This window comes from Lytechinus variegatus, chromosome 5 (assembly GCF_018143015.1).
Source record: "Lytechinus variegatus isolate NC3 chromosome 5, Lvar_3.0, whole genome shotgun sequence".
Classification (NCBI taxonomy): Eukaryota; Metazoa; Echinodermata; class Echinoidea; order Temnopleuroida; family Toxopneustidae; genus Lytechinus; species Lytechinus variegatus.
The window spans coordinates 10,738,732-10,809,315 of NC_054744.1; the positions used below are offsets into that span (position 1 = coordinate 10,738,732).

The 70,584-nt window shown below is 35.8% G+C and overlaps 3 protein-coding genes and 3 long non-coding RNA genes across 7 annotated transcripts; 2 read left to right on the forward strand and 4 right to left on the reverse strand.

The window, feature by feature from the left end:
• The first annotated feature begins 9,852 nt into the window (after positions 1–9,852).
• On the forward strand, positions 9,853–10,965 carry LOC121415011. The gene is made up of 3 exons (XR_005969941.1): positions 9,853–9,994; positions 10,332–10,422; positions 10,928–10,965. It is a non-coding gene; the product is annotated as an uncharacterized LOC121415011 (long non-coding RNA).
• A 44-nt stretch (positions 10,966–11,009) lies between these two features.
• Positions 11,010–12,223, forward strand: LOC121414760. The gene is made up of 3 exons (XR_005969905.1): positions 11,010–11,050; positions 11,194–11,314; positions 11,858–12,223. It is a non-coding gene; the product is annotated as an uncharacterized LOC121414760 (long non-coding RNA).
• Positions 12,224–34,880: 22,657 nt separating this feature from the next.
• Positions 34,881–39,078, reverse strand: LOC121414761 (cysteine-rich receptor-like protein kinase 5). Its single transcript, XM_041607823.1, has 5 exons — positions 38,354–39,078; positions 37,873–38,049; positions 37,507–37,568; positions 36,884–36,991; positions 34,881–36,624 (listed from the first exon to the last, which is right to left on the reverse strand). Exons 1-5 carry the CDS (start codon positions 38,432–38,434, stop codon positions 35,673–35,675), a joined length of 1,380 nt encoding a protein of 459 aa, XP_041463757.1. The 5' UTR covers positions 38,435–39,078; the 3' UTR covers positions 34,881–35,672.
• On the reverse strand, positions 38,550–41,438 carry LOC121414876. Its single transcript, XM_041607928.1, has 5 exons — positions 41,307–41,438; positions 40,211–40,354; positions 39,813–39,896; positions 38,958–39,083; positions 38,550–38,570 (listed from the first exon to the last, which is right to left on the reverse strand). The coding sequence occupies exons 1-5, from the start codon at positions 41,436–41,438 to the stop codon at positions 38,550–38,552; spliced, it is 507 nt and encodes a 168-aa protein (XP_041463862.1).
• Positions 41,439–41,867: 429 nt separating this feature from the next.
• On the reverse strand, positions 41,868–44,658 carry LOC121414762. Of its 2 annotated transcripts, XR_005969907.1 has the most exons (4): positions 44,296–44,658; positions 43,345–44,000; positions 42,914–43,039; positions 41,868–41,987 (listed from the first exon to the last, which is right to left on the reverse strand). It is a non-coding gene; the product is annotated as an uncharacterized LOC121414762 (long non-coding RNA). The 2 variants fall into 2 exon arrangements; XR_005969906.1 differs by having other exon boundaries at positions 43,345–44,658.
• Positions 44,659–59,562: 14,904 nt separating this feature from the next.
• On the reverse strand, positions 59,563–63,715 carry LOC121415313 (uncharacterized protein C1orf189-like). The gene is made up of 4 exons (XM_041608492.1): positions 63,538–63,715; positions 61,591–61,631; positions 60,847–60,976; positions 59,563–59,836 (listed from the first exon to the last, which is right to left on the reverse strand). The coding sequence occupies exons 1-4, from the start codon at positions 63,625–63,627 to the stop codon at positions 59,735–59,737; spliced, it is 363 nt and encodes a 120-aa protein (XP_041464426.1). The 5' UTR covers positions 63,628–63,715; the 3' UTR covers positions 59,563–59,734.
• Positions 63,716–70,584: the final 6,869 nt, after the last annotated feature.

Below are 70,584 nucleotides of genomic sequence, written 5' to 3' on the forward strand. Positions count from 1 at the left end.
TCGCGCTCGCAGTAATTATTTTAATAAAACATGTTTGAACTGTCATATTACGGTCAAAAAGGTGGTGAAATGTTGGAATATGAAAAATGTGCAGCTCCTGCTTCACGCTTGCATCATTTGATTGATGAGACATACCTGATCTTTTTTGTGAGAGTAAAGTTAAGATGTACTTAAAACTTCGGACTTCCGTCAGGACGACCTCCCCCTCAAAAACCAACAAAAACTAGCTTTCAGCGATCGATCGGGCAAAATGTGGATACAACCAATTCAGAATTTAGTCAGGACTACCCCCTCAAAAAAATTGACACAAATTAAACTATAATGACCGATCGGGAGAAATGTGAATGAAAATGACCCCCTCCCCCTTCCGTATTCACCAAAGCTGTCCTGTATGATACGCTAAGTTTTAGGCTCGCTGTCTAGGGGTACAAAATAGGAGACAAAAGATAAATAAGAGTCAATCTTCGATCACTAACATGCCCCCCCCCCCCATGAAAAATCCCTGCTCCGCCAATGGTCAATATAATACATTTTTTTACATTTCATTTCAAGATGAAACAATACAATCGAAATATATTATATTATGTAATTGGTCACATGTTCCGTGTTTTCTGTCACTTAATTCTTGGTTACACTTTGTAATTCCGAAGGTTCGTAATTCCGAAGGTTCGTAATTCCGAAACACGTAAATTGCCTATACCTCGATGTTCGTTAATCCGAAAACGTAAAAGGGTTCGTTAATCCGAACATTTGTGGCGTTATTCCGAAGGTTCGATAATCCGAAAACGAAATAAGGTTCGATGTTCCGAAGGATCGATAGTCCGAAAACGAAATAAGGTTCGTTGTTCCGAAGGTTCGTTAATCCGAAAACGAAATAAGGTTCCTTGTTCCGAAGGTTCGTTAGTCCGAAAACAAAATAAGGTTCCTTAATCATTACAATTTCGGACTAACGAACCTTCGGAAGTACGAACGTCATTTCGTTTTAGGATTAACGGACCTTCGGAATTACGAACCTCACTTTGTTTTCGGACTTCCGAACCTTCGGAAATACGAACCTTCGGAATAACGAACCTTCGGAATAACGAAGCTTCGGAAGTAAGAATGTATGCGTAATTTTTATCCGTGACACTCAGACCCTCTGTGGACGAAGCTGGTGAAATCGGTCATTCAAATCAGTTGAGATTTCTATCTTTCTTTTGCACCATGGCATGAAGTTTACCAATTGATAGTGTGTTTACGTTACGATTGGTTGCATTAATTGTTGTGCATGATTCGACGGAAACATCAGCCCCAATTCAATGGCTAAGCTTCATGTGACGAGGCCCTAGGTACCTATTAATGATGTATCCATTTAACTGAATTATAACATTCGTTTTCGGATTAACGAACCTTCGGAATTACGAACCTCACTTTGTTTTCGGACTAACGAACCTTCGGAATTACGAACCTCATTTCCTTTTCGGACTTACGAACCTTCGGTAATATGAACCTTCGGAATAACGAACCTTCGGAATATCCGAACCTTCGGAATATCCGAACCTTCGGAATAACGAAGCTTCGGAAGTAAGAATGTATGCGTAATTTTTATCCGTGACACTTAGACCCTCTGTGGACGAAGCTGGTGAAATCGGTCATTCAAATCAGTTGAGATTTCTATCTTTCTTTTGCACCATGGCATGAAGTTTACCAATTGATAGTGTGTTTACGTTACGATTGGTTGCATTAATTGTTGTGCATGATTCGACGGAAACATCAGCCCCAATTCAATGGCTAAGCTTCATGTGACGAGGCCCTAGGTACCTATTAATGATGTATCCATTTAACTGAATTATAACATTCGTTTTCGGATTAACGAACCTTCGGAATTACGAACCTCACTTTGTTTTCGGACTAACGAACCTTCGGAATTACGAACCTCATTTCCTTTTCGGACTTACGAACCTTCGGTAATATGAACCTTCGGAATAACGAACCTTCGGAATATCCGAACCTTCGGAATATCCGAACCTTCGGAATAACGAAGCTTCGGAAGTAAGAATGTATGCGTAATTTTTATCCGTGACACTTAGACCCTCTGTGGACGAAGCTGGTGAAATCGGTCATTCAAATCAGTTGAGATTTCTATCTTTCTTTTGCACCATGGCATGAAGTTTACCAATTGATAGTGTGTTTACGTTACGATTGGTTGCATTAATTGTTGTGCATGATTCGACGGAAACATCAGCCCCAGATCAATGGCTATGTGACGAGGCCCTTGGTTCCTATTAATGATGTATCCATTTAACTGAATTATAACAAAGGTTTTGGAATCCAACTTATTACATGTACATGTACCTGCTTAGCAAGTGTCTGTGGCAATTAAGCTTTCAAATCATAAAGAGCATTCCTGCTTAACCCTAAATAGACTGGGCTATTTCAATACCTAAGAAGACTGGGGGGGGGGCCTAATTCAGCCCCCCTTATGATTTCGGCCGTCGATCGCGCGATCGCGACGAAAATTGACACGCGCGTTACCCACCCATGGCATAATCTACAAAACTTCTAGATCTAATTCTGTGAAAAATCTCATTGCTAATTAATTATGCTAATTTATGCGTAATATCAAAATTTTGCTTTAATCAACTAAATAATGCCCCCTAAAATGCTATTTTTGGTACACAGACACTTTCTATAAATCTGATCAAATGTACAAAAAAAATCAAAATCACATTGATTTTCTTGTGTATTTTATTGTTTTATAAATTTCTTATGTATTTCTTTGTTTTTCGACTTTCTGTTTTTATTGTTCTTTTTCATGGAATTTGTCGGGGACATTATTTGAAGCATAAATAAGATGGAATTAATTGATCTCAATCAGTAAAAGGAAAAATAATGATACATTTATGAATTTTGGCAAAAAAAGCTCTATTTGCATTGGATTTGTACACAAATTCACGTTTTTTTTGCAATTTTGAGTCTGCATGCAGTTGTGAAATGTTGCGTAATTTCAGAACCGCGTACCCGGGGGTCGCAAATTTGGTCTCAAAAGTTGCGCGAGACTTGAATATAAAAACTCAGTGAGTGACGTGGTCAAAAAATTTCGCGCGGCGGATTTATCACGAAAAATGTCGAGGGGGGCTGAATCAGCCCCCCCCCGTCTTTTTAGGGTTACAGGTCAAGTTCATCCCTCAAAAATGTTGATTTTGAATAAATAGAGAAAAATCAAACTAGCATAACACTGAAAGTTACATCAAAATCGGATGTAAAATAAGAAAATTACGACATTTTAAAAGTTCGCTTATTTTTCATGGAACAGTGAATTGTACAACTCAGTGATATGGAAATGAGTCAGATGATGATGTTCTCGCTCACTATTTTTTTTTAATTCTACAATATTTCATTTTAACACATTTGACAATAAGGACCAACTTGACTGAGCCATAATAGTATTTAACAATGCTAATTCTTCATGTTCAAGGAGGAATTAATTACTGTTTCACTTGACAATGAAGAGAAATATAGAATATTTCATGTTTATTATATTAAAATACAAAAAAAATAGTGGATGGATGACGTCATCAGTTTCCTCATTTGCATACCGACTAGTATTTGCATATAACTGATTTGTGAAATTTAGCTAAAGCTTTTTTATTTTACATCCGATTTTGCTGAAATTTTCAGTGTTATGCTTGTTGAATTTTTATCATTTATGCGAAGCAACTTTTGGTTGGGGTGGACTTGTCTTTTGAATAGCCATGAATACAGTTCAAATGTGTCAGTAAAAAGGGGGCATTTCATAACAAGAATAGTTTGCGACATTCACCGACCGAATGTCTCTCAGCCAATCTGATACAAGATTTCAGTAGCTTATAACAAATCGCCAGTTAACGTCACTGACTCATTTGTTTCATGAGATGATCCCCGCGTCTATTATCATGTGATTAGAGGGTTTTATTAGGGGAGGAATTTGTCGATCACAATGGTACATTGCGGAATGTATACGGATTCACAGCACAGATAGGTATGTAAAACAGGTGATGAGTTCCCTGGCGGGGGTAGACATATTGCCTAATACAGGTACCCCCTATGGGATATCTTTGGTGACTGTTTTTACTTCGATGCATTTCCTTTGTTTTGTACTGTACAGCATCAATTCAGAGATACGCCGTCAGTGAGTCGTATCATCAGTGCTAGATGAGGCCAGGTCGTGGACACGGAGGGCTACTTGGTACTGAGAACAGTGGAGGTACTTCTTCTCATCGTACTGCAGAAGATATTTCAGTTCAACCAGTGCGGAGTAGTTTGATTCAGGTAGGTAATAGGTTGATACATTTTCTTCGTTGCTTATTGTATCTCCCGAACAGAGTTCGAAGGATACCATGGTTTTGGATCTTTAAAGGTCAAGTCCACCTCAGAAAAATGTTGATTTAAATCAATAGAGAAAAATCAGACAAGCACAATGCTGAAAATTTCATTAAGATCGGATGTAAAATAAGAAAGTTAGACATTTCAAAGTTTCGCTTATTTTTAAGAAAATAGTTATATGAACGAGCCAGTTCATCCAAATGAGTCGATGATGTCACTCACTATTTCTTTTGTTTTTTTATTGTTTGAATTATACAATATTTCAATTTTTATGAATTTGTAGATTAGGACCTCCTTGCCTGAAGCACAAAATGTTAGAATAATGGAATTCCACGTGTTCAGGGAGGAATGAAATTTCATTTCACATGACAATGACGAGAAAATCAAAATATTTCATATAATAAAATACAAAAGAATTAGTGAGTGAGTGATGTCATCAGTTCCCTCATTTGCATACCGACCGAGATGTGCATGTAACTATTTTGTGGAATGAAGCGAAACTTTAAAATGTCAGAACTTATTTTACATCCGACTTTGATGAAATTTTCAGTGTTATCATGGTTATGCTTGTCATTCAAATCAAGTTTTTGTTGGGGTGGACTTGTCCTTTAAACATTTTCTGAAGCATTTTATTTTTTTATTATTTATTTGCAATACTATAAAAAAAATACATTTTATGAATCTTATGAAAGTTCGCGAGAGAGAAAGAGTGTGTTGGTGTGGTTTCTAGTTAGAATCAAGACGCCGCGATTCTACCTTATTAGTCATGTACATTTTAGAAGCAATATACCCGATGTTTTGCACTCGAAAGTAACATGCTCCTAAATTTATAATGTACTACTTACATTCTGAATCAAATTTGATCTTTTATGACCCAACATACCTTATCTGTCATTTTTCTTGTTTTCCATTCCTAGTATATGATCCACTTACTTGCATTTAATTTTTCATTTTCTTCAATGTGATACCTAACACGAGTTGTTTATTTCCATAGATTAAAGGGGAAAGTTCACCCTGAAGAAAACGTTGTTGTAAAAATAACAGAAAAAATAATAAAAAAATATTGGTGAAGGTTTGAGGAAAATCCGTTAAAGAGTAAGAAAATGATTAGAGTTCAAAATTTTGGATTTGTGACGTCATAAACGAGCAGCTGCCCCATGTGTTATGTAATATAAAATATATGAATTTCAAATTTTGTATGGTTCCTGATGACTTAATTTTGTTTTCTTTTCATGATCTGGTGTGAAATGATTTGTCTATTGATATACAAAAGTTACAGTGAAATCCATTTTCAATTTTCTGATAAAATGACATTTCATTGATTTCACGTCACAAATCAAATAATTGAATTCTAATAACTTTTTGATTATTTGATGAATTTTTCTCAAACCTTCGGCAATATTTTTTATTATTTTTTCTGCTATTTTTAAAATAAACTTTTTGTCAGGGTGAACTTCCCCTTTAAGTCCTAATTAAGAGCTATGTGAAAGAAAAGGATGTATATATGATTTAAAACAAAACGATTGTGGCACCGTGGTGCCCCCCTTTTTTAAGATGATACCCTTTCACCTAGCCAGGCGGCTTCTTGAGAGTAAAAATCATTTACTGACGTAAGCTTACTCTCAATGAAGCCAGGCCTTCCTTTCTATTCATTTGCGTGTACCACCAAAAAACCTGAAACTTTCGCCCCCGAGATTTCTACTTTCTTTCTAAAAGATCTAGCCCTAAATCATGTTCATGGAATACAACTTCATTTCCGACACTATTCTACACGCTATGGATTTTATTTTTAAAGAAGAATTCATTTTAAAAAAATGGGAAAATATGACAAGACGGAAGAGATTTGCCTGATGTGTACGCCGCCATGTTTTCTTTTGTTCTTCACCCACGATACGGACGCGTGTGTCGCGTAACGTCGGCGAAGAACAATAGGGGTGATACTGAAATAATTATTTCATGGTTATGATGGTGGTGGTGTTGGTGATGATGATGATGATGATTGGTGGTGGTGGTGTTGGTGGTAATGTGGTGGTGGTGATAATGGTAAATGTTTTTTTTTATTTATATGTTTTATTGGGTCAACACTGACCAAAAATAAACAAAAATAACAAATTAAACATAATTTAAATATTTACAAGTGATCATAAAATCATTAGGAAAAAATCATATATAATAGTAAAAAGAATAAACAAGAAAAAATAAATAATAAAGGAAAATGAGCGGAAAGATTTATGCAATGGCACAGACGTGATATTTTATACAACTTTGACGGCAAGTATTTGTATGCATATATACAGGGTAAACATGATACATATAATGATACATATAAAGATGACAAAAATTCAAATTCAAACTTCCATTTCTTAAAATGAGCCGTGAGTTTGTCTTTTTTGGCCACACAATATTCAATTTTCCTTTGCTTTTTAACAAAAGATCTAAAGGCTCCAAAGTTTGGATCAACTTTGCTGAATTTACAAATGAAAATGAAGTACTTCAACAATAAAAATAAGTAGGAAATGAACTTGTCATCCGGATCACCAAACATTTTACTGAAATTAGATAAAGTAAATTGGAATCAAACTTCTGTATTAAAATAGTCAATAAATCTTGCCACAGGGGTGAAACCTTTTCACCAATACAAAATATATGAACCGATGTTTCAGGGAATTTGTTGCAAAATTCACACAAAGGGGAATCTTTCCTTTTAATCTTGAAAAGAAAATCATTAAAAGCAATGCATTTGTGAAAAACTTTGAAATAAAAGGAACGAATTTTAGTGCCTATCGAACATTTGAAGTTATTGCAATGTATTTTCTCCCATGAAATATTGTCAGGAATGGGTAAGATACTGCTCCAATATTCATAACGTGCGTCAGGGCTAGATTTGCCACTCAAGATATTTTAGGCGTAGATAATGGTAAATGTGATTATGATGCTGGTTGCAATGCATGATGTGATGATGCTAGTGATGATAGTGGGATTGTTCTGGTGACGATGGTGATGGTGAGGATGAGGATGATGGTGATGGTAATAATGGCAGATGTGCTCATGGAGTGATCATTTGAAAATGACGCTGGTTGTGATTGTGGCGATGTTAATAAAGGGAAATTCTACTTTATTCATTTAGATATGTTTGCAGCTCGGAGTACCCCTTACAAGAATCTAATTTGATTCAATTTAATTAATGTTTATTTGTTTTCTCATTTTATACTAAAATCACTGCTATGGTACGAACAAATTATTATAAGCATTATTTTTATTTTCAATATATTTTTTTCATATTACTAATGAAGACACACCTTCACAAGCCAATGCCATTTTGTCGGAATATGTAAACATGGGGAGTGAACTGTGTGTTGTATCTCAATGAATGTGTGTTATAAATATATAGTCTTAAAATATACGTTTTCAAATATTAACTAATACTACAGAGAATAAATTGTCCTGTATAAGTATTTGTATATATAAACTAAAATGTTTTGAGAGGAAAAGTAATTGTTTTGCTACTTAGTAGCATGATTATTGCGAAATACGTGTATTGAGTGGGTCTATATTACTAGACTACACTAGCATCTTGGGTCAGGAAACTGGTCAGGTATGCCGAGTTAAGGACTCGAGATGGCGCTATTGGGTTGTATCTGCTGTAAAGAAAACTATTAAGGACTGATATATCCCTGCTCGTGGTTAGCCATTGCCGTTTGGATTTTATAATGTGTTAGATTCGCCGAGAGAAGATTTTAGTTCTGAATCATGAAGTCCCCATTCGTAACGTTAACTAAGTTGTCCTCATTTTTCGAGGCTTTAAAAATGTTCCCACATCCGTTTTGTTCAGAACAACTTAGGGCTTTTGAGTGATTCCACTTTGATAATTTTATGGATCTATTTTTGTTTTCAATTATGTTAATGGAGACATAAGTTCCTGTATATTAATTTTGAAAGCTTTCGAATATATTCATAGAGTTTATGATATAGTTTAAAAGAATATTTTCCTCTGATTTCGATTCAAGTGATTCATTTCCTTTCAATATTTTCATATTTACAGTAATCAATTTACACACAACATATGACAATTAAATCAATTTGTACGATTGATAACAATCTATGTAATTGCGTAATGATTCTTAAACCAAAGTCTATATGATTTTTTTTAGGTGCTGAGTTAGGTGATGCAATGTAATGCAATGATGGAATGAGTTCTTTTTATTGAATCCTACTGCAATTCCCCGTCGACATTCTATGATCTGTTTTCCTGAGATCAGAACAATAATTTGAGATTCACTGAGGCGAGAGCACAAAACATTGAAGATTAAGGTAAGAGCATATATGGCACCATAAATGAAAATCATAGTTACACCAACGTCCCAAGGACAGCATGAATACCTAAAAAGTTTGGAGAAGTTAGTTAATGATGTCAAGTCTAATTTTCAGGGGGCGCAGAATCGAGGGGGCGGGGCTTCATGCCCCTCCCCACATTTTTCAGTATCCTTACAAACACGTGAAAATGACAATGGCGAATGTATGCATGCTCATCACCTCACACTCCCTCCCTTCAAAATCATTCTACGGCCCTTACATGTACATGACTTAAGCACATACTTCATGTACTTTTCAAGAGAATGTACTTCCCAGCTCTAGCATGTTTTATTACACCGAAACCCATTCAATATGTTCACTTTCAAATGTTGCTGTCCTGAAAAGAGGATGTTACAATGTCACGGTTTAATTTCACAGTTGAGGAATGGTGCTCTCACTATCGCAGAATATTAGAAAACAAGATAGAAATGGATAGAGGAGAAAATGGTTGCTGGATTTTTACTGGTAGAAAGTCCAAATCGGGTCATGGCATGGTAGATGTAGTGATTCCAGGTTTAGGCAAAACGGTTAGATCAGCTCACCGACTCTCCTATATGACCATCATACATTGATCATGGAAGATACCAACCCATCTTGAAGCTTCACATCTTTGTGGGACGCCATCTTGTATCAGACCGTCACATCTGGTCCTAGAGACTCACAAGGATAATAAATCCAGACAAATTTGTCATGGTCTGGGCCATTGTTTAAATTCACAACATAGACCCAAGTGTATTATTTTGCCTCGCTCTGACCGGTCTAGTACAGTTACATATTCATAAACGTCTTATTAAGCCTAAGAGTTAAGTTTTTTTCGGGTAAGGCCCGCAAAAACAAATTAATTTTATGAAGGGTGCTAGGTTGGTGGCCCTCAGTTTCCCCAGGATAATGGCTTACTAATAAATCAACATTTTGAACAAATATTAACGATTCAAAAAACATACTACATCGATGTTTTGTTTACGCCAAGCATTAATATTTTTTCATGTTTTGCAACCGTTAGAATGATATCAAAATCCATATTGTATATTTTGGTGACTGATGATTTGATCAAATTATCTGATTGTCGGTGACAGTTCTATTTTTATAACGAATTTAAAGTTATTAAATACCCTCTCAACGCCTGTAAAATATTTTGATTATTTCACTAGCGCTCAGTTGACACAAGCCTGCGAGTCTTGGTTTTCGGAAAAAAGGAGGAATGGCTCGAATCTCATGTCTTGATCAACCATGGACCTACAACTCAACATCGCCCAGTCCCGATTTCACGTCGGCACTAACTCATTGCCACACCGAGGTAACTTGACGCCCTTTTCATTCATTGTTGATAACTAAGGAGATTTGCCCATTTTTTTTATTTTTTAATGCCATGGATTTTTTTTCATATGCATGTAATTCTTTTAAATCATGTTTTCCCCTTACTAAAACTTGTAAATGAAACGAAATTTTAATATATGCCAGACTTGATGACAGTTTTATAGCTTTATACCTGACTTTATACAAATAAAGTTATTTTTAAAAATGATTGAATTCTAGATAAAAAGGAATATAAATCTGATTTGGGACAATCCTATCTTTATGATTTCAAATACATTCTTCTACAAAGCTCTTTTTTCTAATTCTATTTTGTTTAGGGGGTTATTGTAGCTGCTGCAATGTGATTTAAAAGGAAATCTGCTCAATGATTGTCTCTGATGCAAGTCTTTGGCGATCAACTCTTCTGAGGTAAATGAAACAATTTGTAATGCTCCACTTTTTTATAAAATCAGTTACTACTCAGAGGCGGGAACGGTACTACAAGGGGTAGAGAAGCAATCCCAAGAGCTCCTATGAGTTTTCAAGTAATGACAAAGATTAAGAGAATGGAGAAAGATGATTGTAAAAACAAATATATGCATATAAGTTACCCCTGTTACCCGATTTAGATAAAAGAGACACATAAAGGTGTATGAATTTGAATAAACACTGATATTTTCAGGACAATGTAAAGATTGCAATCATCCACACATCGACACAATCATTTTTTAATATATTAAATTCTTTCGACACTGACTTCAATTGGTCTTTCCTTCAAAAATAATTTTGTGATTTTTTATTTGGTAATTAGTGGGGGGTTTGCACTAGATTAAGGAAAGGATGCATGTTCATTCAGATTTTCCTCATGAATATGCATCATCAAAATCACGTGATGATAATAGTCTGTTGTTGGTTTTCTTGGGGTTTTTTTTAGAAGACGGGGAGAAAGTTCACCAGAGCATCTAAACAGCGTCATGGGTGTGAAAATAGTGTGGATATCATAAACGGAGAAAAGGACAAACTTTCTTAAATGCAAGACATCCAGAAGGAAAATAAGGTTAGTTCAAACCTGCAGTCTGCTTGATAAAAGAACTGTGAGCTTGGATTATTGTTTCTAATTATTATCTCTAACTTACCTGCTCATAAGATCCGTACAATGCTCATCTTTTTTTTTATTTATCGACCGTTTTGTCTTGATAGTGATCCTTAGACGTCGCAAGTATTCGAGGGAGCCATTGAAATGAAGTTAGCCTATATGCTACTAAATCAATCTTCTCCCGCGTTCCCAGATTCGTGTTGACACTGGCCCACAACCGATGAGGTAAGTTTCAAACTGATGAATTTCTTATACATTACTTCCCTTAATTTGATCACAAACAATAGACAAATATCTAAAGACTTTTCTCGTTATTGTGTTATACCTTTAGATGAAATTCATTCACAAATGGATGAGCAAAACCAATTAGAAAAAAAATCACAAAAATCATTTGATGGACGTGTGTGAATTTCACAAAATAAAATCACATGTCTAAAAAGTTCAATCTCTGCTCTTTGATATAATGTCTAAATAAACAAAAATAACCAAGAAATAAATAAGCATTTAATTTGTCCATGATATGGAAATTCGATTTATATTTTATTCTGACAAAAGAGGGGGTGAACGTGAAATCTTATCACGTAAGTTATATCAATATGCATTGTAATTGGGCGATTCTACCCAGAAATATTTCCTTCTCGACCATTTTTAACTTGTACAGTTTGAAATTGAATACATGTACCGTATGCATGATTGTCAGTGTATATAATTATCTAATGTTGAAAACAATGAATATTGAACATGTTGAACGTTTGTTAATTTACATAGCATGCATCGATCTGAGAAGATAGATGATTGGAGATCATCATAATCATCAGGACACTGTAACCATGGTAACCGGCCAGCTGAAAAAGGTGAAAGAATTTTCCTCATCCAATGACTCTTCACCCTGAGTGACCCGACCCAGTAGACATCATACACCACTCTTCAATCGCAGCTTTGATCATCGAGCAGTCACTGCAATGTGCAGCCTGTGAAGCAAGCCAAGGTTATGTCCTTTCTGTATGGTTATATGAAATTTATAAGAAATTACGAATTTTATAAATTATTTCATTACATTATTTACACTTATATTAGTTGTAAGATCTAAGGGAATGATATCAGTTACATAAGCATTGCTTTGGGAATTCTGGATAGAAATTAATGTTATACACCCCCCCCCCCCCCCCTAATAGTAACGATAGCCAATTTTATATAGCGCTTTTCCCAGAACGGCTCAAAGCGCTTTAGTACCCCGGTCATTGGATTCATTTCAATCCCGCATGAAAAGTCCACAATTTCCACTCCCTGGGGAGCATTCCTGGTCACACACGTCCCTCTGTTTACAAAGCGAGAGTCTGAACCACTACACCACGCCTCTTCCCCCTTGCGTATTCCATATTACCTTGGCAAGAGTTATTCCCGTAGCTGGGTGGAACTCTTCATATCATGTCACTGCAGTTCTGTTATTGGATTTTAAAAAATGAGAGTATAGAAGGCAAAAGGAAGAGAATTTAAAAATTATCCATATGAATCATTCCAGAACGATCATCGCATAGATCGTGAGCTTGATGTTTAAGGGCAGGCATCTTCCAACGTTATCATTTTGTAGACTTTTATATGTATGAAAGTGTATTTCATCGTTCTTCATGGTATATGTATAAGAGAGAGCTGAATACCTCGGCAAATTACAAAATAATGAGATTATGATTCTGTGTAGTGATAAATCGCCATTTCGTTTGGAATAGGAATTGCTCAGTAAATATAAATCATTTCTGATCGACTAAGAGGGCCAAATCACAGATTTTCAAACAATGAAATATAAGCATACATGAAAATTACATGAAAGCTCTATACAATGATCGTTAGCAGGGGTAAAATGATAGCAAAATTATTAGTTTTTGAAACGTTCAATTGACTATACTTTTCCGTTTTAAATACCATGTAAAGCAAAATATAAATGACAAAAACAAGAACCTACTGGAAAGCACGGTTTGTTTATGATCGATGAAGAGATACGGCTCTCTTCAGGAATGAAAATGGGTTTACGACGCCATGTTGAATATTAAAGAAGGAAATAAAGAAATACTTCTACGGATGCACTGTAAGAAAATTTATCCTTAAAATAAAAGAAGTTCCTGTACCAGAGTCTCGATCATGTAAAATTACAGGATATTGGTATTTGGTGTATGGAATTTTACAAATTTTCCCCTTTTTAACAGACCTCATGTTCTGTTGAATTGCAGAAAAATTCCTGTTTTGTTAATTTACAGAATGATTCTGTTATTGCTTTCTGCAAAATCTTTTTATTTTTCTGTAAAATAAGGGGTTTTTTACAGTGTGGGACACCCCTCCTACACTGCGCTATGTTTTTCCTGACATATCTAATGTATTTTCTTGTCATTAGCTAAGATCTTGGAGATCTTAGTTTGTAATGGCAAGATTCTTTTAGGTGCCCCAAGCCCCGACAATTAAACAAATCACTTAACTGGGGGCAGGTAGGCAATAAGCCGTTGTGTCGACTAGCTTGCCTCTCGCCCTCTTTTTGATGCGTTTTTGCATACGATACACCTTGGGTCTGTAGAAGTTCTCTTGCAGCTCATTACGTCAATAGGTACGCCTATACAATTACACCCTTGGAACCATGCACCATTCCTGTATTCCTGCAATCTCAGTGATAATTCAAGGGAGCCGGTCCGGGCTCATCTTTACATCAAATTTATCAAGAGGTTTTTCTATTTTTTTAGACGGTTTTCGGCTTTGCCCATTGATTTATTTATGTCCTAGTCACTAGAACAGGTTTCAGGGTTCAGCGGCTGATGTTAGAAATTTTGATTTGTCTTTTGGCATAACTATGTATTAATTATGTACTTACTATGGTTAGTTTGGTGACTATCAGCTATAGTCGAACTGTTTAATCTCGGTCTCTTTGTTGAGTGTTCGACGACGGTAAAGCGGCCGTCGTCGATGTCATCCTCCATTGAGGAGGCAGTAGCCATGTTAGTAAGGTAAGTCTACTCCCAAAGTACACTACGCAGCGAAACCTCTTCCAGCAAAAAGTCCTCACTGAAGAAAGAGTAAATCCAAACATTGAAATTGCTTTAATTACGTCTGTAGACACTGGAATAGAGTTGGCCGATGTAAGAGATTTTGATTTGTCCATAGATGCAAATGAATTCACTATAGTTTCGCGGTAGAGTTTTACGGTATTCCTGTGGAGGGACTGAGATAAGAAAAGTGGATAGCACCAGTGAAGCGGGGGCTGGTTTATAGGATGCAATGTGAATAATCCAATCTCCACTTACCGACTTTAGGCGTGTTGAGGTCCGACAGACAATCCAATATAACAAATTGCTCCAAATATTGCACGGTCCCAATGACACAAAATCACCACAAGATTATATCACAAAAATAACTTGGCTAGCACAAGCGTATTTGGATTTCTCTTAGTGTAAATGACGGAGAAATAAGGGTAGTACACAAATTTGAAATGATGTGCGGTGGAAGATGAAATGCTTGAATTTTCTCCATAATTGGAGGTGAATTTGAAAGGCGAGAAAGTGGGGCTTGAAAGTAGAGTATTCTTTTCGAAATGAGTGTAGTCCTTACAAAACAGGAGAGGAGGCTGAGTAGTAGGAAGGCTTGAGTAGGTGAGAGAAGGCAGGCTTGAGTCAGTGAATAGAGTAGTAGCTGGAGCAGGAGAGTAGACTCGACGTTTAGGGCAGGTTGAATGTCCGTCTTCAGGAGTTATTTATTAGTCCATGCAGTCGCCTTACAAATTTAATAGAAGACAACTGACCATTTTCAGTTTCAAATAAAGCAGACAGTGACATGGAATATTAGGATCTTTTTGTATTGGTATTTTCTAAAATTTTATTTATTTTACCCAGGGTAGCCTGTTCAATTATTGAAACACTGTTCTCAATCCAAGCCCTACACAAATACATATATACGTAGAACAAACATAATACATTATAATTTATACAAAACCTGTGAAATAGACTTGATTACATTATTACAAGGAAGAACACAAAGTTCGTCATCTTCATACATTTTGCAAACATCGCTTAAGCCATTTGGATGTCGCTTGATTTTTAATACGAATTAAGATGATCGAACCCAACCTGTACGCCATCAAAAGCCTTTTCTAAGTCGAAGAATGCTGCTATAACGAAATCTTGATTCATAAATAATTTATGAACATCTGTCAGTCTAGTTAAATTATAGAAAACACTTCTATTTGGAGTGAAGCCAGATTGAATGGGGACATCAGATTATATTTCTCGTTTAGCTAAAATATTTTAGTTATCATTCTGTCCACAATTTCGCACAGGACCGAGGTTAGTAGGTCCATGGTGAAACCGGTCAATTGGAATTAGCATCTGATTTGTCTTTATTTGCTTTTAATATTGGTACAACAATTGAGGATTTCCATGTTAGCGGCACTTCAGATGTTTTCCAAATTAAATTGAAAATACCAAGCAATATGACGATTGCAATATGGGGGAAAATCTCCATTGATTATTTCCAAATTATTCACGGGTTCTCTCTTTCCAAAGTCAGTATTATTAGATGACGTTTCTTCGTTTAATTCTTTTGGATTGTGAAAGTTATCTGCATTGATACTTGCCCATCAATCTTTGGTGGAAGATTGGAGAATCTGCTATGTGGTTTTTGTAAAGCTCTAACTGTATTCATACCTCTGTGAGTGGTGTATTGTATCGCAGTATCGTTCCCAAGAGTTCCTTTTAGCTTGTCTCAAAATTCTTTGTGCTACTGCCTTTTTCAATTTATAATCTAATAAATCGGAAAATTGCCAAGTTTTGCGAAATTTGCGATTGGCCCTATACCTGTATAGGTTTTCGAATAGTATCTTTGCATTCTTTGGTCCAGCTTGGGTTTGTTGGGCGAGACTTTTTTCGAGGATTAATTTTTGGACTAGATAATTTAATTGCATTTTCTTATTTTCCATCGAATTGTCATATGAATCTTTGGTAGAACCCATAATTGAGTTTGGTTAATATTTTCCAATTATTTTTGGTAGATTTCCCAGTTTGTTTTATGAACAGCCTATTAGCGGTTTGGGGGTTGCGGTTTATTGATAGTGACATTCCTCTCGTTCATATTAATCTTAATTTGGATAACAAAATTATCACTATACTCAAAGTAGTACTCATCACCTCCCACTGGCTCTTAGCAGCAAGTGTACATGAAACCATTGTTATATCGAAGCAAGACAATTTTCTTTATTTTTTTTTGTTTTAATAAATAATCAATTGCAAGTAATCACAATATTTACATGATTAGACATGATCGTAAACAAACAAAAACAAAAAAACAACATTGATGAAGGAAAAGAAAAAAAAAGTGACAAGTAACATAATCCAGAACAAATTAAAAGACAATTTGCCATTCCCGGGGTCAATTCGTGTATAATTCCCATCACTTAGTAATACCAAATTATGATCGGAGATTTAAAAAAAAAATCAACAATTTTACCCATATGATCCAGATTTGCAATCCCCATAAAGGGTTGTTACTGTTAACATCCCCGCATACTATTACATTTTGGTTACTAGCACATAAAATAGAGTCAAGATGATCGGACCTCATAGATTTTGGATTATAAAAGTTAAGTGTGTAAGAAGAGGATTCAATCGGTATTTTTACTTTTTTGGTCTTTTTCTGGAGGAGCAAACATAGTAAGAGGTGAGTTATGTAGAATTGTTGGAATTTAGATTGTGGAGGAGTAGAAGTTTGGACAACCCGCCTTGAAGATTAGCTTTTTGGGCGTTTGGATTAGTTGGCATTGTTTGGAGTTTGGATTTTGGATTTGTTTAGTGTGATAATTAGGAGTTATAATTGTTAGGAATAATATTAGTAGTAATAGGTTATATTGTATTAATTAATGGAGGACGAGGGTGGTGTGGTTTGATAAGTTCCTTATTTTTTTGAAGGGCTTCTTTCGTTACTTTATATGTATTACTGAGTAAATTATCAATATATACGTAGTTCTACATATACGATTCTTACATTAAATAATATATGAAACGAAAATATATAATTCGGTATTCAAGGTATGAAAAAGGAAAGCAGTAATTTCAAAATGATGACATATACATATGCATACATACATAACCACACATATATATATACATACATATATTAAAATTGTGCATTACATTATATGTACAATGTAACTCGTTCCTTTTTCTTTTCCAATGAGGTTAAACAACTTAACAGTATGGTTAAACAAATAAGTGTATATACTAAACACGCTAAAAGGTAGATTATGATATGTTTATATAAAAAAGCAATTCGTGCACACATGTGTCTGCATGCAAATTTGTACTTATACAGTGCGTATCAAAAAAAGTTTACACTTTGAGAAAATCCTGTAAAATTATACATTTGTAATATCCTGAAGATTTTTCCACATTTTAACATTGGTACAGATCCATTTAAGCAAATGACGATATAACTATCGAAAAATATTTCCACTTGAGTGAGCACCACTTTTGAAAAGTTAGTGAAAAATTATTTGCGCAGAACTTTGAAATAGCTATGCAAATAAAATTAAACCCTTATCATGAAGAACACGTATAATTTAGCAAGTAAAATTGATTTGAAGCTATCTTTGACCTCTTTTAACTCGTTTCCTTGCCCAATACAATTCGAAGAGTGCATTGTCCCCGCCCCCACTCCCCTACACACCAAGGCCATCAAGACGATATTTGATTTACACTGAGCTGTGATTTACATAAAATGAATTAGGCTTGATTTTCATTTTGTTAATCATTGTCAAGCTTGGGAAAAGTGTGGAGAAACAAGTATTAAATGAAAAATGAAAATTTAGTGAAAAAGTGCTGGAGATGTCTGATATAAACCTTTGTTCAGATTCAGTTATGTCCTCAGATCCAGCTGGCACAAAAAGGGTAAAAGTTGTGCTTAATAAGTGTTGAAATTTCAATTTGGGTGGCAAATTTGTTTAAAAATACTTGAATGTATCTGTTTTATCTTAACTGACTAAAAGTGCAAGGGAAATGTATAAAAAATGTATCGCAGGGTAAGTTTGATTTCGCCCTTTCCTCTTGACACTGCGTGAAAACGAGCATTTCTGCGCAAACAGATTTCTGCGAGCTTTACAAAAATGGACAGTGCTCACTCAAGTGTAAGATTCTGTCAAAACTTTTACTTCCATTGGATAGATGAGACCCAAACCAAAGATTATATGTGAAAAAATTACCCACATGTTGTATGTTTTTTAATTCCCAGAGCTTTTTCAAAGTGTAAACTTTTTTTTGATACGCACTGTATATGTGATTTTTTTACTTATATAGGTGATTTCTATACATATATATTTTTTTATTTTTTTATGTCTGATTTGGCATGTGTTATAAACTATGCTTATATAACTCAAAGGAATAAGGTACAATAATCCACCTGTTCAATCTGTATATTGTATGTTTAATAATGTTGTTTTTCCATCCCCCGTTGAAGGTAAACACTGGGGTATGTTTTAATATGTTTACTTTCTTACCCTAAGGTCAATTTTATCCTCTAATTATGCAAATAATATCCATAAGAAACCGGAAGATCCCTATAAAAAAGAATTTGTGAGTTTTGGGCATAAGTTCGGTTAGGTGGATCGTCGCTAGCCACTAGCCCGGCCTACGGCACCGTCGTACCACGCCCCTCCGGTACATTGTCAGGGCCTTTCGGAGGAGGGGAACACTTCTCCTAGGTCACTCAGGTGGAGACCAATGGTGCCTTAGCCCCCTAGCCTACTGTCATGAGGCACCTTCAATTATGGTGGTTAAAGAAAGGATGTCCTAAAAAACTAAAAGATATTATTTACTAGAGGTAGACTTGAAAAGGAGGTGAGTGTTTGTCGAATATGAGATTTATTATCGAGTTCATTATATTATTAAGAATGACAATGGTGTATAATATTATATATTTATACATCAAATTATATCTTTCTAATTAGATTGATGTATATTTGTTTGGTATAATGACATGTTCATTGACTTGTTTCTTATATGTGTAATTTTTCCAGGCTTAAATTTGACCTCTAATTATGCAAATAATATCTTATTTGGACATAAATTCAGTTAGATGGATCATCACTAGCCCAGCCTACTACACCGTCTTACCACGCCCCTCCGGTACGTTGTCAGGGCCTTTCGGAGGAGGGGAACACTTCTCCTAGGTCACTCTGGTGCAGACCAATGGTGCCTTAGCCCCCTAACCTACTATCATGTTGCACCTTCAATTATGGTGGTAAGATTGTATGGCGGTACTTATTGCGTGCGTGCGGACCTAGAGGAAATTAACAGCGGGCCGGCGGAATCGCCGGGCTGGTGAGTTTTGGTCGGTGGCGGCGTGTGGAGAACTTGCGTCGGCGGAGGAGCGGGAACGGGTGTCTCTGGTGTGGCGTGTTTGAACTACGTTGGCATAGCTTATGCCGTTTGTAATTTTTTGCTTTTGGGGAATTTACTCTTGAGTGCTTCAGAATAAGATATTTTTTCTGTGTACTTTACATTTTGCACACGTTTTGCTTCTTTGTAAGCTTCACACCCCTGGTAGGCTGCGCTATGGTGCTTTCCGCACCTTAGGCAGATGGGGTCGTCTTTTTTGAGAGTTTTCGAGGGTATGATTTCCCCCACACCTGACGCATCTCGTTTTGTATCTGCAGGTTTGTTAAGGTGACCAAAACCTTGGCACTTTTGGCACCTTTGTACCGTTGGCACGTATTTGGTGACTTTTTTAGTCATGTATCCAATGTGGATACTTTTTGGCGGCGCTTCGCCTTGCTTGAAAGACAAAATAATGGCGGTGGTGTCAGTGAGTTCGCCGTTTACCGGGTTTTTTTTTCATTCTTTTTACGGCGGTCACTCCTTGAGAGTTAAGCTCATCAAGGAGCTCCTCGTCCGTGACGGATTGAGTAATTCCTGTGATTACTCCTTTTTCTGGCGGGTTTTGCATCCAAATAAATGCTTTTAAGTGCATGTTGTCAAGAGAATCTAGATTTAAGGCCCTTTTCTTTTGCCTTTCATCTTTGCATTTTATGAGGATGCAACGTCCCCATTTTTTTATTTCTTTAGGTTCCCCAATTTTAGATTTTATTTCATTCGCCACATGAATTGGGTTTAGTTTTGCGATTGATTTTTGCTGCTCGATTGGAGCAAGACAAATTGTTTGTAGCGATGGCACGTTTTGTGGAGCCTCGCTCTTTTCTGGCGAGCTGTTTCTCGCTCGTTTCTTTTTGTTGGTGACGATTTCAAAGTCGTCGGACTCATCCACACCCGCCATTATTTTGAGTTTAGAGTGTTAGTTGTGGGAGAGGTTAGAGGGGGGAGACTTCCAATAACCTGGAGCAAGACAAATTGTTTGTAGCGATGGCACGTTTGGTAGAGCCTCGCTCTTTTCTGGTGAGCTGTTTCTCGCGCTTTTTATTAGTTGGAGAAGAGTTTAGGGGGAAACTTCAAATAACCTTGTCTGCAAGCTGGGTCCTGTAACCGATATCTCTCCGACGATTGGCAAGCAGAATTTAATACGAGGTGTAATGTGAGAAGAAAAGGCCGAAAATCACCTGAAGAATGTGAAGAGTATGAAGAGTAAATGGTCGTCGAGAGTGCGAGTGCCCCTTCCCATATCGCCCTATTTCCGCACCTTAAGCAGAGGGGGTCGATCCTTCTTTTGGCAATTATCGAGGGCATGAGTACCCCCACAATGAACGCATCTGGTTTTTGACGCGTGTTTGTTATATGTGACCAAAACCTTGGCAGTTTTGCCACCTTTGTACCGGCGGTACGTATTGGATTTTGAGACCTGGTGGGTGTTTCATAAAGCTGTTCGTAAGTTAAGAGCGACTTTAAGAACGACTGGTGAACCTTTCTTACGCCCTAAGCTATCACAATGAACACTGAATGGTGCAAATTTACCACAAGAAAGGGTCACCAGTCGTTCTTAAAGTCGCTCTTAACTTACGAACAGCTTTATGAAACACCCACCAGGTCATGAATCGAATGTGGACACTTTCTGGCAGCGCTTCGCCTAGCTTGAAAGACAAAATGATGGCGGTGGTCATGGTGGTGTCGATGAGTTCGCCATTTACGCGTTTCTTGATTCTTTTTACGGCGGTCACTCCTTGAGAGTTAAGTTCATCAAGGAGCTCCCATTAGTCTATTATTAATAATTCTTTCCATTAATTTAAAGAGACATGAGGTCATAGATATTGGTCTAAAACTGTTTACATGATTAGTATCTTTATTAAGTTTGGGAATAGGGGTAATGATAGTGTGTTTCCATTGATCAGGAAGATGGGAAGATGACCAGATGGAATTTAAAAATATATAACAGAAATAGTAAACTTTGTTAGTTTTTCAAAAGTGTAGGAAGTTTATCCTGGCCGGTTGAAGGAGTAGAATTTAAAGCATCGATTAACTTCCTGTAGGTCAAGTCTTCATTAAGCAAGCTTGTATTGAAATTAGTGGCAGTGGATTTTTGCGATAACTTATTTGTTAAATCACTGTAGATGTTAATTTTCATAAAAATCGGCGAAAATGTTTGATTTTTCAAAGTCGTCTTGAGACTTTTTTACCTTTAAAAAGCAAGGGAGCATTAAAAGGATCGGACCGAGGTTGTCTCATACTGTAGATTTTATTTTCTTCCAGATTTGAGAGAGGGAGGAAAATCGATTGAGTGTGGAGCAATAATTCACCCAATGCTCCTTTTTGGCTGTTCCGATAATAGGTTGGGCTTCAGCCTTCTTTTTCTTATCAATTAAAGCCTCCTTGAGTAAAGATTTCCTAAATTTCCTATTGGCTTTATTTCTTGCCTTAATGGCCGCCGAACATTTTTTATTCCACCAGGGACATGGTGGACGTTTCCCTTTTGAAATAAGATTTAGGGATAGATTGGTCCGCAGCCAAAAAAAATCTTTGAAATAAAATTATTGTACATTTCTTGCGTGTTTTGATTGAAAATATCATTATAGGTAACAGAGGATAAATAAGATTGATAAAGCTCCCAGTTAGCTTTATATAATTGATTGAGGGTGGGTTTGAAATTGGTGCTGAACTGGTCGTAAGTGGTATGTCGGTCATTATTCAGTTATGATCGCTGCCGAAGTTTTCCTCGGCAACGGACCAATAACATTTAGAAGCCAGGAAGGGTGATGATGAAAAAGATAAATCAATGGAGGTGAGCGTACCATTAGCAGTGTTTAGATGTTTAGAAGGGTAGGAGAATACCAGGTTGTTGGAAGTAGTAAAAGAATCGATTAGGATGTGTATATCTTGCCCGGATATCTTGGCAAAGAAGCACCCTCCCCCTGATTTGGTCTGAATTTACTTGCTGAATATGGGCTATCCTCCATATTTCTTGATTTTTCATTTATTTCATTTATGATTATATAAAAATAAAAACAAACAAATGTGACAAGCCTTCCTTGGTGTATTCAGTACATCTTGAACTGATATCCAGATATTCACGGCTTGGCCTTTGCCTTGCAGCCATCTACATCAAAAACATAAAAGAAAAAAATCTACAAATTATTTTTAAAGAAAAATCTCTATAATTCATAACCATTGGGTACCGTTCATTACTTTTTTTAAATATACGTTCTGGACTGATCGTACAGGGATTTGTTCTAAGGACTGTTTGCAGTTACGTAGATCTGTATTATATGGAATAGCCTCTTTGTACATGTATGCGGAACAACCTTTATATTCGGAAGAATGGCTTTTCCCACATCTTGTACACTTTGGGGAATCCTTTTTGTGGACAGTTCTCAAAAGTGTGCTGATCCCCACAGCGCACACATCTCGTATTGTTATGGCATTGCCCTTGTACATGCATGTGTACATGGTCAAACTGAAATTGAAGCACCGAATTACCGGGTGATGGAAAATTTCAATTTTGTATGTTTCATATATGAAGTTAACACTTTGGGGTAGTGAGTCTCGGTTAAATGTTATCAACACACATGGGGTTTTGACGAGTTCCCCATTTACTCTTTTCTGAAATCCTTTGACATTAATAACGTCTTGGTCTATACATGCTATAAGTAGCTCATTGTCGTCGGGTTGGTTTTTGTCTACCGAAGAATAACCCCCTTGCTTGATTTTTGGAAATCAGTTACTCTGAACTTCAATTCCTGCCAATTTGTTATTTTGACTCCTTTTTCTTGTTCACCATCTTTGCACTTGATTTCAAGGGTTCCATTTATCTTTTTTTCATACCAATTATATCTCCTAACTGCTTTTTCATATCATATATTCTTACAGGGTTGATATTGCATATATTGTTATTTGTACCCTTCAAGGTGACATTGAACTTATTGTTTGGGGTCTTACGAGGTCGGGGTTCTCTACCATTTTTTCTTCACCTACACTGCTTCGAATCCTTTGCCTTTTTCTTTTGAGGTTTGCCCCCCTTTTTTTCCTTTTTACTGGTATCCATCCACCCTCGTCCTCTGCATCATTAACAGAAAAGTGACGAGATATATTAGATGCTGATTCTAGAGGTGTAGTGAAATTTAATTCAGCCGCTGACTGTAAGTGTGGAATTCGATTCAATTTTTGGTGGACATTTTATCGATGATGCTACGTTGCTTGTCAACGTTGAGGCAACGTTGGAAAAAAATTCCCAACGTTGATTCAACGTTTGTCCAATGCTGTATTGTTACCTGGGAATGCTTGTATTGATCATTCTTGCATGAGGGACAATCATCACTGCGGCATAATTTACACGCATTTTTCATTTGTGTTCGTACTTGTTGTACCCTATCAAACATTTTTCACAGAAGTACCCTCTATCGTAAAATGCTGGAAGGGATGTCACGAGATCATTGTGATCATCGTGCCAATATATGGAGTGTTCTATATTCTCGGGACCTGCATAGACTTTGGTGTTCATATTCTGTTTTGAGATGACAAGGACGCTATAATTCTTCCGTACTTTTATTTTTTTTCGATGGCCACATTTCGTGTACGGGACAAATGCTTCATTGTGCAATTCTTATGCATAACCTTTTTGTCTACCTTAACTCTTGTCTAATCGAATATTCCAGTTAGGGTCATTTTCTATTCTTGCAAAGCCATTTACGATAGCCATCGCACAACACTAGCTATCACCCCCCCCCCCCCCTTGTTATTCTAATAACACTCCTCAATTTAAGCAGTTGTCCATATTTAGCTTCACACGTCTCCGTAGATTCCTTCCCCCCCCCCTGTGGCATTTCTAAGTACATTACATTAAATGAAATATCCTCGTCTTATGAAACCTCTTCTTGTGATTGCAAGACTGATACAAGTTTTAATGAAAAAGCATCATTATTTAGCTGTTCGCGCCTAACAAAGGGCATACTTACTGGCTTATCTAACTGTGGTGCGTTAAATACCTCTCACAAAATCGCTAGTACCATTAGCACCATTAACCATCTCATTTACAATCTCGTCGAACATTCCACTCACACCAGGCATCATGTCAATATTATTATTGGACCGTGTTGTAGTACAGGTCTAAAACTAACTGTATAATCAGTACAATTAGCATTGTACTTCTTGTTTCGCTTCTGGTTTAAAACATTTCTCACACTGTAGGCGGGTAGGGCATCATTTTTTCTTGGTAGGACATCGGTGGAAGACCGTTTGCGAGATGACGAACCCTTAGCCTTGCTTGCCCATCCTGTCAGTTGTCGGGAGTCTACTGGTGGATGGGTCACCTGTGGTGTAGTCCACTGCTGGTTCACCTCGGCCATAAGTGGGGGTCTTGTTACTGACAATCCACCTGATGTCGAAGGTTCACCCCGAGTGTAGTCCGGTAAAGTGTCATGAGTCGATGGTCCCGCCCCCACTTGAAATCTGGATTGTGGAAGACCCTTGTTGTTGGCTGTCATTGTTGTCAGATCTTGGGACTGAAATTCCCAGTCTGGTAATAGATTTGGTTCTGTTTGAAACGAAAGTAGTTACCACTTGCAATAATCACACAATCATTCAATATCTATATATAACATAAATTTAATTCAGAGCGACCAGCTCTATAAATGTATGTATATAGTTAAAGAAATTGAATAATCAGAATTAAATCATGAATCACATGCATATCAACATAACATCAAACTGTATTCAGCAGTTAACATCAGCATGAATTAACCTATACTGAATATGTTGCAATATGTATCTAATGAGAGTGATTTATTTATATTTAATCAAGGCCTAATAATTTGGCATCCAAACGTGACAATATTTTTGGTTATTAATTCCACCAATTAAGTTTCATCAAAAGAGGGTTTATACTTGGATGAATATACTGGACCGTAGTATATCTAATCTGGTTATAATTTATATAGTTCAGAATAAGGACCCCTTCGACATCGTCAATGACTATCGTTGGTCCGATGAATATAGTCGTCTAAGAGCGAGCTGCGGTGGCTTCGACGACGCGAAGTAAAGCGAGCGAACTCTCGACGAAAAGCCAGTCCAGATTCGCGGACGAAATGATGGGGGCTGAGAGCCACAAGATTGCTACGATGAATCACAAGTCACGAACTCTGAGTTCAAGGATGAAGTACGAGCCCAGCTCGTCCAGTTCTTTGGAACAGTCGTGCCTGGTGAGATGAGGGCAGATGTGGTGGCTTTACCTGGCCTGTGCTGCCTGGATCCAGCCTGCCAACGATGGGGATTAAGACTCCGCTGTGCCTGCACTACACAGCCTGCAACATACACCCAAAGTAATGGCCTACGAGAACCACACCCTCACACTCCGAGTTAAGACCAAATGTGGAAGGGTCTTCCTCTCCCGAGAATCAAACGATTTCTGATTTGCTTTTACTCAAACACCACTCCATCTTGACTCTCACAAAGACAAAGTCATTAACATTCTCAATATTCCTCTGCTTGACGAGACCATTCTGAGAGAAGATCAAGATCTTCCTGAACCTTCTTAAACGCATACCAAGGTTGCGGGCTAGAGTACTATATTCATTTCATTTTCATTTATTGGTTTCTGCAACACTTTTTCATGAACATATTAACAAAGAAAATACAATAATAATATACATATAACTGACAAGCAAAACATACAAAAAAATAAAAATAATGCATTTTCTATTAAAACATCGATTATTAGAAGGTTGCAGGGGTTGCCACTATAAGCTGAGCTTGACTGCGTGGCAACATCGATGGCGACATCATCCGCAAACATTGCAACATTGCAACTTTTACAAAAGGTAACAATATCATTAATATAAAATTTGAAGAGTAGGGCTAATCACACTACCCTAGGGTAGCCCTATTAAACTCTTCTTTAAAGAAGTTAAACTATTATTGATTTTAACTTGAAAAGTGCGCTCTTTAAGGAACGAGGTTATCCAGGCAAGCAAATTACCATTAATACCGAACTTGTTAGAAAGTTTATATATTAAGATATTTCGATTAACTCCATCAAACGCCTTTTCTAAATCTAGAAAAACGGCTAATGTCGAGTGTTTAATGGCAAATGCTCTGTGGATATCTGTGTCTAACCTGGTTAAATTATCCATCACATTCCTTTTTTTAGTAAAGCCAGATTGCACAGGAGATAAAATATTATCGTTCTGGCAAAACCATGAAAGTCTATTTTATTAATAATTCTTTCCATAAGTTTACAGAGACACGAGGTCATAGATATTGGTCTAAACCTATTTGCATGATTAGTATCTTTATTATGTTTGGGAATAGGGGTAATAATCGTGTGTTTCCATTGATCAGGAAGATTTGGGAGATGACCAGATGGAATTTAAGATATATAACAGGAACAGTTCTTAGGTAGTTTTTTAAAAGTATAGGATTAAGTTTATCCGGACCCTGGCCGGTTGAAGGAATAGAGTTTAATAAATTGATTAACTCCCTGTAGGTCAAGTGTTTATTGAGCAAGCTTGTATTGAAATTAGCGGCAGTAGATTCTTGTGATAAGTTATTTGTTAAATCACTATACCGTGTGTCTCAAAAAAAACCGTAACACTTTTGAAATGGTTGCCAAATTGAGCATATGTAATTTTATGAAGAAATGTCGATATATATGGAAAGCTGAAGGACCAACCTTTCATATGATATGAAAAATTGGGAAAAAAAATCATGCTTCGATGAACAGTGTTCACTTAAGTTAGAGGTATGAAAATGTGCCTGCGCAGGATTTTTCCTTCCAATTTTGGACAGGTAAGTTACTTGTAGCTTACAAAATAAGGTCGATATAAGATATTCATGATCGATGGATCAACAGGATATTTTGAATACCTTGAATACCATTCCTTTTTCTCTGTTATTTATCAATCCCGAAACACCACCGCCCACCCCCCCCCCCCACACACACACACACGCACACACACTTCCACTCCCATCTTATTGTATCATTGATCTGGTAGATGTGAACGGGATTAAGGATGAATGGGAATTAGTTAAATTGAAATATTCCAAATCATAATTAACATTACGCAACCCACTGTCCTCCCCCTCCACACACACACACACACAACCTTCTTCCTATCCTCTCACCTACTCCTTCCTTTTTTATCACTTTTCTTCTGAAAGTTTGGTGGATCATTTTTTTCCATTAATAATCAAATCATTAACCAGTCACTCATTTTGATCAATGAAATCAATCGATAAATCACTGAAACATTAATTCCATCATCTGGAGATAGGCTTCACCGTTGACATTGTTGTCAAAGAAGACAGGCCCGATGATGTCCCCTCTGCCAGTGAGACCGGCCCACATCGTCACCTTGGACCGGTTGTCCTTCCTTTGGTAGTAGAACTCTTCTGGAGGATGCCCTTTATTCCGGTATGCCACAAGATTGTGCGTGTTGACCTGAGCATTGCGAAACCGGACTCGTCCCCTATCAACAAGTCATCTAAGAATCGCGCCGGTCTTCGAAGAAGCCACTCACAAAATCTTGTGCGACGCTGACGATCTCCTGGAAGAAGCTCGTGCCTCTTGATCATCTGGTAAGGGTGGTAGTGAAGATCAAGTCGCGTGATCCTGTTGAAGGTGGCGTGGGGTAGATCTGTAGGATTTCGCCGACAGCTGATGTCTCCATCCTGATGCTCCTGAATGGCTTGACGAACCGCTTCAATATTCTCTTATAAAAAACCGGATGTTCCCTATTGTGTATATTTTGGAGTTTTGGACATAAATTCAGTTAGGTGGATCATCACTAGCCCAGCCTACTACACCGTCTTACCACGCCCCTCAGGTACGTTGTCAGGGGCTTTCGGAGGAGGGGAACACTTCTCCTAGGTCACTCGGGTGCAGACCAATGGTGCCTATCCCCCTAACCTATCATGTTGCACCTTCAATTATGGTGGTTGAAGAAAGCATTTCCTTATAAAAACTAAGAGATATTATTTACTAGAGGTAGACCTGTATAGGAAGTAAGTATGTTCTAATGAACGAATATAGGATTTCTTATCGAAATCATTATCATTATTAGGTATGATAATGGTGGATGATATTATGTACTTATACATCAAACAAGTGTTTCTAATCAAATTGATGTATTTTTATACGTTGTGAAATGTTTATAAAGAAAATTTCCTAGAAATCTGAACGTATACATAGTTTCATTCAATTATAACAATTTTATGAAAGTCGGATAAACCCAATATTGACCTCTAACCACATGAGTGGTGGTCTGGGTTTTAGAGGCAGGTCTACACCTGATGAAGGTGGGAAGCAAGATTGATTTTTCCTTGCTTTTCCTGTATGATTTTATGTAAGTCTCTGTTTGTCCAGTTACTATATCTACAGACAGGCTAATTAGCCAGCTGTACCAGTATATGTTAAGTGTGAATAATATAAAACTTTTATAAAAGAACAGCTTTACTCTATGAGTTGATCTAAAGCTTAATCCTAGTATTATAGCTTTTATCCCCCGAGTATTCAGTGTGGTGTTACTCATTAGTAGTTGATCATTATGTACCACTGAACTCTAACAATATAGTTCACTGGGTTATACTGTACACAGTGTTTACAGGTTGTTCTTAACTTAAAGTGAAATAATGAATATCTTATTTGTAGTGTAGCTAAGAAAGACAAATGAGAATATACTTATATGTGTTGTCACACATGAAGATATGTGTGTTTCATATGATTGTCGTTTGCTTTAAGTTTAGAATGAATGATTAATAAGTATTATATTGAATTTGTATAACGATAATAGTATGCCTTGTAACAGAGCTAGGCACATGGATGACCGATATGACGGGTAACTTCCCCGTCGGGATTGGGTGACCATCCCATGGGTACACCTTCACCTGGGAGAGCCGCGAAGAGGAACCAATGCACCTTCGTGTAACATTACTGCTAACAATCCGAGAAAAGTGGGGGAGCCCTCAACCGTTGACCACAAGAGTCATACCAGCTCTTTTTCTGGCCCCGGATACCGGTTCATGAACATGCTAGCCAAGTTACAAGGGAATATTAGCAAGTTTCAAATATGTTTGCAAAAATTAAGTCTTTACATTGTCATATATATTATTAAACTTGAAATATACAAGTTTTATATATTATTGTGTTTGCCATTAATTTTGAGAATAATAGATAATCATAGTTTGTCAATCATATTATGAAACCTCTTGTTTTGCATACGTAAAATATATTAAGGTTGTCCATTTTTGGACCCCCCCCCCTTCCACACACACACACACACTTATGCCATTTGCATCTGAGCAATAGATATATTTAAGCTACCCATTTTAAACATGAGAAGAAAAGATAAGGGAATATCTTGGCCTGTCTTGTGTCAGATGATAAATGTGATATCAAACCTAATAAAATCAGAAACACAATAGATTATTCATCGAATATTGACATAATGATCCCCATACTATTTTGTTAACGTACGCAAGTAGTCATGGCACATATTATACACTCTCAAACAGACAAGCACATACACCCACGTACATCAGACTTTGATGAAAGCTATGAAAATATCCTCACAAGCCCTTCTCGTAAATGATCCGTAGCCATGGTAACTGAAATCACGCTGTAGTGGTATAGTGGTTTGAATCAGTGTTGCAAGCGTCGATGTCTTTTATTGTAACCTCGAGTTGGTTCCTGTTCTTGGATGGATACATCATTTCTTTCCTGGTGGATATTTGAGTTTGGATTCGTTCTTGTACTCCTAACTTTTAGCGATTTCCTTTGGGGTTTGCCCTCCTGTTTTATTTACTATTAACCGTCCATCTTTCCCCCATCTTCCAGCTTCACTCCCTTAGGAGTGATGTGTAATGTAGCGTCACTCCTTATTAAATGAAGCCGTTGCACAATATCATATTGTGTTATAAAGCCGTTGGTGTTGATGACACTTGTCCATGTACCTGTAAGTCATCAACATGGGGTAGGAACATGGTATTCATTTTGTTATCATTGGTTCCCCAAACAGCCTTGAACAGGAACTGCCGAACATATGTCATATCTGTTGGTGTCAAATGCAACAACTGCGGGATTTTAAAGTATGGTGGTGTTCTGACTGGTATCGGTGTTGTAGCGACACCAAAAACTGTTTTAAACTTTGTTATTGATGGTCTGAATTGCAGTTTATTTCTCAATGTTTTTAAGTGGCAAATGTCCGTAATAGGCATTCAGTGCTATCAATTTAAAGGGTTTTTATAAGTTAACGGATTTATTTCTTTTTTAAGTGTAGGGCTCTCCCGATGGCTCTCGATCTCCTGAGCAAAGTCCGTGCTTTCCCGTATATGCATGTTGTGGAATAAATCATCTGTACGGTTACATACATCGCAAAGACAACTGTGATGCTTATTAATGCCAAATATAAATTTATCTAACTACTCCGGGGCGTATATGAACGATTACTTCTCTTCCAGGGGCCCGTTGCATGAAACTTTTTAACTGAGAAAACTCAAATTGTTTTTACCGGAGTTTTTGCCCTGTGTTAAAGTCAGTAGCAGAAATCAGACTAACCTTAGTTTTCAGTTTTTACCAGAGTTTTCTCAGAACCTGGTAAAAAGTTTTATGCAACAGCCGAGGCCCCAGGTCTGACATCTAAAATGAGTATGTACGGATAGAGGCTTGGATGCTTTAATGTGACTGTTGAAATGTTGTAGTGTTCAATTCTATGTAATGCTCTTGCTATTAAAAAAAATAGGCCTGATATAATATTGACGTTCACCGACTCGATGGCTAAAGCTGTTTAGCCAAGAGTTGGCTTTCTCATTACCAATAGATTTCAGGGGTATGACGTCATCAATTTATTTTTTTACATTGTGAAAAAGCTGTTATTTGGTTAAGAAAAGCGTCCTGAGTTTGTTTTTTTACGGTGCTCCTTCACTTCCTCTCCACAACATTACGACCGTTTACTGTTTTCTTTCTTCAAATGCATTTATTGCATATTTATCAAATTTAAATAGTTTTATTTTTCTCAACAAACATCAGATCAGAAATAACGATGTACGAGAGAAATGAAATATATTAAAAAACAATTTATACCACTCGGTGGAGGATTGAATGATCAAAGAATAAATACCAAAAGTGTTTAAGAAGCGGGGTTATCTCATCTAGGGATTGTACTGGATTATTACATATATACTCAATTCAGTCTAGAGTGATATGCACGTTAATTTAGTTTGTTTTTACTGAGGTGAGAAACTTTGATTTTTTTATGTGAATAATACTTAAGGTTTGCATGTGATATATGTATTGTAACCAATGTTGTATTCCAATGAATTATATTCTTTATTTCACATTCAGTTATAGTACAATAGTATGATTGTGTTTCCTGCAGTTTTATCGTACTACTCTTTGATAGTTTTGAATAAATAACTTTGTTTACATCGGAAGGATTATTGTTAATTTGCATTAATATGCATAATGCGGTGTAAAAAAATAATTGTTTGGCTTATACCATGTCTTTATAAATGTAAGCCTTTGTTAAATAATCGCAAATGAATAAACCGAACTGAAATGAATCGTCAGTTTTTTGTATTAATTTCTATTGTCATGTTTACTGAATCATTCAAAAGTGGATTACCATGAATTTTTTTTCATTCTCCGTTTATGTGAAAACACTGATAACCCCATAACAAACTAATTCAGAAGAGATGAATAAGAAAGAGAGATAAATGGGATAAAGTAAAAGAGAGGGAGGAGATGAGAAAATAGACAGAGATAGAGAGTGTGGAGAGATAATTTTATATTTCTGAAGAGATGAATAAGACAGAAAGGAAAAGAGAGCAAGAGATAAATATAATTGAGTGAAAGAGAGGGATAAGAGAAATCGAAAGAGCTAGATAGATGGGGAGGGAGAGAAAGAGAGATACAAATTTATTTTAGAACAGATTAATGAGACGATGAAAGATGGGGAGAGGCCTGGGGACAGAGGCACTAGACCCGGCGCACACTAAGTTCTATGCGATACGTTGCGATCCGATTTTCAAAGAACTTTCAAAACTTTCATATAAATGCAAAATGCGATTTATTAAAACAAAAATCGTGCCGTATCGGATCGCATAGTATGCGCTGGGCTATAGGGCAGGATGCGAATTTTTCTCCGTTAGTACTTGTGCAAACTGGCGGATCCAGGGGGCGGTACGGGCCGCCCCCCCCCCCCCCCGGATCCGCCAGTTTGAGAGGCACAATTAAAATTTGTAATGTGGATCCGCCGCTGCTTGTGCTCCCGGCAGTTATGTATAAGAATATAAATCTTTGACTTGTATTTTTTTTTTAGAGTCTAGCATAATTTTTTGTTTTGAAAATTTTATTTTCTTTCCTCTTTCAAATCAATAAGTTTACAATCACAAAACAAACAAATAAATATATCAATATCAATGACATTACAAATATTCTTAAAATGATTTGAAATGGAGTTAAACTGCCAAATTTCTCTTCTGTAACAATGTCAAAGCAGAGTTTGCCCAAAGTTTTAATTTGAAAAAAAATACTGCCCTCTGCGCCTGGTACACAAGTAATGAGAGGGGGAAATCGCAGACTAAAGCTGTGACATGGGGAGTGGCGTGGCCGGCGCCCTTTGAATTTTCAAGAAGTGGAAAAGTGAAACCAACGAGCATGGATAAGAAGCCGGAAAGTAAGAGGAAGAATTTTTATCCAGAATTCTGTCTATATCAGGTTCATCACTAAAACAATTTAAATATCCGATCGGATCTCAGTTTCAGGTTTGTTTGCCCTTCTGATACCCAAATTCCAAGCCCCTTTCTATCTTATATTCATTTGGTCAACTACTAAGTCTAAAAGCCTTTGGGTCCTATCGATTGGTCTGAATGTTGCTTGGTGTATACTACACTTGGTCCAACTTTCATTGAGTCTTATGCCCAGATACTACTTTGTAATTTGTCTAGTTATTGTCTTGCACCTTTTTTCAAACGCAAATTCAAGTTATTAATAGTGAAATCTGTCTATGATGTTAAACAAAAATAATGATAAATTGTCTAAACCTGCTAAATTGGGCGATTAGATCAAATATTTATTGCACGAAATGGGTTTTTTTTTTGCTGTTATACCATGCAGGATTAGCTCAAATAGAAATTAAACCACATGGGTGAAGACCAAGTGACAATTTGTTCCCTTAAAGCCCCTTATGTAAATGATCGATACTGTCGGGGGAAGGGGGCAACTCTTTCTGACACCCTCTTTTTTCTTTCCTCTGTAAAATTCTTTATCCCCCTCTGTTTTCTTTTTCTTGTCTATATTTTCTGTGGTCTTTTGGGTAGACCAAGTGACAATTTACCCTTTTAGGCTCCATCAGGAAGACAATTTGGAGGTGGGGGGGGGGTAAACTCTTTCTCTCACCCCCTCTGTCCTTTCCTCTGTCCAGTTCTCTCCCCCCCCCCCTCTCCAATGAGCCTTTATTTTGCGTCTATATTGTCTGTATGTGTTTGTATTTTTCCCCGATTTATTTCATTTCTTTCATAAGTTCTACAAAACATTCCAAACACTGCTGTAAAATTACTAGTAAAATGAAGAATACACTTCACAATCTAATTTGATACTTTTTATTGTTTTTTATTATTTTTTTCAATAATTTTTAGGTACTTACAAACACATATATAATCATATTTCTTTTGCACTTTGCAAACTTTTCTTGATACTTTTCAATCATGTCAGCACCAGCCTACTTTTCTTTCTCCATTTCGATTTTGTTCTGAAACAAAATGATGAGGAAATCAGAAGGATTTCGTCATTTTTTGCCATTTTGTATTCAGAACCGTCTGTATCACGTGACCCACCAGCTCCCTTCCCGCTGTACATCCGTAACCCAAGATAACCTGCTCTCATCATCACAAACCAACGCAATCCAATGAACACTCCTGAAGTTTTTCACTCCCAAGATGGAGAAGGATTTTAAATTCTCATCAGTCTGGATTAAAACTTAAGGAGCGTTCTAGAATGTTATAGTTTTGATGTAAAGGCAAGTTGCTTGGCCTTCGAATGCTCGCAGTACTAGAGGAACTGACAAAATCACTCAACCATTTGTGATCAGACGCTTTCTGGACTTTTCTTTAAATACTTTCCTAGTCTTTAACCTTTGTCTTGGCCACTTCTCTTTTCTGTACGCTTTCTACAAACCATTCCATCATAATACTTATGATACTACTTATAATATTTTACTTTTTAGTTCTACTACTTACATTACTGCATAAATATATAATATAAATATATACTATAGGTTTTTGTGTCATAATACTATAACTTTTTCATTTTTTTCATGAGATTATAAATAACAATTCGATATCATAAACATTTTGTTCGTCATAGACATAAATTTCTGAGCATTCTTTCTATTTGCTTCAACTTCTTCCAATGTGTAGGTCATATCTTCAGGTGCCATTTTGACACTCAGATGCATTTGTGTTTTGGGAGATACTTTCCTAATGGTCTAGCCTTTTACCCTCAATTTCCATTTCAATTCTTTTCCATATTTCTTTCTAGGCAAAGACCTTGTTCATGCTCCGTAACGACACCAATAAGGTTTCCTGGTCGTATACGGAGTCATCTGGTCGTGACTTCCATTTTCCTTCCCGCGGGATAATTCCCGATCCCAAGCATATAGATCTCTGGTGTTTCCCGCTTAACGGATGCGGGCAAATCTTGTGAAACCCTGTAGCTCATCGAGAGTTTTAATTTCGATGTATTGAAGGTTTCAACTGATTCACAGAGGTTGGACTAGCTAGGAAACAACAAAATACCTGTAAACTTGAGACAAGAATGTCCGCAGTACTAAAGAAAATGCAAAGTCACTTCAATTCATTAGAGTGACCAGATGCTTTCTCTCCAATTCTCCCTTTATCTACTCCATCATAGTAATTTATGAATATCGTTTTTTAGCTTTTTTTTTTGTCTTTTAAAGGATCTTTCCATACCCGCTTGGGATTTTGTTATTCAGCAGCTAATGAATGCTTCAGCTTTGTTTTGTCTGATTCATGGTTTGCTTAATTCCTTTCATTGAAAATATAAGACCCTTTTTCTACTTTGTTTCTCATCTCATGAAAAGTATGTAAATCATTCTCATGATGCTTCAATATAAAATCTTAAACTACACATATACATCCTCTATATACAACAATTAAAATATGAGATGCAATTATGAGAAGTTTCTCTTTTGAGCCTTAGTGATGACCTTCTCGATGATTTTCCAAGAGGGTCTTAGACGAGGGTTCACATTGGTCATCTGGGCTGTGAGGTCACGAAGATGTCGACTTCTGAGAACCTTATCAATCCGAGCCAGCAGCACACCTAAGGAATAGATGTCAGTTTGAACACTCATGGGTTGCAGATCAAGGATGTATTCTGGAGCCAGATGAGGGAAGAGGATACCCTGTTTGTACCCCTCCAGCTCTTCTTTAGGTAGACCCTTGTGCTTTAGTGGTATGGTTTGGGTAGAGACTTTCCCCATGTCAATAATGAAAGCATGCCATCTTTGATCCTTCAGGTCCCATTGTAACAGAATGTTGTTAGCTTTTAGATCATTATGCAAGAGACCTTTCTCGTGCATGGCTTTTATTCCACTGATGATGTCCATGATGATGGCGAACCAGTTTTCTTTCGAGATAGATGGAATCTGGAACTTGATGGCATGACTGAGAGGGAAGCTTGTACCGGTCTTCTTATCACCAAGGAACTCAAGGATGAGAGATGGAGCACCCTTGATATCAACGATACCAACTGTCTTTGGGAAGGATGGATGGTCAGCGAAAGCGATGTTGACGAGGGCTTCCATGGTAGTACGAGCATGGTCAGCATTGATTCGAATCATTCTCTTCTGATCATCCTCATCCCTGACACCCTCACTGATGTAAGGTACTTTGACAGCTACAGCTTCACCTTGGTACTCTCTTAAGAATACTTCCCCAAAGGAACCCTTTCCAATCAGATCATCATCCTCGTCAATATAAGCTCCAACTAGGAATGAAAGGTCTTTAGATTTGATTGTTGGTATCTCAATATCTGCCTGGATGGACTCGACCACAGCTCGGTCAATGTAGGTCATGTTGTCATACATCGAGTTCTTTTCATGGAGTACATTCTTGTGAAAGCTGTGGGAGGAAGGATTAACCACATTTTAGTCATTTTTCAAAATTCAAGTCATTTTCTTTTTTATTCGGAATGGAAATTTATAATCAACTTTTAAATACTTTGTACATGTATACCAATTCAAAACAGATGTAATGAGTTTGCTAATATCAGCCAGAGTATTGTTAAATCCTCCTTCATTTCTTCCTCTTCAGATTGAAATTCATTTGTTACCATTTCCTTTTTCTTAATAGTCACTGCCTGCTGAATCGCACTACTTACACTGAAAGTTGATATCTGAGTTTCTTTATCATGCTTTCCAGTTTGCAAATCTGAAATCCTTGATCATCGATCACCTCCGTAAGTTGATATCTCTCACGCTCTCCAGGACTGAAATAAGAACAAGAATTTATTTTTGAACAAAAGCACTAAGTTTCATGAAATATTTCCCCATTCGGTAAATTTTCTATCTAATATTTGTTTTTATTGTGTTTATTTATCATATATTACTCTTCATTATAATTCTTCATATTCATTGCATTTGACTTGAAGGAGAAAATAACAAAAAAACACTAGCTTATACCTTGGTCACAATTGCTTTATGGCGGCCGTTCGACAAATGGAAAACAGCCGTTTTAAATTTTTTTGTACCAGCTACATATAGGTGGTTTAAATTGAAATGAATAAAAAGGCCCTTTTCGACTCGCTGTATTGCCGCCGTAGAGCAAATGTGACCGAGGTATTAGCAATGAAATCAGACGACGAAAGACTTTTTAGCATGAAGTCCTGAAGAGTTTTCAAACCGGACTTACAATACACATACTTGGACAAAGAAGTTCCATTCATATATAATTCATGAATTTGTTAAACGTAAACTTTTATCTTCAAAATGTGAATCAATTTACCTGATTTCAGCTGCTGAATCTCCGCAATCAAGAAGAGGATCTTTATACCCAGTTAGACTGATCTGGAAAGGTAAAGATTTTTTTTAATGACAAATGTTTGTTCCTTTCGGATATGTGTCACATTCCTAATTTTCTGCTAAATGAATAGACTACTTCATCAATGGCTCATGTATTGTTTTCATTTAAGTTTTATTGCAACAAATATGAGAGCAAAAGTATTTTCAACAATAAAGCATTATTTTTTGTTTATAAAGTCTACACTTTTATCAATGTATTCAAGTATATTCAATCCTTACGAGAAAATCAAAGCCACGATAATTTTAATTTGACTACAAATGTCTTGTTTAATCAACTATTTCAACATACCATATCAACATAAGTTTGTTTGGTCTTCTTTAAATCGGCAATCTCTCGTTTCATATATGCATTGAGTTGTTTCATGCCATCAAGAGCTTCAAACAGGTCGGTAAGACAGATAGAATCCTCTACCGATTCAAGAAGTCCATGTTGGATGGCAGCTGAAGTGACAGAAGCTTTCATGCTCTGGAGGAAAAAAAACATAATAAAAAGGAAGCTCAGATACAAGTAAATGAGGAATAAAACAACGTGGACTTAGCACAATAAAGTGCCGACTTGATATGAAAAAAGTATATGATTTTTATCTTGGTCACATTTGCTCTACAGCGAGTCGAAAACAGCCGTTTTATTTATTTTGATTCAAACCACCTATATGTCATGTATGTAGTTGGACAAAAAATGTTAAAACGGCTGTTTTCGACTCGCCGTACGGCCGCCGTAGAACAAATGTGACCAAGGTATTAATACCGAAATAGCGAGAATAATCTACCTGAATTTCTTCCTCAGCTTCTTTCTGTTTTTTCTCTGCTCGCAATGCTTTATTTTCCATAAGATCAATCATTTCTTTCATGGTTGATGCTTTCTCCTCAAGCTCCTTGATAAGAAATAAAAGATTGGGATATTATAAAATAAACACCAAGTTGTTACACGGCACTGGTACACACAGTAGGACCATATGATTCAGTTTACACCCGGTTTAACACTCTCTGGTGGTATATTAAACATAAGGGTGTTGTGACACCTGAGGGTGTTGGGATTCATCTGTTCCCAGTTTTTGCATTTTCCAAGAATCTTCCGGGTATTTTTTTTACCTAAATTAAGCATTTTGTCCTCATATTTACGTGGTCAAGTAACTTCTTTCTTTACACAATATTAGAAAGAAAATGTTTCGCGAGAATTAGTTATTACTTGGACGCTGAAAGATGTTTTAATCGATTTCATTTTCCCTTACATCAACCTGACCTTTTCTTTGAGAGAGAGGGGGGGTACTTCTGTTATTTGAATATAAATCGTACGATTTCCCAGCAATTTACAGACTCCTCTGAGCCCCCCACTCCCCCTACTTGAAAGAAGTACATGCATGTTCTATTTACCTGATAGCTTTTCTTCTGGAGCTCTAGTTGGTCATGAAGACTTCTGTTCTGAATGTTGAGATCAGTGATATCAGATTTGAAGGACTCAACCTTGGAGTACGCGGTCTCTATCTCGTTCTTAACCAGCTAAAAGGATATTGAAAAATAGAATTGAATAATAATAATAATAATAATAGGCATTGATATAGCGCCATCTATCTAGAAATGTTCTATTCCGAGGCGCGTTTTTATTATTATTATTACCCCGGCTTTAGCTCGAGCTGCCTCTCAGCGCTCATGCATTCAAGGAATTAATCCTGCCGGGTACCCATTCACCTCACCTGGGTCGAGTGCAGCACAATGTGGATAAATTTCTTGCTGAAGGAAATTACGCCATGGCTGGGATTCGAACCCACGACCCTCTGTTTCAAAGTCAGAAGACTTATCCACTGGGCCACAACGCTCCATAATAGAAAATATCTTTATAAAAATGAGATAGGACTAAATGATAATTTTTTTGCAGGATTCCTTCCAGGATTACTTTCATTTACTCTTCATAGACACCACTCTAAGGACAGTATAATTTTGAAAACAGCCTACCAAAAGTAAGTATAAATTGTCAAAGTTTTCCGAAATTGAATAATGTTCATTCTCATATGGCACTAAATCTACTAAAGAATTCTTTTCATTTCAGTTTTGTTTTATATATTTGTATAAGTCTGTAAGAAATGTGGAATAAATTCTCTTTCTTTCAGTGAAATGAATGCTTATTCGAATGATTTGATTTAAATTCAAATTCAATATATTTTTTTCATTTACCACTTTTAGGTATATTAACCACAATTTATGTTATATGAGTTCACATTCAGTATTTACCTTGATTTCATTCTCAAGATTCTTGTTCTTCTCTTCTATCCCCATTCTGAGTTCTTCTGATTCTTTAACCTTCTCAATGGCAGCCTGGTGAAAATGTGGAATTAATCGAAACTCTAGTCATTTTTTAGTATTTCAATTTACTTTCAATCTTGAAAAAACGCACATTTAAGAAAATGGTATGGCCAATTCCAAACTGTACTTTGAATCATAATAACATTCAAGATCAAATGTCTGTGGATTATAATAATATTCATTTTCATGTTGATATATTCTTTAATGATTCAACGAACTTCGAGTTCATTGGCACTTTCATTTTTGGAGAAAAAAAAATTGTGGTATATGAGGTTATGATCTGATTTAATTATTCGTTGAAGAAAACCTTAGAATATAATACTCACCAGTCGATCTCTTTCAGCCAGCTCTAACTTTTCTCGTTCTTTGTGGATCTGTACCTGTGCAAACTCCCTGCCGAGTACTTTGACAATCTCTTGGTCGATTAAAGTCGATGCTTTGAGGGCGACCTTACGTTTTGTATCGGAGTTCTGTCAGGAATGACAAATCATTTTGAGATGAAATTTCAAATCAGTGATTATCGAGGTGGCGATGAGGCGACAGTGGTGACTGTGATGATAAAGAGTTATATTTAATTTAACGGTGATGAGGAGTAGGTTCTGGTGGTGGTGGTGGTGGTGCTGATGATGATAATATTTCGGGGGGATTAGAATTAGTCTATTAGAATGGTGATAATATGATAACGATAATGATAAAGATAATGCTGCTGCTGCTGGTGATGATGATGATGATGATAATGATGATGATGATGATGATGATAATAATGATGATAATGATGATGATGACGATGATGATGATGATAATGATTATAATGATAATAATTATGATAATGCTGCTGCTGATGATGATGATAATGATGACAACGATAATGTTGATGATGATGTTGATGATGACGATGATGATAATGATAATGATGGTGATGATAATAATGATGCTAAAATGGTGATAATGCTGATGATTCTGCTGTTGATGATGATAATGATGGTGATGATAATAATGATGATGATAATGATGGTGATGATAATAGTGATAAAATTATGATAATGCTGATGATGCTGGTGTTGATGATGATAATGATGATGATGATAATGATGTTGATGATGATGATAAAGATGATAATGATATCGATGATGATGGCGGCAGATAAATATAAAGTTTTACATAGTAATTTGTCCCAAATAAAGGTGATACAAATATAAATAAGTTTATTCTATTGTGGAATTAAAAAAAATGTATAATTAGGTTTTCGAAGATCTGGCAATCCTTATGGCCGTTTGAAATATGTTCTCGATAAAATCTGCAGCTATGACAGAACATTATTCACCAAGCTTCACCTTCATGCAACATTTGACAAATATCAGAAAATACCCCATATTATGTAGATATAGAAAAATGATAGACCGTGATGATCATGACAGGTACCAGATTTTGTTTCTGATTCTCTAGTTGTTCCAGCAGATTGTTCCGTTCCTTCTTCCATTTCAGAGTTTCTCTCTCAAATTCTACTTTATCTTCGGCTGCGGCAGCAACTTTCTGTTCCAATTCCTGTAACATAATGTATAATGGAATGACCATTTATTGGGAGCAATTACAAATTTATTGGAAGTTGTGGACACATACACACATACACAAAATAATATCCCACAATTTAGAAAAGGCAAAAACAAAAATAATTCTAGAATGATTTGTGAGAGGCATTACCCGACACTGCTTCACGCTTCTCTTAAGTATACAAAAAATTAAATACGCACAAAAATTAAGACTGATCGGGATAACATTATTGTTCATATATTTAAATAAACATTTCATAATGTAAATTGAAAAAAAAAATAACAAAAGAATAGGACCGAAAATATTCTTTTCTAAATGACTTCCATTGAAACAATCTGAATTTCTTTCAATCAGACTCTCTCTATTAGAGAAAAAAAATCATTTCATATTTCATGAAACATAATTGTCAAATGATTTATTATGACATATACATACCTTGCATTGATTTTGCACAGACTCGAGTGAGGTGGAAATGATGACTTTTTCGTCCTTTGTAGAAAGTTCTTGCTTTTCAACTTCTTCCTCTAAACAATTCAGTTTGTCTTCCAAGTTCTGTTATAATCAGTGACAGGTTAAAGGTTATTCACATCACATTTCCGATTCAAAATCATGGAAGATTGTTCTCATTCCTAATTCCAATGTTTTCAGATATAAGGGGAGCGTTTCATGAAAGGATATTATCTGACAAGTCCTGTTTTATCCGACAATTACCATAGTAACAGCACCTCTCAGCCAATCAGAATCAGGGAAAGTTGTCAGATCTGACATCTTGTCGGACAAAAATGTTGATGAAACACTCCCAAGGTTGTTTAGAGTTGTCACCTACTTATTCAATGTTTTGATGCATTGATTTTCGTCACTAAGATCGAATGATGATTTACGTGTTTATTTAAAAGTGGATATTATTTACATATGAACTCAAGTCAGAATCCTCTTAATTCTACACAGCAAAAACTGTGGTGTTAACCGATGCACATAAAGGACCACATCAATTATTTTACACTGGTATTTGTTTTACACCTATAGGTGTTATTACAACACCTTTTGTTGTTACATCGACACTTTTTGGTGTTATGTTTAATTTCTAGGTGTAATTTTAACACCTCAAGGTGTGGTCCTCTATATTAACACCAATTGGTGTCAGTTTTAATACTGCAGTTTTTACAGTGTATATATTTATTGTAATTGTTAAATATTAGAGGTTTCATCTATCTATCGAAGCAAACTACACTGCAAAAAATCTGGTGTTGATTTAACACCAGCTCGGAATCTATATATGTCCCCACCAAAGCAGTGTTAAACACCAGTTTCGTTTTGGTCTAACGCCAGATAGGTGTCTATACAACACCATTTAGTATTAAAACAGCATCGGTTTGACTCCAAACTGGTGTTGTTTCAATACTTCTCTGGTGTGGACAGATATAGATTCCGGTCTGGTGTTAAATCAACACCGGAGTTTTTGTGACTTGGTTACTTACACGTCTTTCCTCGTACTCTTGTCCAATCTGAGATGATAGCTTGTAATTATCTTCAGCCAGGCTGTCTGCTAGAGCTTGAAACTCAAGCTTCTCACCTAGCAACAGTTCGCATTCTTGCTCCAGCTCCTATATAGGGCAAACCCATAACAAAATAGGTGAATGTAAGACAAAATGACGGAGAGACAGAGAAAGAGCGAGGACGGGAAAGACAGACAGAGATTAAAACACCGAGAAAAAGAATTAGTTTTAGAAATCATAATTGTACTTTTAGTATATTTAGAAGCAAAAGGAGTTTTATGCATTATTTTTTTATTTCTATGATTGAAAAATCATTCCCACCAAAGGGGGGGAATGGAAATTACAAAAATTAGCAATAATGATGATAAATGCTTCTGTCACTTTCATTTCTATTTTTTTCTTCAAGTTTTTACCTGGTATTTATTGTTTGCCTCCTGAAGTTTGACTGATAGACCGTCTCCATTCTCTGTCTGATTGCTAGATTGTTTCTTGATGGTTTTCTTTCTCTCGAATGTTTGATCAAGCACCTACAGGATGTGAATATTAATGCGTGTTCTTTAATCTGACACAATCATGACATTGAATATGAATGAAATTAATGTTCATTAAAAAAAGGATTATAAATAACCAAGTTTACAATTCATGTGCATGTACCTGTTCTGATCATTTGTGAAAATGCTAATAATTCTCCATGTTTTATTTTTTTTTTAGATTGCCATTTTAAAACTAACCATCCCAGACAACATGATGTAGTAAATAGAAAAGCTCGTACCTGGCAATGTTGGGGGCTCTTCCTGAGTTTGAATTTCGGTCCGTGTTTTTCTATTTCGAGACTACTAGAGGGAGATTGGTACGATTTGCTCTGGACTGATTTGATCACTTTGTCCCATTCTAGATCCTGGTTCTCCTCGGTGAAGCAAGGCTTTGGTTTCTGGACCGGTATCTCTTGGTCCCATTCTAGTTCTTGGTTGTCATCCTCTGTGAAGTCCTGAATCGGTTCCTGGTCTAGATCTATCTCTTGGTCCCATTCTAGGTCTTGACCCTCATCTGACAAACTATGCTCTCGACCCTAAAATATAAATCAATTCATTTCCAGGTATGTATACTTCAGGGATCATAGTTGACATTCAAAAAAGAAATTGCTGATCGTAAATTCATTCTTCATAAAAGCACGAAATTTGTCCTTTGATTCGCGTTACCTCAGTCGACTTTTGAATTAGGAAAGTTAGTGATAAAAACTAATCATCCTATTAAAGCAAATAATGATTGCAGATTATGTTCGATTAAAAAACAATGTTTGCGGAACAGTTGATATGTAATATTTAGTTTTATTTTTCTAACAATATTGCATCTTATTCTTTTACCTGATGATAGTTTTCGTTGATCTGAGCTGATAGACTGTCTCTTTCCTTCTCCAAACTAACGTTAAGAACTTGAAGTTGTTTCTTCTCTGCGTATACAGCCGCAAATCCTTCTTCCAAATCCTATAAAAAATCAATTACATAAAACTTCAACCACATAGAATATCAAATACAGTAACTTACAAGTGTACTTATGGACAATCGAGAATATCAGTAGTATTTTGATATCGAATATTATCATTATTATGTCAAATGTAAGTTGTGTTAATGTTCTGAATATACTGTGATTATATTTTTGTTTTAAACTGCCCATGACCATCTTCATGTATATAGATTTAGAATGAATTCGTATACTATACAGGATTCCGTAATTTCAAATACTATCATAGCAAAATAACACTTCAGTATTTCAATACCTGATATTGTTTGCGAGCCTCACTGAGCTGGGTAGATAGATCACTTTTCTCTTCTTCCAGGCAATCAGCGTTGGATTGGAGCTCAATTTTCTCTTCATTCATAGTGAACAACTGATCAGTTAGTTCCTATCATTAAAATTAAATTATAGTGGGATCAGTGAGAGAAAAGAGGTGAAAAATTACGGATGGAACAAATCATTTTTGTGCAACATTTAAAAACAATACGGGGGAAAAGGCCAAGAAAATAGAAACAATCCTGAAATTGATATAATATATGTATAATATATTTTTAAAAAAAGAAAGAACGGAGGGAGGGAGGAAGGAAGGAAGGAAGGAAGGAAGGAAGGAAGGAAGGAAGGAAGGAAAGAAAGAAATAAGGAAGGAAGGAAGGAAGAAAGAAAGAAAAAGAACGAAAGAAAAAGAACGAAAGAAAGAAAGAAAGAAAAAGAACGAAAGAAAGAAAGAAAAAGAAAGAATAATCCAAACAAAGAAAGAACAATTCAAACTCCCAATCCTTTTGAACCAACATTATGATCAAACTACAATTAGGTTTGTACTAACCTTATTTTCCTTTTGGATGTCTTCGAGTTGGGAAGAAAGTTTGCCCTTTTCTTCGGTAATCATCTCCAAACGATTTTCAAAATCCTGGCGCTGTTGATATGCCCTGGTAAATTTTTCCTCTGCTTTCTATTAAAAAGGCGAAAAATATTGTCATATATTAAAGTAAGAAATACAAGTGAAAAGAAATCACCAAATGGTGTCAAAGGAAAGGCAAAATGATTATTCGATTGGTTGGTTGAAGGAATGATTAATACCTTTTTTATATCATTTGATAAAGTCAAATCTTGATAATAAAAAATATAGATTTATCTGTAAAATGCTTGGAAAGATCGCAATGAAGGGTCGTTCCCATGTCTGAAAGATTAAAGTAATAAAGTATTAAAGTAATGATTATCAATATCATTATGATTCTGGATCACATTTAAATCATTCAAGTTACCTTGCAATCTTCATGACTCTGTTCGAGTTCTCTGGAGATTTTAGCCATTTTGGTTTTCAAGTCAGCGATCTTTTCTTGAAGCTTCTCAATGTCTTGAGTCAAGGCTGTTATCTTTCCATTATCCTGTAACGTTTCAAGGTTTTTATTTTCATTTTCTTTGTTCCTGGTAGATCATTCAAAATCATTTAGCAACGACTTGCAAAATGTTGTATTCCTTAATTTGATAAATGTAAGTTCATCATAATTACCATGTATAAATTATATAATAATTTGTAACTTTCATACCAAAATATTTAAAGATAAATGAATTTCAGTTTTGTTACCAGTTATAAGATTGTAATAATAATATTAAATGATAAGGAAATTGTGAGGCAAAAGCCTCAATGATGTCTATTAAATATGAGAAAAGTCAATTTCGAGTGCATTTGATAATGATTCAACTGTTTACACAATTATTTCAAATGATTACAAGCTGATGACCATCGCTCAAATTCAAATGCCCTTTTTCCTAAAAACGAACAAATTTAAATATGATTTTTACCTCTTGGGTTACGATCTGGTTGGTGATCTTCTTCTGGCGGGAGGCATCCTTTGCCATCGGTCGGTGTTTCTCCATTTTGTCCTGAAATTAGGATTGAAAATATCAGAATTTCTCTATCAAATATCAAATCATCATGTATTGATATATGATTCTTCATTTTACATTTACAAATCGACCTTTGTTTCTCCATTGATTTTTAGAGATTGCTGATAATAATACATCGAGGTTTCTAACAAAAAGATTCAATGCAGTTTGTAATATCAATGAAAGACCCTATTGACTTTTTTTTCGTCTTACCTTGAATTTTGACTTGAGATGTTTAAGCTCTGATTTGAGATGAGAAACCTTACTATCATGGCAAAGTTTTTCTTCAAGAAGAACTGATTTCTCCCGCAACGAGGACTGTGCAAAAACAGTAAAAACAATGATTTCATGGTAGTTTCAGTGTTTATCCCCATAAAACTAGTCTTTTTATTACATATAATTTATTTTTTCTCTTAATCAATTCATTAAAATTTTTCCTTTGTTTTTATCCATCCTCTCATTTAAATTGCACCTTCTTCGTTCTTATTATTTTTTCTGTATTTTCTTTTCATGCTCTTCTAATTCTTGTATAATTCATTCGGCTTTATATTCAATTCTTTTCTTCTTATACAGAGTTTAAAAACATAGATTGCCTACTTGTAATCGTTCCGTAGTACGCCTGAGAAGGAGATCGGTTGTTTCATACTGATCAGCACATTTCTGAACCAAAGAGATTGATTCATGGCGTTGATTGATCAAACCCTGTATGACGAGATAAACAGAATAATTACTTGATTTAAAGGTGTTTGGAAACAAGTTTTCATCACAAAGAAAAAAAGCATTAAGAAATAATATAATGTACATGTCACTTCTTTCCGCTCGATTATGCACTGAAATTTATTGTTATTCTCAATTCAGTACATTGTCAAATTATTTATATACTTGCATGAAAGCAGCTCAAAAGAAATGTCCTACCATCTTCTTAATCCATTTATACTGAAATACAAACAAATTCACATCTTCTCTCCCCACTATTTTATCAGAAGAATAAATTGAAAAGTCTATATACCTTGTAGAGTTTTTCTACATTTTCTTTCTCTTTCTTGATCCGGTTGATATCTGTTTTATGCTGTGAGATCAGGTCGTCTTTCTCTTGCTTCAAGCGCTAAAAAGGAAGACAGATAAAATCACAATAAATATAATGTCGTCATTTAGAGCTCGATACAAGAAATAACATCATGATTAACTGACTTAAGCGTTCGATTCGATACCTTTGAGAAACCATCAGTAAAAACACAATCCTACGCATGTAATAGAGAAAAGAAATATATAAAAAACGATATAATTATGATATTTGATAGGTTGTTTAATTAAAAACGGAATAAAAAGAGCTTTATATGGGATATAATATGAGTAATTATATTTTTAAGAGTAGAGGTAAGGATGTATACCTTAAGTTGTTGACCGAGTTCTGATTTTTGTCTGAGCAACTCGACGAGTTTTCCTTCCACCAACACGTTGTTGCTGTTGCTGGTTTTATCACTTCCATGACGATTCTAAAACGCCAAATTAAAACGTTAAGTGAGAAGTAATTAGTATTTCGATATAGCTTAATAAAAAAAACAATAATGGTACGGAGATCGATTATTTTTCTCACAATAAATATTTTTTTTAGAAAAATCAATGAAACTGGCAATAAAGGATCCTTTTCCCTTATCCCTTCTTTTCTTAACATGATGCTTTTCATAATTCTATATTTCCATTGTATACTCAACTAAACCACTCAAACAATAACACTAGTAAGAAGAAAATCTTTTTACCTGGAGTTGTGAAGTTAGATCTTTCTTCTCCTGTTCCAGATCAGAGATCTTTCTTTCCAAAGTCAAAGCAAGGCTGCCACCTTTACTCTCTGTTCGGTCATGAGCCTATACATTAAACATAACCGTTAGAGATAATGCCATTCTTATGTACATTTTATTATGAATAATATTAAATCAAAGTCAAGTTACTTTGGCATCATCGAAACTTTTGGGTATTATTTTAGAAAATGTACATTTTGATGTTATGAAATCATAGCCGCTCTTCAAAGAGAACTCTGTAGTCCTGTGATCACGTGTCTCAGGTCTGGGAGGGTGTGTCTTAAGTCATTTGACATCAGGCTCTGAAGTTGATTGTGTAAAAAATGATTACGTATTTGAGATCTTTTTCTTTAACTGCATTTTATAGGTATGTTCATAATTTTATCTTTTCTCTTTTGTCCCCTCTTTCTCTCTCTCTCTCTCACACACTCTTTTTTCATGCTTCTCTACTATTTGTTTACTGATTCTTATTAATCAAGATGTTTTTCTAGAACTTTCATTTATTATTATCCATCCTTACTTTACCCCCCCCCCCCCCTTCTCTCTATTTCTATTTGATCTTGTTTTCATTCTACCTCTCTCGTCATGCTCGTATAATGCCCATATTATCTTTCTCACTTTATTTCTATCTCAATTTCTCTTTAATCATGGAATAATTGGATTACTTGGTAATACCTCAAGTTTTGTCTCCAGTTGTAGCTTTTCTTTCTGCAAGATGGCGATTTCTTTCTCCAGCTCCAAGATATGATTGTCTTTCTTAGGCTCGTTCACTTGCAGTTTCTGTTCATCATATAAGGATGGAAGAAAATAGTGAGTAAAAGTATTCGATAGAACTGTTAATATTTTCTCTATAATAGGTTATCATTAACATTCCAATGAAGGCCATTTACAATAAGTTTAATACCATTAAGACTATGATTATTTGATATTTTGTCTATATATTAATTATTTTTCATGACTCCAACTTGTTGCTTGACTTTCCTTGTAGTTGGAAACTACTTGTATATAGTGCTATTATTTTTTATTGAATATTAATTTTGTATCAATACTTTAAAGAAAATATAATCCCAAGGATTCATCATATTGAAACAATTCCATGTTGTTTTTTCGTATTTGTAGTTTTATCAACGTCTGAAATTTGTAAAATTTATTTTAAGATTCAATATTTTGGAAGTATACCAATGTTATATGAATGAAATCAATATTTTTGAAATACCTTCAACTTCTGAAGAGCGTCATCTTTCTGAACTTTCATATCACCAAGTTCCAGTTTGAGAGAAAGAACTTGAGCGTTTGCCTGAAATTCAGCTGCTCGCAGGCTCTGAAAAAAAACATACTCGGATATTGAATTCGTAGGAATTATTTCTGTCAGGCTCTGAAATGAAGCATGTGGATATCAATTTCAGGTTTATGGAAAAGGTGACGAGAAAAAAATGAAACAGAAGAATCCCAAAGATTTAAATTATTTTCACCTCAAGTTGTGATTCCAGTTCCTTCTTTTGCTGCTTCCAGTCGGCAACGTCGTCTACCTTAGCATTGTCTAATGCCTGTGAGAAATATCAAAAAGGGAATACAATGCAATTCCAATTTATGTGTCATTTAGGTTAGTACTTTTCCAATAAACAAATGGCAGTGTGTGATTTTTTGGTTTTATCTTTACTAAATATTCTGTGAAATGTTGCTAGTTACGCTAATTCAATAGTTTCACAATTTCACAATTCGGATTTTTATCACAGCCTCTCCTATTTCCTATTTTTTAATTTGCATTTAAAAATATGATTTGTTATAAATTGTATTAAGATTGTTGATATGTCAGGTATACCTTGATCTGTAGATTAAGGAACTGGTTAAGTTGTTTGGTGTCATCCAGCTCTGTTTGAAGGTTAGAAACAATCTCTCCGGCTTCCTCGTAGCGCCGAAGCAAACCCTTGAAATGAAATGAATTAAATATACAAAAAATAATCTTGATAATAATATACTGTGTTTAGATTAGATTATGTTACCAATCATGAAACATCATTTTATAAGAAAACTAAAAAAAATCATTCATGACATTTAAAAAATATATCAAGTCAATCACCTTATTTCTCCAATCTTTACCTTCGACTCTTTGTGGTTGTTAAAATACATGTACATATATTTATATATATTCTTCCCTTTATTAGCTTAGATAGTTCGCCATTTCTTGGTTTGTAAGAATCTATACTAACTTCGATTTCAAGTGCTTTCCTGTCGTTGCCAATTTGAAGATCACGGATCTTGTGTTCCAGATCGCTGACAAGGGTGGTAGCTGACTTGAGTTTTTCTTGGGATTGCTATCATTGAAAGATATAATATTATAAATCGATCATGTTAAAGAAATAAAACTGATGGATTCCAATTTGGTTTTGTTTTTTGTGTTAAATATTGTAAGTACTTTTAAATAGATAACTGTATTACCTCCAGGTCAAGGGTCAGATAGTTGTTTCTTTTCTTGAGATCGTCCATTCCGTTCTCGAGTTCGACGATGCGAATGGAGCTCGTCTTCTCAAGATCTTGGACATTCTGACGAAAGAAAATAAAAGTTTATAAAAGTTTTGTTTAATGATTATATTAAAAGTTTCAAATTCACATGCAAATCAAATTCTATTTCCAACTGAGCATAAATTATGATACTAATTCATTTCATACATTTATAATTGCACTCAATGATATATAATGATAAGCAACATAATAAAGAGAGGTACGTTTATAAGAGAGGGCGATTTATAAGACATAACTTAGATATGAATGAAGAGTCTAAGAAACGGGGGATTCGCTCAGAAGCAAAGCTTGTTTAATGTGAACTCCCCCTCCCCTCTTAACAAATCGATATATACATTAATGAATAAATGAAATAGATTTATAGATCTATTTATTTCTGATCAACAAATAAACAAAATATAATCCAAGTAATGGTACATATTCAAAACAATATAGACAGTTCAATGACATTGCATAACAAATATAGAAGATAAATTAACTGAAAAGCATTGGTTAAATAAAAGGCAAGTCCTAAACTTAGTTTCAATACTAATTAACAGAGCCAAGAAAGCTCTATTTTGCAATAATGAAGACGGAGACGTTCTACAAACTAGTAATCTCCAAAAAAATCAAAATAAAGCGAATAAGCACTACATAAATAAAAGAGAGTAATTTGAATGATAACAATTTATAATAATAATGATAAATTCAAAGGATAGAATAATGATAAGGAGAAAAAAAGATAGATAAGTAAATCAGAGAGATAGGGACGTTTTTACCATATGATCATAATAAAATCCCTCACTTTACATCATCATGTGTATTATGTCTGCTTTAGAAAACAAACAAACTATCTCTCCTTCTCTCTCTTTGAATGAGAAATATGTATACCTTGATCTCCTCCTTCTTGACTTTGACCATGTCATTGAGATTGATGACGTCATTCTTCATCGATGTGAAGGTGTCTTTCATCTCTGTGACTATGGTCGAGAGGTTTGAGTTGGATGTGTCCACGTCCATCGCTCCAGCAAGATCCTAACCCCGAAAAAAAATTCTTCAATGACGACTTTTAAAAACAGGATTTTTTTTTAGTCCTAGTCCTAATGGTTTGATTCATTATTCGCGTTTGTCATTTAATTGTTTTTCATTACTTTAAAACTGCTTAATGATCTGAAGATTCTTTAATCATTTTACCTTTTTATTTATTTATCCACCTTTCTATCTATCTATCTTTCCCCATTATATTTACAGCTTGAGAAACAGTATTTGACGTCGCATGATATTTGTTTCGTTCTTTTCTTTTTATTCCAGAGAATATTTCATAACATGAAAATAACAAAAACGAATCAAATTATTTGAACAATTATTTCACAAACATTCTTTTACATACATTCGTTTGACATGTTTTCTACGTAACATACAATATTTCATAAATGAAAGATATTATGCAAAAATCTATTTCAAATCTCTCTTACCAAGATAGACCCTTTAAGATTGATTTTGGAGTCTTCGGTTGAAAGAGTGTGGCCATTCTCTTTCAGTTCCTGAAAAGTAACACAAAAGGTAAATAAACTATAAAATACTGATTAAATAATGACCTCAAAAACATTTTCCCCTAAAAAACATATATGTTGTTAAGTGTATTTTTAAATTCTCTAACTTTAAATGTTACTTCAAGACTGTCTCTTTTTTCCTTATTTGACAAAATTTTCTTTAATCGTCCCTCTAAAGATTATCGCACCAGTTTTGTTCTTGGTATTGAATTCTTGCTAAGATGGAAACATACACAATTAAAAATTGTTTTGAAGATCATTGTAAGAAATTTTGATTTTTTTTCATTTTACCTGGATTTTATTCTGAAGCTTTTTGATGACGTGGCGCTGTCTGCTCCATGTTGAGCTAAAGTACTTAGCAAGACCGTCTGGAGCGTGGTGACCGGATACTCCAGCGATATCTTTGCAAGTCTTAAAGAGGACCTCGGTCCCCTTTAAATAAATAAAGAAGACATTTCCAGTATTTCTTTCGAATTGTATGAGAATTCGATAAAAATAACTAATAATAAACACCATACATCAAAATATTTATCAATTTATCATTCATTTATTATTTATTTATTTATTTTTTCATTTATTTATTTATTCATTTATTTATTCATTTATTCATTTATTTATTTATTTATTTATTTTTAACTGGTTTTGTTTTTAAAATGTATGATATGAAAAAGTTTACATCTACCTAAATCATTTACTTCTGCATTCCCAAACATGTTTGATCCATCTTTTAATGTGATTTACCCCAAAAATATTTCTAGATATTTCAGAATTTCCCAAATTAATTTTATGAGCTTGTAGTGCTTACCTTAAGCTGTTCTGTCATTCGCTTGATCTTGTTGTCTGTACTTGACATTTTTAGTCTTAGTTTACAGACCGTATCTGCCGGGGTGGTTGAAGGCTCAAGATCAAATGATTCTTGAAGGAATTTCAACAGTAGTGTCACGTCCTGTTGGAGGTAAGTATTGTGATATTGATTTTATACCAGTAAAAAAAACTCTGTGATTTCAGATTCGGCATTTCCTGAACCCGTCATCAGTAACACAATCAGCTGCGAAATGATCATCATCCTAATCACCATCGCCACTACCACCACCATCATCACCATCATCATCATCACAATCATCATTATCATCATCATTATCATCATCATCATCATCAGTATCATCATCATCATCCTTATCATTATTATCATCATCATCATTATCATCATCATTATCATCATAAACATCATCATTATCATCATCATCAGTATCATCTTTTCCTCTTCTTCTTTTTCTTCTTCTTCTTTTTCTCCATCCTTATCATCTCAATCCCCATCATCACCATCATTATCACCACCACTTCATCATCATAAGCATAAATCATCATCATCATTATCATCATTATAATCATCATCATCACCATCACTCATTTATTATTATGACTGCCAATCTTTTGCAATGTGTTCATTTATATCTGTTCAGGTATTTTCTTATATTGATTTATTCAAGATTTGAAGACTTTATTTTCTCCAATTTTTTTCCAAAAGAGCAACAACAATAAGCAAAAACTTTGAAAAGGAATTCACTTACTTCGCCACGGATTTTCTTTGATTTGAAAGAATCCGCAGGTCGTGCACTCAGCTGTCCCTTCATATTGGGTAGGTTGGTATCACCCATCTTCCTCACTCTACTTCGTAGAGGGGGAAGGCTTTTCTTCTGTTTTTCTGCGACACTCATTCTGTAATGTGAAGTTCGAAATAAGAGAAGATCAATCAGATTAGTGTTCCTTAGTTACATAAATAAATTAACTAAGTACAGAAAAAACAGATAAGTAAAGTAATTTTCCTGTAAACTCTACAACATTGTTAAGAAATAAAAGACATTGCCTGTGTAGCATTTTCATCTTTAGCAGCAGATGCTTAATACTCATTAGCTTATCGATTAAAATAAACACCACGACCATAATCATCATTATCATCGTTATCATAATCAGTGTAGACTTAAATAAACAATATCATCAAAATCGAATCTGAAGAATGCAAAGACCAACACACACAAAAGTTGATCTTTAAGTGAGGGAAAATCATAATAATCTGGAATATATGAAATCGTCTAACGTCCAACAATAACTCCTTTCCGCAATAATCGTAGAGCTAACGTTAGAGTAGCTTGAATATGTTCTTAGTTAGTATTACATTACTTATGAATATTTTTTTAAAGGGAGAATGAAAAATGAAAGTGGGTGTCGTTAACAATTTTACTTATAATTCTGCCTTTTAACGAATATGGCAAATAATCATCCTCAACTGAAAAGTTTAGAAACTATATTTATTAAATTTCACATTACCTGCAATGTCACAATGCTTTCCGTAGAATGATTAACTGAAATCAACGTTCAAAACGTAAATGTTTCGTTCAGTTTCGAAGTTTCGATTAGGTGCTAGCTAAACGTGCTCGCTAGTATGCTACATATAATCATTGTGACGATTGGTTGCCAAGCAGAATATGAACAAAAGTAAAAGTTGCGTATTTATCGTGACGCAACAATAACTTTGATCAAATGAGAGCGTCATGCATGGAGACCGTATGTGCCGTACGCGCATGCGTATATCTGTGCCAGTCACGAAGCGACAAACTTTTGCCCAATTAGACCGTCGTGCTCCTCGTGAAGTATTACGTCACAATGGTAAATACTCGAATTTTAAGTTTCAATGCCCTAGGCCTACGAGTACGACTGAGCAGTCCCATAACATACCCATTAAACTGACTTTCGTATAGGGGTACTAATCAGGGGCAGCGTCTTAGGGAAAAGGGAACACCAGCCCCATCCCTGTATTTTTTTTAACAGTGACCACCCCCCCCGTGAGAGGGGAAATGAGGACAAAAATGATATGTTAGATTGGCACTTTGACACTCATCCAAACTTTCTCATTCTTTCTTTTCTTGTGCACCTCGGAATAGAATATTTCTAGATAGATGGCGCTATAAATGCCTATTATTATTGTTGTTATTGTTATTATTATCATTATTATTATTATTATAAACAACAATAAAAAGAAGTATAAAAGAAGCGTCTGTGTTTTTGCTCTGTAAGCACTTATAATTCACGTCACCATTGCCATCATCGTCACCATCACAATCGGCAACATTGCCAGCATCATCATCATTATTAAAATCATCATACAGTCTAATCATATCATTATGATCTGACAGTGAGATCGAATATGAGGAAAACAGCAAAGGCACACTTCTTCAATCTTATAGGATGAACAGGTTTAAAGAAAAAAAATAATTTCACTTTACCTGCAATGTCACAATGCAATCCGTACAATGATTAACTAAAATCAACGTTCAAAACGTCAATGTTTCGTTAAGCTTCGAAGTTTCGATAAGGTGCTAACTAAACGTGTTCGCTAGTGTGCTGCATATTATCATTGTGAAGATTGGTTGCCAAGCCAAATATGAACACATGGAAAAGTTGCGTCTTTATCGTGACGCAATAATAACTTTGATCAAATTAGAGCGCTCAACAGTGCGCGCATGCGTATTACAGCGAGAGGAGCCAGGCTTAATAATCATGCACATCCACGTGGTGCGCTTGTATGAGTGACGTGGAGGCGGTCACGTAGCAACAAACTTTTGACCAATAAGAACGCCGTGCTCCTCGCGACGTATTGCGTCACAATGATGTAGGTTCATCTTCTCTCAAATCCCCTATACATCTAAAAGCTCCTGGGCAGGGCAGACCCATAATGCACCCATAATCTCATTAAGTTCATGAGTGTCGATTTCGGGGGGGGGGGGGTGTTGGATATATCCCTTAATATTTCAGGTGGGGGAAGGACTGTGTTATCAAACATATTTGTGATGAATCATATGACAATGACAAGTATGATCATGATGATTAGGAAGGGGTGAGCAAATGAGGTTCATGATAATGATGGTATAATGATTTTTCTTTTGTTTATATCATGGGCAGAAATCTCTCCCCAAAGGCACGGGGACCAGGTGTGGGCCCAGGATTTTCCAGGGGGACACATTTTCGCCCGAAAAAATTTCACAAGCAAAACAACAAAACAAAAGAAAAAAAATTATCACCCAAAATGCAACGTCATTTTACCCAAAAATGAATTTGACAAGCAAAAAAGGTCATCATTTTCAAAGGGGGGGGACACATTTGGGAAAAACGTGTTTTTTTTTATTACAAATTGTCATTATGATTCTCAAAGGAGGGCACAAATAAAATGCCGCAAATAGTAGGGGGACATTTGATGTTGTACCCCCCCTCCAAATAGTAGGGGGACGCGCCCCTCCCCCCTGACACCCTGGGATTTCCGCCAATGATTTATAGTTAATGAATGAAAGCATCCCTTCCAGATATGTTAGAAACAGATGATTTTTTTTCAGCCAGGATGAAATACATGTAGAATAAGAAAGAAAGAAAAATAAAAGGAAAAGAAAGAGAGTGAAATGTCACATTTTTTTAAAATTACATGTCAAAATCTATGACAGAATGATATTTTTGTACTTGTTTGGTCACAAATCTTTGTCGGTCCCCTAAAAAGAAATAGATTCATTACGCCACTGACCCCCACCCCCCCCAAAAAAAAAAAAAGTCAAATAAACATGAACGCCGATCGACACATATGATTAAATCAGTAATTTAACTTTAGTATAAAGGTTAGTAATCTGGGGCGATGTCACAAATAACAATATAAATGTTTAAATGCGACATTATGGGGAAAAACTGGGGTTGTTGATACTTTTTAGGTGGTAGTCCTAACTAAAGAATGAAGTTTCAGCCTGAAACTTCAGGTATCTCAAGTTTATTCTAACATATATAAGGCCCAAGTAGATAACATGGATAACGAGAACACGAAGCGCAACTTCAAAATTAAGAAATTTGACAATTTTAAGCAGTTTTTGGTAATAGTTAAGAAGATATGTATCTACATGAATGTAACTAATCAATAAATCGCGAAGGGCGAGCTGATTTTTGTTATGAACTGACCTAAAAATTACCTGCTATATCAAGGGCAGGAGTAACCACCCCCCCCCCCCCCCCCCCGTCTCCAGCTACAGGCATGAACTCCCCCATTTGGACACTGAAAATATACCCCAAGGAATTTTTTCGCTCGTTCTCATTATTCATGTAATATCTATCAAGTTCAACCTTTATCGATATTTCTTTTCTTCTTTCTCTCTCTCTTAATCCAACTAATTTTCAGCGTTTTATTCTCATCTCAATTCTCCACTAGTGAATTTCGCATTGGAAGACTATAGCTAGGATATTAACATTAATAGGTAAATTGCCAAATCGTCTACTGTCAACTCGCCAACTCACCACATAGTCTACTTTCATTTAGTCTTAATGCAGTTCCGTCCATTAACATTTAGTCTTTTAACCATTTGGTCCAATTATCACTTCATCTAATCACCACTTCGTCTATGACCATTTTGTCTCATAACCAGTTGGTCTAATATCCATTTCATTTTCATTCATTTGCACAACACTTGGTCCAATTAGATAGAATGGTATATGGACTGATTATTGGACCAACTGGTAATAAAACAAACTGGTGAGTGGATGAATCAACAATTAGACCATGTGGATAGAGGACGAACTGATGGTAGACCAAATGATAGTAGACTACTTGGCAATTGACAATTTGGTATTAGACGAAATGGAAAAAAAACACCATTCATACATACACTCCTGTCGATACATAAACTTAGTAGACATAAAATGAGTATTCTTTTCATTTTTTTTTATTCATGCGAGCTTTAGGTGTTGAGCTTTCAGCTATGCTGGCCTTCCTAAGGCCCACAAATATATCAAACATCAATAATAATTTTAGTAGAAAATATATATATACACACATGTAAATCAACTCTTTCCAATTACAATCTAAGAACATCAAAATACGATGAAAATCCAAGTGTTCAATATAGACAAATAAATGCTTAGATTAAATGTATGTCACTTATACACATATATACAGGGTGTTTCATCAACATTTGTCATTTAAGAAGCAGTCACGTTTGAACATCATTGGCTGACAAGTGCTTCTTGGTCTTAATTTGCTATCAAGCACTTGTTTCCGGGGGGGGGGGGCTTCTTCTTTTCCTCCTTTTTCCGGGCTCAGGCTTTTCAGGCTAAATAACTTGGATTGTACAACTTTTGTCTCCTTCGGCACCACATAGCCTTCAAGTTTTAGTTTAGTCTGAAGTTCAATGAAATGATAATTTGTAAGGCCTAAGCTCATACTCATTTTGTGCAAGGCTCTGTAGTAATATACCATCCCTGGCCCCGCATGGACACTCCAAATCAAAAAGTTTTGGGTTGCAGGGGCCGAAACAAGTTATACTGTGGTAGAGTGAATGAAATTAGTACCATCTGCAAATAATTCATAAGAACAATCCAAGGAAACAACACAGGTCATGTGAACTGATATAGCACAATTGTATATATGTAGTATGCTGTTATCAAATGTGACATACAGTTGTGCACAAAAGTTAGTGAACCCCATCACAAAATGCACTCCTTCATGCCCAGTGTTGAATATGGACTACAATTATTATTATTTGAATTTATTTATACAGGATAAAAAATGATCAGCACAGCTGTTTTACATCATGGTCCTGATACAACAGGTTAAAAAATTGAAAATATAATTATATATATATAAATTCATCAAATTTTTTTTTTTTTTCGGCGAGCCGCAAGAAACACATTTTTTTTTAATGCAATACTTTATCACCTGACTTCAGAAACATAAAAATCTGAAACATGACAGGACTTGAACACTTAAAATATGTTCATTTTCAGGTGGGGTTCACTAACTATTGAGCACCACTGTACGTCTATACATAATGTCAGCTGAAAGCTCATTTGCAGAGATCATTCTTACCACATCAAACTAAGATGGATTCTCAATTGCATGGTATGAATACATGCCACCATCATAAGCAGACCAAGAAAGTAATCTTATTTTTCTATTTGAATCACTTCATTGTTGGAAGCAAAAATTCACAATAAAAGACAGATTTAATTTTTTTTTACCAAGACAGAATTAAAAAAAACTGTTGTTTTTTTCATTTAAACCAACTTGCTATTTGGAATGACGGTTTCTAATTGAAAAGCCAGTTTAACTCGAAGAAGCTTGTAGTATACAAACAGGAAGCACTTGCAAAATGTTAGTAAGAGGTTTCAATGAGTTTACTCTCATGTTAAAACAAGAAAAGACCATTTGCAAAATATTACATATTAATTTGAATTAAAAAAAAACCAGGAGATATTGAAGTTGCTGATATCATAGGAGGTTCAGAAAAATGACTTAAGCCCAGACCACACCATACAATCTGACTATGACGCAATTTTTTAACAACTCGCGTTGTACATTTAATATGAAAGTTCCAAGAAGTAAAATCATTTAATTTGAAGTTCAGCATTATTGCTAGGGAACCTCAAATCAGAATTCTCCTTTGCTGCAAGCCAACCTTACTTCATCATATCATTGTCATTGGAATTCAGTTGCTTTTATTAATTTCCACAGCATCACACATTCATTCACGTTTGAAATAGAAAGCGTTTCCTTGTGCCCTAAGTTCCTCTTCAAATTGGGCATACTCCTGATCTAAGAGCTGACGAAGTGCTGCTCTTCGCACCTACAAATTAAATGGGAGACAAAGATGTTACCAACGTAATGACACAATTTTATATATATATCTGTGCATTATTTATGCTGGACAGCAGCCTCGTTCACTTTATCTTGAACTTGGAAAGTTATTGATTAAAACCTTGTGGCAGCCCATGCTGAATTAAGTAGAATTTTAGGTCACATTATAAAATACAACAAATAATCATCTTTATATCTTCGAATCGTGACCAAAGAATGATAACAATAAAATTAAAGAGAAAAAAGAAAAAAATCAGGAAAAAGGCGGAAGGGAGGGGGAGAAGTAAGAAGTTGCCGGAGATGGAAACAAGTGAATAGATGAAGGATATAATGGAAAGTGATTCACTTTCCATTATATCCTTCACTTTAAGTGATTTTTTTTTTTTAAAGGGCATATATATAAATCATATGGTATGTAAATCAAAATCTTTGTGCATTTTAAAAATGGGGGGGTTTTATTTGAAATTCAAAATCATACAAGAAATTTATTTATGAAAAAATTTTAATTCACATTTCTCAGAGAATCTGTATGTTATTGCGATGGCCACAGACTCTAAGACCTTGTCAACCTTAACCCATTTACATGAGATCACTATCACTCCCAAATGGTACTCATAAGCTAAATTTGAATTTGATCAAGCATTTCTATTGTAACTGTGTCAAAACAAAATATTCCAAGACAGTTTATCTTATTGAACCAAAATATAGCAACAGAATCCCCACTCCACTGCAAGAGCAATGTTTGAAGGTAATAGAAGCACTTCATTTATTCTTCAATTATAGCTCAAGAGCATGTCATTTTCATTGTACTGACTTTAACATGACCTATATTACCTAAGACCTGCTTTCACTTGTAATTCCCAAGAAGTCTTAATTTACTCCTTGTATTCATCCCTTTGACACCCCCCCCCCCCTCCATCCAATTCAGGATTTTCAGAGGCACACACCAGCCTAAATAATTATGTTCATTATTCTGAAAATGATTTTGAGCCAATTTACCGCAATGAGGGTTTTCCCGGCAATTGCAATCTCGCTTTTTACTGCAGCTTTCTCAGTTCTCAACCTTCTATGTGCACTCGCTTCTTCCAGCTTTTCGGTCCATTCAGCTTTCTGGTTGATAAGAAGTTCACTGACATTGAAAGGAAGAGAAAAGTACAGTGTATTAGAAATATAATTTTAAAAAACATATCACATCATGCATAGTTACTGTACCAAGATAAAATCTAACACTTTGTAGATCTAAAATGAAAGGACAATTGGTTGTATAAGGGCTTTTGCTGAAGAGTTATACATGGGGTAAAGTATAAAGTCATGCTGATTTAAATGTATTTTTAGGGGAGTGGTGAGCAAGAATGCTTAAAGACCCAGACCAGGCCCTAAAGCAATCAAAAGCTTTTAGCCTACTAAACACAGCAATGAAAGCTTTATGCATTTCCGCTGCTTTATCAATACCAGCTGAGTATTTTGCTTTAGATTAGAATACCTCAAATTTTCAGGATTTGAAAATGGGTTTTCTTGTGTATAGTCAGCCCCACAAAACCATTGTGTCTAACTCAAATCCATCTGGATTCGTGACTGCCTGATAAAAGTGATAATTATTTATAATAAGAAAATTTAAACCAAGGTGCTTGAGATTTTCCAGTATAGGTCATCACAGAGCAAACAACATTCAGAGTAGAACTACAAGAGTGCTTTTATTTCTTGCATGATTTCTGATAAAGAATTCAATAGTTTTGAACTTACTTCTTCACCACACCTTCTCTTGCAGCCATAAGCTCATCATACTGTAAAAAAAAAAGAGTAGTCCATTTCACTGCGAGTACCAGCAAGAAATATATGAAGGTTTAACAATGCAAAATCATCATGAAATGTAGGCCCAACTGATTTAGAACCCATTCTTTCTTCATGCGTTATAAATTCACTGCCAGTTCAAAAACCTTGCATTGCCATCACAAGTGTCACCACAATCCTGCATGACTGTGATTGAATTTATAACAGTAACAAACAAAAAAAGGATATTTGACATGATTTACCCTGAACAAGAATGATGTGAACTCGTTACTTTAAACAAAAAAAAATCTCCTTTTTTAGAATTAACTACTTATTTTGCAGCAGAGGGATTTATTGTCAGCAAACAAAAATGTGATAAGCACATTCATGGATTTCAGCTGTCTTAACGTTACGTCAGGACATCATAGGGTGATATCACGAGCGGTGTCGGTGTTGAGAGCGTGAAAAGGCTACTAAACTGAACTCCAACACCGAGCTGGGTTCAGAGGAGCGATAGCGTTATCGATAAAGCCGATGACGTCACGCCTCTGCACTATGCTGCTGATCATCTCAACTTTACACGAGAAATTTTCAACGTTGAAAGTGAAATCGGGGAGAAATTGCAATAAAATCTTATAGTACAGAATGCAAAGGTAAAATCACTGCAAGAATCAGAAAGCGTTAATATTATTTTTCATTGAAATATATAGAACTCTAATGATTTCGCTCATCTGAACTGTAAAAGATAAATTTATGGAAACTATGGGAATGTTTCATCGTGTTCGCAAGCTACAATTCATCAACACCAACACAGAACTGGCTGGTGTTGGTGTTGTCACTTTATAAACATCAGATTTCAACACCGTATAGTCACGTATTGTATTACCGGACACTATCATATTTCCGGACGCGCATATTACTGCGTACGAAATCAATTTCGTACCGTAAGACTTCCGCAGTTCAATTTCACATATCAATTCAAAGAACAAGTTTGCAAAAACAAGGCGAAAAAATCCAACTTTTACCTTATTTTTCTCAAAAATGGCAGAAAATGCTTAAAATATCATATAACATAGTTTTGCATTAACAATTGATCCCAATTGATCTATTTTCTGATGGCAATATGGACCTAATTTTGGGCCTGATTCGCCGAATTTCAATCTCGTCCGCTCCATCGATCAGATCGTCGACGGGCTAGTTCTCAAGGTATGTACCCCGGCCGTCCGTCCGTGCGCGAGGTAGATAGAGAGCCGTCAACGATCGTCTGCGCGTCGATAGAACTTGACTGAGGGTCACGATATGAACGAGCATTAATACTGAAAAGTGCCATATCGAACACGCAATCAATAAAAATTTAAAAAATGAAATTAGTTAGCAAACACCAATTTATTACAAAGATCTGCTCAAAATCGATATAAGAAAGCAAACAAAAACTTAGAATTTACCCATGAGATGATATATCATGAAAAAATCACACCAACTCTTTCTTACATCATTATAATCAAGAATATTTTTACCCGTCCGTCGCGCGTCCGGAATTATGATGTAATTTGTCACGCACGAAAATAATTGTTTTTCGCGGAGGGGTATGCGGCAAGTGCGGTGCAAAGAAAACGGTTGGAAAATATAAAATAATTTCATCATATTCATAATTTTCAGAATATTTGGAATAGCAAGGTATAATTTTTTTTCATTGTATTTCCTCTAGTTGTCATTTTTAAAGCACTGAAATAAAGGTGTCCGGCAATAGGATACACTGCCATACTTGAAATCACCCATACTACCCCTGCGATCCAATCCCTGGCCTGGCCGCGAGATCCGCCGCCAGGCTCCCGGGCGTGGGGAAGAGTCAACCCGCCGCCAAAGTACCGGAACTCGGTACCGGTACCTTACGTTGTCGAGTCTCTTACTTAGTCTTACCTTTATCCGTTCTTTCTGTCGATGCAGAGCTCTCTGTAAACTTTTGTTCTCAATGTTATTTTCAAATCTGTAAGAGGTTGCTTCACTCATTTTGCCGAATGGTCACTCAATTTATAACGTTAGGTAGAGCTCTGATACTTCTCTCACTCAGTTTTGTTGCCTCAGATAGCCTTAGCTAATTAACCGGGACCGGTCCGGAAATGGAACTCGCTTGTTGTTGTTATGGCGACATCATCTGAATTTTTTCGTACGCGTTAACTCAAATATATATTCATATATTCAGTATCAAACTGCGGATCTCCGATACAGCGGAGGAAGGATACAGAAGAAGAAGTACATCCACCAACGGGTAGAGCAACGAACGTAGAGGGCAGCAACACACAAGCGTCAAGGCCCTATATAAACAAGGTTGCGACACCGGAAGTTGCCGTCATTTGCTCATGGAGCTTTTCAATAGTTCCAAACTCACCGAAGTTTGTGTACAAAGTCTATGAGGGAGATTTTTCGACAGCAAATTTCAGGTAATTGAAATTGTTCTTAATAAAAACAAAATGATAGTTTTTAAAGAGAATTTTATGCGCTTCATTTTGATATGATTGGTTTGCAATAATTTTGACTTTTAACATGCTTTTTTACTAATTTTTAATAGTTCCAAGGCGTAAACATGACAGTAAAGATACGGTATGGGACTGGCAACCGTAGCCGGCAGTGCGGGTGGCTCAGTAGCCTGATATACGCTGTGGTTGTGTTTCCTGACGGGTTGGGTGTGGGTGTCCGGACTCCTGACATCTCCTTTCCGTTTTGAAAAGTTTACAAGCAATGTCTTTGATTTTTTTTAGCACAGAATGTAAGAAAATATTATAAAGAAGAAATAATGATGATGATAAGCATTATTCAAGCTATAATTTTTGCTTTATTTTCCTGAGAAATGAGATAAAATAAAAAAAAACAAGTGAGATAAACAACAACAGCAAGCCTAGGGCCGGGGGGGGGGTACTCGACCAAAAAAGTGGTAGGGGTGTGCCGCGGGCGAGACAAAAAAGGGGGCCTTGGAGCGGGCTTATTGTAAAAAGGAGGGTCCTCGGAACGGGCTTCGGAATTACAATTTTGTGAAAACGGGGGTCCTTGGAACGGATCGCCAGCGTGTGAGTACGTGCGTATGCACCCCTATGGAACGGGCATGCGTGCATGATGAAGCTAGCGCTGCCTCAGCCGGGTGCGCTCGGGCAGAGACGATGGTCGGACAGCGCTCGGCGGCCGCTTTTCACCAAAATTGCAGCAGCTCAATGCGACCGGAACGGCTTATAATGAAAAATATGCGAAGCTTTGGAGCGGACTTCCTTCTTCTTTTTTCTCGATAAGAAGAAAATGCTATGCCTTGGAGCGGCTTTCTTTGTTCTTTTTGTCAACAAAGCAAAAATGCTATGCCTTGGAACGGAAATTTGAGTGTGAAAATGGGGGTCCCCTCCGCGGCACATACCCACTATGCATTATATACTGAGTGCCCCCCCCCCCCCCCCCCCCCCCGGGCCTAGGGCTGGACTTCTACAAATACAAGGCTTCATTTTTCAGTGTCTGGACACAATGTTCCACAGATCCAAAAACAAATTTTCCTAAAAATGAATCCCAAATTTTCTGAAATTCATAGACAATTCCTGGAATTTTCCATTTTGATTTTTAATGAAAATCTGGCAATAATGATTAATACAGTGAGCCTAAATTTGGTCCAAGAAGTGACCAAATCAAGAAATTAAACATTTTTTGTTCATCATGTCCTCTTGAAAAATAGGAAAAAGATTACGAAATGACGAGCGCAGAAAATTTTGAGCTTCGACGATGGAGCCTGTGTCTAGATCCGGAGGAAGATCTAATGTTAGATCTAAATCTTTGTAACTAATCTTTGTAAAATATTACATGAATATTAAGTTGCTACTGTAAATTGTCATTTAATTGTAATCATGGGCGGATCCAGGATTTTCCAAAAGGGTAGGCACATTTTCGTGAGGAAAAAAAATGACATACATGACTTTACTTTCAAAGGGGGGGGTAGGGGCACACTTCTGCATTTCTACATTACAATTTTTAATTTTGCTTCTCAAGGGGCCCCCCTTGTAATTTTTGGATTTTCCTGAATTTCCTGGAATTTTTGTTATTCTGGAACCTTTCCTGGAAAAAGTAAAAATTTCTTGAATTTCAGGAAGAGTGGAAGCACCCCATCCACTTGCACCCTCCAACCACTCTTTCTGTCTTGAGTCTATGCAACATTCACAATGCACACTCAAAAATTCAGATCCATTCAGTTAATTTGTTTTCATTCTAGACTTAGTAATCTTTTTATTATTCACAAGAGTGCTCAAAAAACTTTTAATTTTGAGCATATTTTTGTGAGGCCCTCTGTGACTGATGCAGATCTTCATCTCCACAGACTCTCTTTTTAATCTGTTTTTAATTAGAAAAAAATTATAAATTTCAAGAATTCAATTTAGTTTTGTGCCAAGGCATTTTGTTATGATGAATTCACTGTATAGTCAAAATTGACTGTTCCAAAATATCAAGTATTCATCCAGTTTGGATCAAGAGAAAATTGACACAGGTTACTAACTGCAGACAAGGTTATCACAACCTTGTGATTAAAGTGGTGTTAGCTTAGCACTGCATTTTTAAAAAGTGGTGTTAGACCACATCCGGATGTTTTTATATCACAACCTTGTAGTATTGGACAAGTGCCCCCATCATACCACTAGTTGCATGTCCGGACAGGTTGGGTATCTAGACCAAAAATTTCTTCGACTAGGCCAAGTAATTTGAAATGGTTTGGAATTAAAATCAATTCTTTTTAGTTTTTCAAAGAAACTTTAAAGGGCTAATTTAGCACACATAAACATGTAGACCTCTACTCTGTTGATAAGTATGGTGTGATAAGTAATTACAAAAGCCAATGATAATACATGCTTAGTTGACAAGATACGGTAATCATTGATGCACCAAACTTATCTAAGTTAGATCTAAATGTAGATTTTTTTTCAATTTGATTGTGGACAATAAAAAATATGCCCTAATTGCTGCCGATTGATCTGTTTTGGATGAGAGGAACTCCTGGATAAGCCTGTTAGCTGTGTAAGTATGATTGTTTGATTTCCATCATGATAGTAATAAGATGTGATTATATTACATACATGTAGGGCTACATTGTGCAATCATTCTTTCTTATTTTCTTGAAATCTTCTTTAAATCTTGCATCATGTATCATTCTGCCTGTCTTCTGACCGCATTTTGTGCAATGTTGGATGAGTTCGACTCTCATGAAGTTCCAAATTTAAATTCAGAACTTTCATTGGTGGCAACAGCATAAAATGAGGGTCAATCTCTCACTCTCTACCTCTTGTTTCTTTTATTTCATATTTAGTGTACATGTAACGATAATATAGTTGGATCATGCGTTAATTTAGATAGTTGTAAAGAGGTTGTTTTATTAAGCAAATACATTTTAATGCCAATATGAACTTTATATGGCATTGGATGAGTGAGGAGGTGTCATGGCCGCATTAGTCTGCAGGCACAGACCGAATGAAACTTGTTCTAAGTGTGGCTCCACATAAAGACTAGCACATACAAAACTTGCTGTCTGAGTGGGGGCTTTCAGTACACAAGGCATGAGTAGGACGACAAGAACACACTTGTCGAAACGTCAAGATTGGCCCGATTGGGTGGTCCTTTTCAGGACCAACATTTGCCCAAGAAAGATATATGATGACCGTGAAACCTCCTACACTATCTCAGATGTTTTTTGCTACACTATTCTTCTTCGCCATGGAAACTTCCAGAAGTTACAACATCTGAGATGGTGAAGAGATTGAAGATTTTTTGTCTAGAAGATGTGCAAAGTATTGGCAGTGCAGAAATGAAAGTAATATTTAAAAAAAAGGAAGCTACATGCAAACCAACTGGATTACTAAACTCATTTGTCCATGTACTGACACCATGAAAGCATTTAGGGTTATCACTGGTCAGTGATGTTCGAATATGCCTCGTGAGAATTGAACTCACCCAGTACACAACAAAGAGATTATAGCCAAATTGGTACTAGGCTAGACAGGAATAACCATTTCCGGGATTTATTAAAAAATTTCTGACACTTTACTAAGTGAGAGAAGCCAACGCAGTTCAGCAAGACAACTGAATACAGATAATAATGCTTTTGGTCGAGTACTTTTCTAGGCCTACTTGGGTATTTCACATTCCTTCAGAATAGTTTCAGTTTTTAGTTTTACATCACGGTGGCAACTATAAGGATAACCCTGGCCTGTATCATATGAAAATAAAATAAAGCATGTTGATCTCGAGAGCACCGAGGTGTATGTATTATAAGGCATTGAAGTAGTATAAAATCCAAAGAACACCATGGTATGTTTTTACAGGGCACAAAGGGTAGAAATATTAAGAACGCTATGAAAAATTCTGTAGCGATAGGAATATAAGGGGAAACTAGCACTAGCCTTATTCTGGTGACAACTGAAAAGACCACTTATCCAATGTAAAATTTTATGATATAAATAACCTAACATGATCCTCATTTAGTAAACCTTGTGCTGTGTGGTGACTGAAATGACTAAATATTTATTTACTTTTTTTATGTTCTTTTCATCTAAACTGGATAAAGCACTTCATTATTTGATACAGTCCTGGTTGTAAATTCATTTTATGCATTGGCCCCAAAATAAATTGAATTCTTGAAATTAATTTTGTTCTTATTAAAAATAAGGTTAGTGGAATTGAATATCTGCATCCTGCACAGCACTTATCTCACGTTCCATCAATTAATAGGCAATATATGTTTCATCTTCAAAATCTAAATTCACAAGTTTGATTCAAATTGTCAAAGTTGATTTTAATATTAAATGAACGTAATTCCCAATTAAGGATACCAATAATCTTTCTTATAACGTTTGCATACATTTTTTGCCAGTAAATTTTGGCATGTTTATTTTAACTCACTGCATGTAGATCTAGATCTAACGTTAGGCCTAGATCTGTTTGGTATTAGTAATAGATCTCGTAACATTTTTTGCTGTTCTTTTTTATAATAGGGCCACATGGAAAACCAACAAATTGATGATATGTGCCGCCCTGTGGCCTATTTAAATATCAGAAATCAAAAATAAATAAGGACCCACTCACTCAGTAAAACTCAAACTAGTCAAGCACAACGATATCCTCAAATCATTCATGTTTTTTAGTGCTCTTGTAAAAAATGACAAATTCAGATAAATTTACAACGGCACAAAATCTACAATAAGAATTTAGGATATGAAACTAGTATTTATGGCACCACATGACATACCGGTACATCTCACCTGTCGCTCTCCAAACGACCCGTGGGGGACCAGCAGAAGCTTTCATCCAGCCCGACAGTTCCGGGAAAATTAGTGCAGCGTCCCGCTCGCTACAGCAGCAGTGAGCATTTACGACGTGCGACGACCTCGGTTGCCATTTTTCAAATCAACGATATTTCACGTATTTTTTTTATAAGATCGTACAAATTTGATAAATTTAGGTGGTCGCTAATATATTTATATGAATGTGCAGCGCTAAAATAAATTTCTAACGTCAATTTCCGATATAATTATAAAAAATGATTCAAAATTTTGCACGCATTTCCAATTGTAGCAGTCGACAAAAAGGCCCGGTTGGAACTATTCGAGATCCTTCAAATTTGACCTTTGACCCCTGTTGTCGCAACCTTGTTTATATAGGGCCTTGACAAGCGTGTTGCTCTAAGGAAGGTCAACTCCGCTCGAATTTTGTGACCAGTCTAAAAAATAAGGGGGACTTTTCGGAAATTTGTCGAGTTGATTTTTTTTTCATTTGTTAATTTTAAATATTTTTAATGAACAATTATTACGTCGGTTATTCTAGCTAGAAATATTAAAAATATTACTTTTATTTTTAAAGAAATTATTTAGCTTAAATAATCATGATATTGACATTTTTTCTCATTTTGGAATATTAAGTCTATGACGAGGATACCTCTTATCTCTTATTTTCCTCTGCTGAATTTCGCTGCACCACTAATAAATGCATAGACAACCATCGTAATAATCGAGGTCATTTTTCTGGCCTGGGTGCGCCGAGTCTGGGCCGGTCGCGTAGCTACTTGTGACGTTAGTGATGCGCTGGGGCTTCAGTCGACTCGTCATAGATCTTCTAGCAACATACACAATGACGTCTAATTTGCCTGGTCTGATTCGAAGTGCAATCGCTTCAGGGCTGAAGTTTATCAACGATGATTGTTCAAGGTCAGATTTCAAATTTTAATTTGCATTTGACTTTTAAGTCTATAAATCTTAATACAAGGCGCCTAAACCCCGAAATCCGGGTATAAATTTCAACTTCGAGTCCGAGACTATGGACGGCGAAAAAAAAACCCATGCATCGGATGCATTGCATTGGCTGCGCTGCAGCTGAGCTGCACAGCCAGGCGCTGCGTCGCGTCGAAGGTCGATAATCATTGAGCAACCAAACTTCCAAAGCCAAATTAAAGCTTGAATAAAATTAAACCTATTCACATTTTCCCTGGTTTTCTTCAATAATTTCTAAGAAAAATCAGCCAATTCTGGGAAATTGATTGCAATGTTACATCGTTTGCAGAGTGCCATCATCGTTTTGCGTTAGACTTAACCTTAGTTATACTTAGATCTAGGCCTAGACTAGAAGAAATGGGAGCTGGATATTATACACCATCTTAATTTATGATTTTGGGCAGAAAGTAGATTTGATAGACAGCATCCATATCTTAATTTGACCATTGATTCTGTGCAATCAAAGACTTTTACATAATTTGTTTGCCATATTGCAAGAATTGGTAAATTTTCCTGGGCCTGCATGGCCTGGGCTTGGCTGGCAGAACGCGTATTTTTTTTGGAGAAATTTCGAAAGTGAAAGAGCAAAGTGACTAAGCTCGTCGTGATTTTATTTTTATGCATTATCTAACTGAATTTTAATTCTCATGCCTAACGGTAACTTGTCAACCATTAAATCTTCTAGTTC

What these genes read in the sequence shown, in the direction of transcription:
- LOC121414761 (XM_041607823.1), bottom strand. Translation starts at nt 38,434, where the DNA reads ATGAAAGAAATGATTGATCTTATGGAAAATAAAGCATTGCGAGCAGAG. An exon ending in AAGCTGAGGAAGAAATTCAG is followed by an intron (nt 38,050 to 38,353) that starts GTAGATTATTCT and finishes TTTTTCCTCCAG; the next exon opens with AGCATGAAAGCTTCTGTCAC. An exon ending in GATTCAGCAGCTGAAATCAG is followed by an intron (nt 36,992 to 37,506) that starts GTAAATTGATTC and finishes TTCTTATTTCAG; the next exon opens with TCCTGGAGAGCGTGAGAGAT.
- LOC121414876 (XM_041607928.1), bottom strand. Translation starts at nt 41,438, where the DNA reads ATGTTACAGGAATTGGAACAGAAAGTTGCTGCCGCAGCCGAAGATAAA. An exon ending in TGGCTGAAAGAGATCGACTG is followed by an intron (nt 39,897 to 40,210) that starts GTGAGTATTATA and finishes CATTTTCACCAG; the next exon opens with GCTGCCATTGAGAAGGTTAA. An exon ending in ATCTTGAGAATGAAATCAAG is followed by an intron (nt 39,084 to 39,812) that starts GTAAATACTGAA and finishes ATATCCTTTTAG; the next exon opens with CTGGTTAAGAACGAGATAGA.
- LOC121415313 (XM_041608492.1), bottom strand. Translation starts at nt 63,627, where the DNA reads ATGAGTGAAGCAACCTCTTACAGATTTGAAAATAACATTGAGAACAAA. An exon ending in GACAGAAAGAACGGATAAAG is followed by an intron (nt 61,632 to 63,537) that starts GTAAGACTAAGT and finishes TTTTTTTTACAG; the next exon opens with TATGATGAGCTTATGGCTGC. An exon ending in CCGGGAAAACCCTCATTGCG is followed by an intron (nt 59,837 to 60,846) that starts GTAAATTGGCTC and finishes TTTAATTTGTAG; the next exon opens with GTGCGAAGAGCAGCACTTCG.